General features: G+C 39.1%; 1 protein-coding gene across 1 annotated transcript; it reads right to left on the bottom strand.

Annotated features, from left to right (window-relative positions):
• Window positions 1-39,674: 39,674 nt before the first annotated feature.
• LOC133878387 (la-related protein 1A) lies at window positions 39,675-67,507 on the bottom strand. Its single transcript, XM_062316939.1, has 14 exons — window positions 66,819-67,507; window positions 63,002-63,560; window positions 62,628-62,784; window positions 61,763-61,853; window positions 61,502-61,573; window positions 59,295-59,836; window positions 55,349-55,418; window positions 44,264-44,368; window positions 43,837-44,177; window positions 43,466-43,609; window positions 43,305-43,368; window positions 42,626-42,771; window positions 42,283-42,387; window positions 39,675-40,187 (listed from the first exon to the last, which is right to left on the bottom strand). Exons 1-14 carry the CDS (start codon window positions 67,044-67,046, stop codon window positions 40,046-40,048), a joined length of 2,766 nt encoding a protein of 921 aa, XP_062172923.1. The 5' UTR covers window positions 67,047-67,507; the 3' UTR covers window positions 39,675-40,045.
• Between the last annotated feature and the right edge of the window lie 3,261 nt (window positions 67,508-70,768).

Raw genomic sequence — 70,768 nt, 5'->3', positions numbered from 1 at the left:
ATTCAGATGTTCCTTAGGTTGGTACATTTTGGAGTTCTCCAATTGCTTCCCAAGCATTGGGTAGTATTTGGGTGAGATTGGGTAAGTCCTTCAAAAACCCTAGCTTTTGGGTTATGCTTTAAAGTGTGATTTTAAGTAGTTAATCTTAGGATTCCTTTAAGGGTTAGTGATCATGAACAATAGAATATAGAACCTTGAAACATTATGGGTTTTCAATGGGTTCAAATAATTATAAAAGGGGTGTATGAATTTAAGGATGAGTGCTAATGTAAAGTACAAATTTGATGCAACTATACATTGTACAACCTTGAGTGTGGATAATTCTATAAAGCTGCGAATCTTGCAAAAAGGTGAGTATTCTACTCACAGAGGAAACCTAGGAACTTTAGGTTTAAATATTGCTTTGTTTGGTTGCATTTGTGCTCATGAAGAATATTGATGAAAATATATTTATAATTAAATTGTGAATTGTTGAATTGAGAATTAGGAATATGAAAATATATTTGTGATTGAATTGTGCAATGTTGAATCAAGAATTATGATGATGGGTTGAGGTTGAGATGGTTGAAATTGATATGTTGGAATTGTTGGGGATTGAATAGCATGATGTTGGATATATATATATAGGTGGTATTGTGGTATGTGTTGAAAGGTGGATGATTGAGAATAATGTGAATGAGTTGTGATTGTTGGCACTTGAAAATAAAGAGACTTCTAAATTAACGTGCAAGTGTATATCATGTAACAAAATATTATAAAAGCGGAATTTAAAAGACACAAATATTTTGTTAACGAAGTGGAAACTCAATTAAGAGAAAAACTACTCTAGGGCAGCCAAACCCAGGATATCCACTATTCAGAAGACAAAGCTAGTTACAAAGCAGTAACACTCACATAACCTTATGCGGTGGTCGTACCTTGAACTCTGACGTGTAACCCAACACGAATGCCCCCCAACCAAGTCACCTACTTGAAGCGGTCTTCAACGAAATCCTTTACCTTAAGGCCAACCCCTAAGATAGACTTCAATTTCAGCACAGCAGCAACACACAATAGCAACGGCTTGAGAGTAAGCGGATCAGTACAACAATTCCTAAAATATACTCTCTAAGCTCTACGGAATTCAATACCGAATCCTTACAATTTACATGCCTAGAGGCCTCTATTTATAGGCTACAGAAAACCTAAGTCGACACCAATTCAATTTTCTCTAGGCGGCATCCAGATGGTAGCTGAGGGCGTCCGAATGGACAACTGTGCAACCGGCTTTCCAAATTTGCTGATAATCTTTCTTGAATTGGGCCACGTCCGGACAGTGTTGCCCTAGTGTCCGGACGGTTGGACTTCTGCTGCATGCAATTTCCATTTTAAGCCCTGAGCGTCCGGACCATGGAGTCTGACATCCAGACGGTTGATCGTCTTCTGCACGACTTGCCTTATCAAGGATAGCGTCCGGACGGGAACACTACCTCGTCTGAACGGTTGCAGCTGTCTTCCCATATCTGTGTTTTGGAAAGAAATCTGTTTATTTGTCGCAAACTGAAAGGCTTCCGGACGTGTTGCTGAGACATCTGGATGGATGCAACTGAGAACAGTTCAAAGCTTCTGGACATAGATGGAAGGTCCGAACATAAAGTTCTTGTCATCCGGACAGATGATGCTTGACAGAGGAGCGTCCAGATGGAACACCACGTCGTCCGAACAGATGCAAGGGAGCTGAACTAATTGTTTTGAATTCTGCATAGAGTCTTCTTGAAGCTCATAACTGAAGTGTAGACTAAATAAAACAGCATCCCTGTATGATAAGAATCATTACATAGAAATGATTTTGTCCAGCAGAATGCAGCCAATCACAAAACTAACAAACTCTCCCTTTAGCCATTCTGGGACAAAAATCACTTGACCAATTAAAACTACAATCATGGTCCAAATCAAAAAATACTCCCCCTTTTTGTCTCAAAAGGACAAAAGGTAAAACAGAATAAGAGACAAACCACAACATAATTACTCCCCCTCAATGTCTTAGCAGGACAAGGGTAGACAGAGTAAAAATAATCCAAGAGTTATAAAGTGTTTACAAATTATCCAAAACAGAATAATAAAATGTCTCAAAATAAATAAAACAGAGCACCAAATAAACTCAAACATCCTCAGCCATGGGTGCGTTATCCTCGTCATCACTGCTAGACAGATGATGGTGCTAGAGACACTCCTGGATGTCCAGCTAGCACTACTCCACACGGAGGTTAATAGAGTGAACCTCCTGTTGCATAGAGGAAACAGCCTGCTGCATAGAACTCATACCCCCCTGTAGAGATGCTAAGGTAGCTAAAATATGAGCATAACCCACATCATGCTGTGGAGGTGCGAAGCAGTCTGAGAAGAGGATGCAATGTCAGGCATCTCAACATGAATAGAAGGAGGCTGAGGAGCTTCATCCTGATCTTCACACCTCAGCTGGGCATTGGACTTCATCAAGGTCTGTTTGCTGATGGGATCCTGAATTTTCATCTTGGGCTCTCCAGAAACATCAATGCCAGCCTGTAGAATAATCTGAGTAATCAAGCAACCGAATGGAAGACCGGTATTACTCTCATCTCGGGCCTCCAGCATAACATCAAGAATATGCTTGCACAAGCAGAACGGCAATCTCAGACAGATGGCATACAGGAATGAAGCCCTCTTCAAAATCAGATCACTCCTCCTCACAATAGGCCAGAGGTTGTGCTGAATAATCTTTGCGAGCATGCGATGCGGGGGAGACAAGGCACTGATTCTGATAGTTGTAGGTCGCTCCTCCCCCTGTGGAATAGCATGAAAGAATTCCCTAAGGTCATCCAAAGAAGGAGCAACCACGACCTCATTAAATGGGCTGGCTGAAATTGGAAGCACTGGTACCCCAATGATCTGACTGATGACCTGAGGATCAACCATAATAACATTCCCCGCAATAGTAGGCTAAAGAATAACCCCACTATCCTCATTCTGTACCACCTTTAGATGTGCATAAAATTCTCTAACTAGCCTGGTGAGCACGACGCAGGCGCAATTGTGGAGGTAGCACCAATGATTGGTTTGGATAATCTCACTGATAATGTCTAAGGGAGCTACCATAATATCTGCTCTAGCAACATTCCTTTCTGGATTGACTGCCCTGTTGATTATTTAGGCTCTAGAAGCCGCCATGTCTTCCTCTGTCCTCTGTTAGACTTTGCGTTGTGAGCTATTGACAGACATGATTCTGCAAAAAGAAAGTCAACCATTTTGCCAAAAATAACATCAATGAAATCAATTCCTGTTAGTTCCAAAAAAAAAAAATTTGGCATTATGACGGTAGTAAAATGGACTTCCCAAAAATTTCAAACAAGCATAATATCCCAAAACAGTCCTAATATTGACACAAAGTGAATATCCCAATCTCAGCAGCAAATAAGAAATCAATTATATGCAAACTCCATCTAAAATATAATCCACAAAATATCCAATATTCTAACAGTTAATAAAACACTGAAAAGAATATAAAAGAGCTAATCAAGTACCTGGAATTGAGAGAAAATGCACAAAAGAACAAAATAAGCAGAGAACTCGGGAGAAACCACGAGAAAAACGCACCAAAAGGGACAAAAACTCAAGAAAATTTGAGTAATAGTGAAGTGTGGTGCAGCGGCTAGGGAGAAAACGATAATTAACCCAGTGGGGTCCCCGTCCGGATGCCTCACTAACCCGTCCGGACAAGCGACGCCACTAACCGTGCGACAAGGCCGCGCACGTCCAAATGTTTCACCTGACCGTCCAGCCGTCTGAGACGCACCCGTCTGGACGTAAGAGGAGACCGTCCAGACGCTTCACATTGAAAAACAGAAACTGAAAGAAAATTTGCAGAAAAATTATTTTCCCAAAAATCAACTGATATAGCAGTCAGATAGCATCTAAACAATATGCAGATATATAAAGGAAAGTTAAGAGTTCAATCAGCACAAAAATTCCCTGTAGATAGAAATTTTAAATAGATTACTCAACTCATCCAATGCGTGTGTGTGTGTGTGTGTAAATACTTTCTCAATAAGGTATGAAGTTCACTAATATGACTTAAAGCAACTGAATTTTCTAAACAATAGAGAAAATTAATGAAGATTAGTCAAAAGTCAAACCTTATTTTACTAGGGCCTAGCAACCCTCATCTAATACACTCCCCCTAAGATGCAGCAATTTTTCTTTTACTTAGTCCTTTAGTGACCGTCTATTTCCGCAATAATTTGGTCATTGACTGTTTCGTTAGGGACAAGTTCAAGAACAAATTTGTTAGTTTTTGTGTTGGCTATATTCTGTTGGACAAAATCACTTCTATGTAATGTTGCTGCTTTCACAGGGATGCTGCTTTATCCAAAGTCTACTCCTCAGCTATGTTCTTTAAGAAGATTCTGTGAAATTTTTAAGGATGTTCATTTTAGTTCCCTGTCAGCCGTTCAGACGACGTGGTATTCAGTCTAGACGCTCATCTGTCAAAGCATCATCCGTCCGGACGACGAGAACTTTTCTTCCGGACACCCATCAGTGTCTAGAAGCTTCGAATAGTTCAAGTTTACATCTATCCGGACGCTATTCAGAGATTGAGAAGAATCCAGTGTTCAAGTGCTTCCGTCCGAACGACGTTGCAATACCGTCTGTACACCATTTAGTGTTTGACAAGCATTAGGGTTTCTGCCTCAAGACACAGTTATGGGAAGACGGCTACAACCGTCCGGACGATGTGTGATCCCATTCGGACGATGTCCTCCACAAGACAAGTCGTGCATACAAAGTTCAACCGTCAAGACGTCAGTCTTCATGGTTCGGACGATCAAGCATCATATATGGAAATTGCGTGCACCAGTTCAACCGTCCAGACATTAGCCTTCAGGGTCCAGACGCTTAAAGCCTTATTATGGTAATTACTTGCAGCCGAAGTGCAACCGTCCAAACATTAGGATGGCCCCCATCCGGACGGAAACATCAAGCATCCAGACAGCCTTGCAGAATTTTCCAGAATTGCATTTCGGACACGAAAACAGTAGCCTGTCTGGAGCCAAGGCTACCGTCCGGACACGCGTGCTAGAGAATTCAATTTTGACTTTTTTTAGGTATTCTAAAGCCTATAAATAAGAGGCTCGAGGCATGCATTCAACACAGAATTCAGTAGTGAATTCCTTACAGCTTAGAGAGGGTGTTTATGCTAGCTCTCTAGCTTTTGCTAGTGTGTGATTTGATCAGTTGTGAAGTCTATCTTAAGGGTTGGCCCTAAGGTAAAGGATTCCATTGAAGACCCCTTTAGGTAGGAGACCTGGTTGGGAGGTGTTCGTGTTGGGTTACACGTCAGAGTTCAAGGTACGACCACTGCATCAAGGGTATGTGAGTGCTACTACTTTGTAACTAGCTTTGTCTTCTAAATAGTGGATATTCTGGGTTTGGCTACCCCGGAGTAGTTTTTCTCTTAATTGAGTTTCCACTTCGTCAACAAAATATTTGTCTCCTTTAATTCCGCATTTAATATTTTGTTGCACACTCTTCACACACACTGTTAATTAGAAGTCTCTTTATTTTTCAATTGATATCAGAGCAGGTACACTCTGTTAAGGATTTATTTCCTAAGTGTGATCCTCATCTTTTTGTGACTTCTATTTTTTTGATTACACCTTTTATCATGAATTCTTCTCAGTTATCTAATGATGATTCTGATATTAAGCTCTTTAAGGTTTTTAATAAATTGAAGAATGCTCAACATTCTAAAGTTTCTCATAAAGAGCTTAAAAAGGTGAAACAAGAAAAAGAGTCTTTGATTGTTCAATTATCTGAATCACATGCTTTGATTGACTCTTTGAGATCTGAGAATACCATGCTATTTGACATTATTGATACACTTGAGAATAAATTAAAAGAACCTTAAGATCTCTTGAAAAAATTTTCAAGTGATAATTTGAAAAGCATGCTTTGTATTCATTCAGATATTTCAAACAAGCCTAGTTTGACTGCTGAGTTAAGTACTTCTACTTCACATGCTTCTGATTGTGAATTAGATTTTGTTGATATTAAGCTTGTGTTAGTATATTCATCTTGTTTTGAAAATTCTTGCTTGAATAATTGTGTGAAGCCAAAGTCCAAGGAATCAGGAACACGAGGTAAGTTTGTTCCTACTTGTCATAATTGTGGGAAAACTGGTCATATTAGGCCAAATTGTTATTTGTTGAAATCCCACAAGCCTTGGATTAAGCAGGATGCTCTGAGGAAAGGTAAAGTTGAAGATTCTTCCTCATCCAAATATGTCCCTCCTCATAGGAGACATATAAAAGGTAAGGGCAATATTAGGTGTAAGAATGCTAACCATACTTCTGCAGGAAAAAGTCAAGCAGCATTCTAACAAAAGAAGCCTGCCCACCTGTCATCACTGCGGCATCACCGGTCACATCCGACCCAAATGTCCACATCTCCAGGCTCAGAAGAAGCTTCCAGCAAGAGCTACATCAGGCATTCTACCTCCGACAACACATCAGGCTCCACGGCATCAGCAGCAGTTTGTTCCTGCCAATCAAAGTGGCATACCAAAGAAGAACAAATCAAGGCGCTACAAGAGAAAGTCGCAGAAGCCCATTAGCTACCATGACTATGAAGGGTTTCTAAGTCTGATGCAAGGTATGCTAAGGAGAATGGACAACATGGACAAGATCTGCAAGCCACCGCCACGGGTCAAACAGGTATGGGTCAAGAATGATGAGACCATTCACCCTTTGAGAGGGAGTGGACTCACCTAGTAAAGGTGAAGTCTTACCATGCATAGGATTTTGGTTCCTAAATCCTAGTGCATGTCAGGTATGTTTGCATTGCATTGCTTATCATGTCATATCTTATTCATGCCTTGCATTCTGTTTGAGGAACCGTTTATTTTATCCCCCATATTTTCTCTTGTTTATCTTGAGAAACTTCTACATATATTTTTTTGGGGATGACAGTTAAAAGCACGTCGGGTGACTGCTTTTCTGTCTTGGTATTTCTAAACCTCTCTCCATGAGGACAAGTTTGGCATTACCTTACATGTTGGGAATAGATGTCATTTCCTTTTCCATAAGCATGTCTTTGTTGTTTTCTGTTTATTGGTTTTCGACAAAAAAAAAGGGGGAGAAGATGCGGAACTTCTTTTTTTTTCTTTTGATAGCTTTTCAGTTATTGCATGTGTTTTTGCCGAATATCTCAGTTCATTGTGCATTGATTAAATATGCTTATATATGATTGAGAGTTTATGCATGATATCTGCTAAGTTTTCCTGTGGCATCTTAATGAAAGATAGTTACTTTCCTCATACGATGAAAATGTGCACTATCCAAGGCTCCCCTAAGGTACATCATTTTCCTCTCTAACTTCTTGCTTCTAGAAATTCTATTGAGAGAGATGTCTTTGAATAAGATGGTCAAATTGACCACATGCTAGTTGAACCTAGAGCCTAAAAATTCTGGCACTCTCTAGGTTACAGAATCACTAGAATCAAGTAGTAATTCTTCAGTTTTCTGTGCTATTTGCTTACATTCACTGCTTCTGTGCTGAAATAAGCCTTGTCCTTCATGGTGCAAGTAAAACAATTAGGTGTTGCATCTTAAGGGGAGTGTAACAGATGAGGGTGGCTAGGCGTTAGATAAGGTTTGACTTTTGGCTGATCTTTCATTGATTTTATCTTTTGTTTGGAAAATCTGGTTGTTTTTTGTCATATCAGTGAATTTCATACCTTATTGAGAAAGTCTTCACACACACACGCATTGCATGAGTTGAGTAATCTATTTAAAATTTCTATCTGCAGGGAAATTTGTGCTTATTGAATACTTAACTCTCATTTATATCTTTGCATATTGTTAGTTTTTGTGTTGGCTGCATTCTGTTGGACAAAATCACTTCTATGTAATATTGCTGTTTTCACAGGGATGCTGCTTTATCTAGAGTCTACTCTTCAACTATGTTCGTCAAGAAGATTCTGTGAAGTTTTCAAGGAAGTTTATTTCAGTTCCCTGTCAGCCGTCCGGACGACGTGGTTTCCCATCCGGACGCTCATCAGTCAGTAACATCCATCCGGACGACGTGATATTCCGTCTGACGCTCTTCTGTCAAAGCATCATCCGTCCGGACGATGTGGTTATACCATCCGGACGCCATTCAGTGGTTGACAAGCATTAGGGTTTCTGACTCAAGACACAGTTATGGGAAGCTACCGTCCGGACGATGTGTGATCCCATCCGGACGATGTTTTCTATAAGGCAAGATGTACATACAAAGTTCAACCGTCCGGACGTTAGTCTTCATGGTTCGGACGATCAAGCTTCATATATAGCAATTGTGTGCACCAATTCAACCGTCCGGACGTCAGCCTTTAGGGTACGGACGCTCAACGCCTTATTATGGTAATTACGTGCAGCCAAAGTGCAACCGTCCGAACGCTAGGGCAACATCGTCTGGACGTGGCTTTGTTATGGAAGCTTTCAGCGCTATCTTGGAGAAGCGGTTGTAGTTGACCGTCCGGACGCTCGGTCAAGCCGTCCGGACTCCCTCCGGTATTTTGATCATAACTTTTTACTCAAATATCGGATTGGGACGAAATTGGCGTCGTTGGAAAGCTTACAAAAAAATGTTGTAAATTAAGTGTCCGGACGGACCCCATCCGAACGGAAACATTTTGCGTCCGGAAGGCCCTTCGGAAAATTCCATAATTACTTTTCGAACAAGGAAAACGTTGCCCGTCCGGACGCGCGTGCCACAGAATCCATTTTGGACTCAATTTTGGGTTTTCGAAGCCTATAAATAAGAGGCTTGAGGCATGCTTTCAACATAGAATTCGGTGGTGAATCCTTACAGCTTAGAGAGGGTGTTTAGGGAGATATTGAAGATCTACTAGCTCTCTAGCTTTACCAGTGTGTGATTTGATCAGCTGTGAAGTCTATCTTAGGAGTTGGCTCTAAGGTAAAGGATTCCATTGAAGACCTCTTCAGGTAGGAGACCTGGTTGGGAGGCATTCGTGTTGAGTTACACGTTAGAGAGCAAGGTACGACCACTGCATCAGAGGTATGTGAGTGTTACTACTTTGTATCTAGTCTTGTCTTCTGAATAGTGGATATCCTGGGTTTGGCTGCCCCGGAGTGGTTTTTCTCTTAATTGAGTTTCCACTTCGTCAACAAAATATTTGTCTCCTTTAATTCCGCATTTAATATTTTGTTGCACACTGTTCACACACACTTTTTAAAATTAGAAGTCCAATTTCATTTTTCAATTGGTATTAGAGCCGGGACACTCTATTTAGGATTTATTTCCTGAGTGTGATCCTCATCTGTTATGACTTCTATTTTTTTGATTACACCTTTATCATGAATTCTTCTCAGTTATATTAAGCTCTTTAAGGTTTTTAGTAAATTGAAGAAGATCAACATTCTAAAATTTTTCATAAAGAGCTTAAAAAGGTGAAGCAAGAAAAATAGTCTTTGATTGTTCAGTTTTCTGAATCACATGCTTTGATTGACTCTTTGAAATCTGAGAATACCATGCTATTTGACATTATTGATAAACTTGAGAATAAATTAAAAGAATCTGAAGATCTATTGAAAAAATTCTCTAGTGATAATTTAAAGAGCATGTTTTGTAGTCATTTAGATATTCCTAACAAGCCTGGTTTAATTGTTGATGATTTGAGTGCTTCTACTTCACATGCTTCTGATTCTGAATTAGATTCCATTATCAATAAGCCTGTGATAGTAGACACTGCTTGTTTGGATAATTCTTGCTTAAATAAACATGTGATGCCCAAGTCCTAGGAATCTGGAACACGAGGTAAGTTTGTTCCTACTTGTCATAATTGTGGGAAAACTGGTCATATTAGGCCAAATTGTTATTTGTTGGAATCCCACAGGCCTTGGATTAAGCAAGATGCTCTGAGTAAAGGTAAAGTCGAAGATTCTTCCTCATCCAAATATGTCCCTCCTCATAGGAGACATATAAAAGGTAAGGGCAATATTGTGTGTAAGAATGCTAACCATATTTCTGCAAAAAAAGTCAAGCAGCATTCTACCAAAAGAAGCATGCCCATCTGTTATCACTGTGGCATCACCAGTCACATCCGACCCAATTGTCCACATCTCCAGGCTCAGAAGTCGAAGGTTCAGAAGGAGCTGCGAACAAGAGCTACATCAGGCACTCTGCCTCTTATGGCACTTTAGGCTCCACGGCATCAGCAGAAGTTTGTTCCTGCCAATCAGAGTGGCAAATCAAAGAAGAACAAATCAAGGCGCTACAAGAGAAAGCCGCAGGAGCCCACTAGCAACCATGGCTATGAAAGGTTGTTGAGCCTGATGCAAGGTATGCTAAGAAGAATGGCCAACATGGGCATGACCCGCAAACTATCTCCATGGGTTAAGCAGGTATGGGTCAAGAAGGATGATGTTGGTTTGTAATTGGCCACATTCAGTTGGACAAAATCATTTCATTGTAATGATGCCATTTAACAGGGATTCCACTATTCAGAAGTGTTTCCAGAAGATTCTGCACAGTTTGCAAGTCAGAAAATTTGGTTTCCTGTCAGTCGTCCGGAAGACGTCTCATCCAGTCCAGACGCCCAACTGTCCAAAGCATCATCCGTCAAGACGACGTGGATTCCAGTCCGGACGCCCTTCTGTGAAAGCATCATCCCTCCGGACGACAAGATCTTTCCGTCCGGACGCCCATCAGTGTCTAGAAGCTTCGAACAGTTCAAGGCTGCATCCGTCCGGACATAATGCCAAATCATCCAGACGCTCTTAAGAGTTCGAGAAGATCCCAGTGTTCCAGCGCATCCGTCCGGACGTCGTGGCTATATCGTCCGGACACCATTCAGTGTTTGACAAGCATTAGGATTTCTGCCTCAAGACACAGTAATGGGAAGACGACTGCTACCGTCCGGACGATGTTCTCTATAAGGTAAGACGTGCATACAAAGTTCAACCGTCCGGACGGCAGTCTTCATGGTCCGAACGATCAACCTTCAAATATGAAAATTATGTGCACCAGTTCAACCGTCCGGACATCAGCCTTCAGGGTCCGAATGCTCAGAGCCTTATTATGGTAATTATGTGCAGCCAAAGTGTAACCGTCCGAACGCTAGGGCAACACCGTCCGGATGTGGCCTTGTTATGGAAGCTTTCAGCGCTATTTTGAAAGGCGGTTGCAGTTGACCGTCCGGACGCTCGGTCAAGCTGTCCGGACACCCTCTGGTATTTTGGTCATAACTTTTTACTCAAATATCGGATTGGGACGAAATTGGCGTCGTTAGAAAGCTAAGAAAAAGTTATGTAAATTAAGAGCCCGGAAGGCCATTATTAGTGTCCGGAAGGCCTCTGTCTGGATGGAAACATTTTCCCATCCGGATGGCCCTGCAGAAAATTCCAGAATTACTTTTCGGACAAGAAAAACTTGGCCCGTCCAGATGGCCCAAGGCTCCCATCCAGACGCGCGTGCCTCAGAATCTGTTTTTTACTTGATTTTGGGTTTCCTAAGCCTATAAATAAGAGGCTCTAAGCATGCTTTCAACACAGAATTCGGTGGTGAATTCTCTACAGCTTAGAAAGGGTGTTTAGGGAGATATTGAAGATCTGCTAGCTCTCTAGCTTTGCCAGTGTGTAATTTGATCAGCTGTGAAGTCTATCTTAGGGGTTGGCCCTAAGGTAAAGGATTCCATTGAAGACCTCTTCAGGTAGAAGACTTGGTTAGGAGGCACTCGTGTTGGGTTACACATTAGAGAGCAAGGTACGACCACTGCATCAGGGGTATGTGAGTGTTACTGCTTTGTATCTAGCTTTGTCTTCTGAATAGTGGATATCCTGGGTTTGGCTGCCCCGGAGTGGTTTTTCTCTTAATTGAGTTTTCACTTCGTCAACAAAATATTTGTCTCCTTTAATTCCCCATTTAATATTTTGTTGCACAATGTTCACACACACTATTAAATTATAAGTCCATTTATTTTTCAATTGGTATCAGAGCAGGTACACTTTGTTAAGGATTTATTTCCTGAGTGTGATCCTCATCTCTTGTGACTTCTATTTTTTTTATTACACCTTTTATCATGAATTTCTCTCAGTTATCTGAAGAAAATTGTGATATTGAGCTCTCTAAAGTTTTTGCTAAATTGGATAAACTTGTTTCTCCAAAAGAGCTCAAAAAGGTGAAGCAAGAAAAAGAGTCTTTGATTGTTCAGTTGTCTGAATCACATGCTTTGATTGACTCTTTGAGATCTGAGAATACCATGCTATGTGATATTATTGATACACTTGAGAATAAATTAAAAGAATCTGAGGATCTCTTGAAAAAATTCCCAAGTGATAATTTGAAGAGCATGCTTTGTATTCATTCAGATGTTTCTAACAAGCCTGCTTTAATTGTTGATGATATGAGTACTTCTACTTCACGTGCTTCTGATTTTGAATTAGATTCTGTTGATATTTAGCCTGTGATAGTAGATGCAGCTTGTTCAGAAAATTCTTGCTTGAATAATTGTGTGAAGCCAAAATCCAAGGAATCAAGAACACAAGGTAAATTTGTTCCTACTTGTCACAATTGTGGGAAAATTGGTCATATTAGGCCAAACTATTATTTGTTGAAATCCCACAGGCCTTGGATTAAGCAGGATGCTCTGAGGAAAAGTGAAATTGAAGATTCTTCCTCATCCAAATATGCCCCTCCTCATAGGAGACATATAAAAGGTAAGGGCAATGTTATTTGTAAGAATGCTAATCATAATTCTGCAGAGAATGTCAAGAAGCATTCAAACAAAAGAAGCTTACCCACCTGTCATCACTGCGGCATCACCGGTCACATCCGACTCAAATGTCCACAGCTCCAGGCTCAGAAGTCGAAGGTTCAGAAGGAGCTGCCAACTAGAACAACATCAGGCACTCTACCTCCGATGGCTCTTCAGGCTCCACGACATCAGCAGAAGTTTGTTCCTGCCAATCAGAGTAGCAAACCAAAGAAGAACAAATCAAGGCGCTACAAGAGAAAGCCACAGAAGCCCACTAGCAACCATAGCTATAAAGGGTTGTTAAGCCTTATGCAAGGTATGCTAAGGAGTATGGCCAACATGGACATGACCCGTAAACCATCTCCATGGGTGAAGCAGGTATGGGTCAGGAAGGATGAGACCATTCACCCCATGAGGGGGATTGGACACACCTAGCAAGAGAAGGTGTTCATGCCTAGGATTTGGTTCCTAATCCTAAGGCATCAGGTTTGATTGCTTGCACTTTTACTTATTATATTTGTGTGATTTCTATGCAATCTAGGAATCAGTTTGTTTTGCCCCCTATTTCTCGTGAGAGAGCATTGCAGGTACTTGTTGGGGAAGACAGAAAAAGCAGGTCGAGCGACTGTTTTTCTATATTGGCATCATCGAGCTTTCACAGGTTTGATCGGGCTTTGCATATGATGTCATTTCCATATTGCATTTTTTTTAATTTTAAAAAAAAAAAAAAAATTGGGGAGAATTTATAGGATATTTTTTCTCTTGGCATATCAGATAATTGCAAGTATTTTCTCTTGATATCTCAACTCTTTGGGTATTAATTTACTTTGCTTAGATATAATTGAGAGTTTCTGACTATAATTTGCCAAGTGTTTTCCTGTATATGCAAAAATTGGATAGCTTCTTTTCACATGCGATGAAAAATGTGCACTATCCACGACTCCCCTAAAGGTACATATTTCCTTCTCTGACTTTGTGTTTCTAAGAATTTTTGGATAAAAAAGATGTTTTTGATAAGATGGCCAAATTGACCACATGCTAGTTGAACCTAGAACCTAAAAACTCTGGCATTCCCTCTAGATTGCAGCACCATAAGAATCAAGCAGTCAATCATATGAATTATGTGCTTTAAATTGTATATTCACTGCTTATGTGCTGAATTTGCTATATGTCATGCCCTCTACGTGCAAGTAAAATTTTTACTTTGTCCTTCATGGTACAAGTAAAACAATTAGGTGCTGCATCTCAGGGGGAGTGTATCAGATGAGGGTGGCTAGGCCCTAGTAAGTTATAAGGTTTGACTTTTGACTAATCTTGCATTGATTTTCGCTCTTGTCTAGAAAATCCAGTTGCCCTTTGTCATATCTATGATAGTCATACCTTGTGGGTTAAAGTCTTCACACACACACACGCATTGCATGAGTTGAGTTGTCTATTTGTATTTTCTGTGTCCAGGAAAATATTTGTTCTGATTGTACTCTCAACTCTCTTTTATATCTCTGCGTTGTTTTGAGATGCTCTCTGATTGTGTTATCAGTGGCTTATACATGCGTGTTCTTAAACTGACCTGAGAAAAATTAAATTTTGCAAATTTTTCTTCAGTTTTCTATCTTTCAGTGTGAAGCATCCGGACGGACCTATTCTTACGTCTGGAAGAGCCCAGTCTTGCCGTTCGCTGTCCTAGCAGTAGCCGTTCGGATGGTTAAGTGACTCATCCGGACAGGATCTCTACGGGTTTAAGACTTGCGTCTCTTTCTCTACCAAACACACATCTTTGCATTTTTATTGATTTATCATGGCATGTTGTATGTTTTTCTCATGGATTTCTCCTGAGACTTTGGCATTCTTTGCACAATTGTTCTCATTCCATAATCTTCATTGTGTCTTCCGTTATTCTTTTAAGTTTTTGTGCTTTTAGAATATTGGAATATTTGTTGGGATATTTTCTTCAAATAGTGTGCATGAAAATCCTATTTTGTCTATATGTTGGGTTGATATTGATATATCTGGTCATTTAGATTGTGATCTTTACTTTTGTAATACTTGAGCATCCAATTGACAGCTGTCATAATACCACTTTCTTTTTGGGACTAACATGATCTAATGTTTCTTTGTGGTGTTATTTTTGGAAATATTTATGTTTAAATCTTTTCAAGAATATGTCGTCCAGCAGCTCCCAGCACAATATCTGACAGATGGATCCTTTGGAAAACTGACCGTTGTTGAAGTCGAATGTTCAAATTCCAAGGGTCTCAGGATTTAAGATGAGCTTTTTCCCCCCAGCTCATGCAGAGCCTTCCGTAGCGTTCCCACAGATCTGTATCAGTTAGAGGTTCAGTGGTGAAATCTCCTCTCTTATCTAGCAAACCAGTTGCTTAGAGGATGTCAATCTGTGGATAATCAGTTTCAGGCCTTGCAAAATCAAGCCACTGAAGGTTTTTCAGTCCATGGTTTCTGGCTTCCGGAGCAAGGAGCCGAAGTAGTACAAATCCAACTGTTACGGATTTCTCTCCGTTACTTAATTTCAGTGGATCTGGAGGATTTGGTACCTGGAGGATTTTTGTTCCTCTCTTTTGGGTCACTTGCAGACTTTTCTCTATTTTCCTATTGTTTTGGATTTTAGAACGTTTTTATCTGTGGATATTATTACTCTGTTTACCCTTGTCCTTCTAGGACATTTAGGGAGAGTATTTTTTTCATTACTCTATTTTATCCTTTGTCCCTTTGTGACAAAAAGGGGGCGTAATTTTTTATTTGGACCGGCATTGTATTTTTAACCGGTCATGTGATTTTTGTCCCAGAATGGCCAAAGGGGTGGTTTGTTGGTTTGTAATTGGCCACATTCTGTTGGACAAAATCACTTCATTGTAATGATGTTATTTAACAGGGATTCTGCTATTCAGAAGTGCTTCCAGAAGATTCTGCACAGTTTGCAAGTCAGAAAATTCAATTCCTTGTCAGCCGTCCGGACGACGTATCATCCCGTCCAGACGCCCAACTGTCCAAAGCATCATCCGTCCAGACGACGTGGATTCCCATCCGGACGCCCTTCTGTTAAAGCATCATCCGTCCGGACTACGAGATCTTTCCGTCCGGACGCCCATCAGTGTCTAGAAGCTTCAAATAGTTCAAGGTTGCATCCGTCCAGACGTAATGGCAAATCGTCCAGATGCTCTTCAGAGTTCGAGAAGATCCCAGTGTTCCAGCACATCCGTCCGGACGCCATTCAATGTATGACAAGCATTAGAGTTTCTTCCTCAAGACACAGTTATGGGAAAACGGCTGCTACCGTCCGCACGATGTTCTCTATAAGGTAAGACGTGCATACAAAGTTCAACCGTCCGGATGGCAGTTTTCATGGTCCGGACGATCAAGCTTCAAATATGGAAATTACGTGCACCAGTTCAACCGTCCTGACATCAGCCTTCAGGGTCCGAACGCTTAGAGCCTTATTATGGTAATTACGTGCAGCCAAAGTGCAACCATCCGGAAGCTAGGGCAACACCGTCCGGACGTGGCCTTGTTATGGAAGCTTTCAACGCTATTTTGAAAGGCGGTTGCAGTTGACCGTCCGGACGCTCGGTCAAGCGGTCTGGACACCCTCGGGTATTTTGGTCATAACGTTTTACTCAAATATCGGATTGGGACAAAATTGGCATCGTTGGAAAGCTAAGAAAAAGTTATGTAAATTGAGAGTCTAGACGGCTATTACTAGCATCCGGACGGAAACATTTGCCCGTTCGGACGGCCTTGCAGAAAATTCCAGAATTACTTTTTGGACAAGAAAAACTTGGCCCGTTCGGACGCGCATGCCTCAGAATCCATTTTTTACTCGATTTTGGGTTTCCTAAGCCTATAAATAAGAGGCTCTAGGTATGCTTTCAACATAGAATTCGGTAGTGAATTCTCTACAGCTTAGAGAGGGTGTTTAGGGAGATATTGAAGATCTGTTAACTCTCTAGCTTTGCCAGTGTGTGATTTGATCAGCTGTGAAGTCTATCTTAAGGGTTGGCCCTAAGGTAAAGGATTCCATTGAAGACCCCTTCAAGTAGGAGACCTAGTTAGAAGGCGTTCGTGTTAGGTTACACGTTAGAGAGCAAGATACAACCACTGCATCAGGGGTATGTGAGTGTTACTGCTTTGTATCTAGCTTTGTCTTCTGAATAGTGGATATCCTGGGTTTGGCTGCCACGGAGTGGTTTTTCTCTTAATTGAATTTCCACTTCATCAACAAAATATTTGTCACCTTTAATTCCGCATTTAATATTTTGTTGCGCAATGTTCACACACACTGTTAAATTAGAAGTCCATTTATTTTTCAGATGAGACCATTCACCCCTTGAGGAGGAGTGGACTCACCTAGTAGGTGAGGTCTCCCATGCCTAGGATTTTGGTTCCTAAATCCTAGTGCATGTCAGGATTTTGGTCTCCCATGCCTAGGATTTTCTCTTGTTGTCTTGAGAAATATCTGCAGATATTTTTTGGGGATGACAGTTAAAGCATGTCGGACGGCTACTTTTCTGTCTTGGTATTTCTAAACCTCTCTCCATGAGGACAAGTTTGGTTTTACCTTACATGCTGGGATTATATGTCATTTCCTTTTCCATAAGCATGTCTTTGTTGTTCTTCTTTTTATTGGTTTTCAACAAAAAAAAAAAAAAAAAAATTGGGGAGAAGATGCGGAATTTTATTTTTCTCTTGATAGCTTTTCAGATATTGCATGTGTTTTTGCCTGATATCTCAGTTCATTATGCATTTATTAAATATGATTATATATGATTATATATGATTGAGAGTTTATGCATGATATCTGATAAGTTTTCCTGCTGCATCTTAATGATAGATAATTACTTTCCTCATGTGATGAAAATGTGCACTATCTAAGACTCCCCTTAGGTACATCTTTTCCTTCTCTGACTTTTTGCTTCTAGAAATTCTAGATAAGAGAAGAGGTTTTTGATAAGATGGTCAAATTGACCAAATGCTAGTTGAACCTAGAACCTAAAAATTCTAGCATGCTCTCTAGGTTGCAGCACCATAAGAATTAAGCAATAAAACATATAAATTCTGCTCTTTAAATTGTATAATCACTGCTTATATGCTGATTTTGCAATATGTCTTGCCCTCTATGTGCAAGTAAAATTTACCTTGTCCATCATGGTACAAGTAAAACAATTAGGTGCTGCATCTTAGGGGGAGTGTATCAGATGAGGGTGACTAAGTCCTAGTAATTAATAAGGTTTGACTTTTGACTGATCTTTCATTGATTTTCTCTCTTGTCTAGAAAATCTAGTTGCTTTTTGTCATATCAGTTAAATTCATACCTTTTGGGAAAAGTCTTCACACACACACACGCATTACATGAGTTGAGTAATCTATTTAAAATTTCTTTCTGTAGGGAAATTTGTTCTTATTGAATACTTAACTCTCATTTATATCTTTGCATATTTTTGCAACGCTATTTGACTATTTTATCAGTTGATTATTCATGCGTGTTCTGAAGCTAACTTTTGGGAAAAATATTTTTTCTGCAAATTTTCCTCAAGTTTCAGATTTTCAGTGTGAAGCATCCGAACGGACCTTTTCTTACGTCCAGACGAGAGCAGTCTTGCCATATGCTGACCTAGCAGTTGCACATCCGGACAGGATCTCTATAGGTTTAAGACTTGCTTCTCTTTCTCTACTATACACACATCTTTGCATTTTTATTGATTTATCATCTCATGTTGTGTGTTTTTCTCGTGGATTTCTCCCAAGATTTTGGAATTCTTTGCACATCTCTTCTCATCCCATGAGCTTTAATGTGTCTTCTGTTATTCTTGTAAGTTTTTGTGCTTTTAGAATATTGGAATATTTGTTGGGATATTTTCTTGAGATAGTGTGCATGAAAATCCTATTATGTCTGTGTGTTGGGTTGATATTGATATATCTGGTCATTTGGATTGCGATCTTTGTTTTTGTAATTCTTTGGCATCCATTTGACAGCCTTCTTAAATACCACATTATTTTTGGAACTAACAGGATCCAATGGTATTTTTGGAGATATTTCTGATTGGTTTTGATTCAGGAATACGACATCCAGCGGCTCCCAGTACAGTGTTTGACAGATGCATCCTTTGGAAAACTGACTGTTGTTGAAGTCGGATGTTCAATTTCCAAAGGTCTTGGGATTTGAGATGAGCTTTTTCCCCTAGCTTGTGCATAGTCTTCCGTAGCATTCCCTCAGATTTGCATCAGTCAGAGGTTCAGTAGTTAATCTCCCCAATTATCTTGCAGACCAGTTGCTTAGAGGATGTCAATCTGCGGATAACCAGTTTCAGGCTTTGCAAAATCAAGAGATTGAAGATTTTTCAGTCTAAGATTCCTGGCTTTCTGAGCTAGAAGTCAAAGTTGTACAAATCCAGCTTTTTATACGATTTTAGTGGATCAACAGGATTTGGTACTTGGAGGATTTTTATTCCTCTTTTTGGGCCACTTGCAGACTCTTCTCTAGTTTCCTGTTGATTAGGATTTTAGAATGTTTTTGCCTGTGGATATTATAACTCTGTTTACCCTTTGTCCCTTTTGTGACCAAAAAGGAGGAGTAATTTTTTATTTGGACCGGCATTGTATTTTTAACCAGTCAAGTATTTTTGTCCCAGAATAGCCAAAGGGGGAGTTTGTTAGTTTTTGTGTTTGCTGCATTCTGTTGGACAAAATCACTTCTATGTAATGTTGCTGCTTTCACAAGGATGCTGCTTTATCCAGAGTCTACTCTTCAGCTATGTTCGTCAAGAAGATTCTGTGAAGTTTTCAAGGAAGTTTATTTGGGTTCCCTGTCAGCCGTCCGGACGACGTGGTATCTGGTCCGGATGCTCATCAGTCAGCAACATCCGTCTGGACGACGTGGTATTCCGTCCAGACTCTCTTCTGTCAAAGCATCATCCGTCTGGACAACGAGAACTTTCCGTCTGGACGCCCATCAATGTCTAGAAGCTTCGAACAGTTCAAGGTTGCATTTGTCAGGACGTAATGGTAAATCGTCCGGATGCTCTTCAGAGTTCGAAAAGATCCCAACGTTCTAGCGCATCCATCCGAACGACGTGGTTATGCCGTCCGGACGCCATTCAGTGGTTGACAAGCATTAGGGTTTCTGACTCAAGACACAGTTATGGGAAGACGGCTGCTACCGTCCGGACGATGTGTGATCCCGTCCGGATGATGTTTTCTAGAAGGCAAGACGTGTATACAAAGTTCAACCGTCTGGACGTTAGTCTTCATGATCCGGACGATCAAGCTTCATCTATGGAAATTGCGTGCACCAGTTCAACCATCCGGACGTCAGCCTTTAGGGTCCGGACACTCAACGCCTTATTATGGTAATTATGTACAGCCGAAGTGCAACCGTCTACACGCTAGGGCAACACCGTCTGAACGCGGCCTTGTTATGGAAGCTTTCAACGCTATCTTGGAGAGGCGGTTGCAGTTGATCGTCCAGACGCTCAGTTAAGCCGTCCGGACACCCTCCGGTATTTTGGTCATAATTTTTTACTCAAATATTGGATTGGGACAAAATTGGCGTCGTTAGAAAGCTTAGAAAAAATGATGTAAATTGAGCATTCGGATGGCCAATAGAAGCATCTGGACGGCTCCCATCCGGATGGAAACATTTTGCATCCGGACGGCCCTACAGAAAATTCCAGAATTACTTTTCGGACTAGGAAAATGTTGCCCGTCCAGACGGCCCTGTCTCCCGTCCGGACGTGCGTGCCACAGAATCTGTTTTGGACTCGATTTTGGGTTTCCGAAGCCTATAAATAAGTGGCTTGAGGCATGCTTTCAACATAGAATTCGATGGTGAATTCCTTACAGCTTAGAGAGGGTGTTTAGGGAGATATTGAAGATCTGCTAGCTCTCTAGCTTTGCTAGTGTGTGATTTGATCAGCTGTGAAGTCTAACTTACGGGTTGACCCTAAGGTAAAGGATTCCATTGAAGACCCATTCAGGTAGGAGACCTGGTTGAGAGGCGTTCGTGTTGAGTTACACGTTAGAGAGCATGGTACGACCACTGCATCAAGGGTATGTGAGTGTTACTACTTTGTATCTAGTCTTGTCTTCTGAATAATGGATATCCTGGATTTGGCTGCCCCGGAGTGGTTTTTCTCTTAATTGAGTTTCCACTTCGTCAACAAAATATTTGTCTCCTTTAATTCCGCATTTAATATTTTGTTGCACACTATTCATACACACTTGTTAAAATTAGAAGTCCAATTTCATTTTTCACATATTTTTGCAATGCTATTTGACTGTTTTATCAGTTGATTATACATGCGTGTTTTTTAAGCTAACTTTTGGAAAAATATTTTTCTGCAAATTTTCCTCAAGTTTCAGATTTTCAGTGTGAAGTGTTCGGACGGACCTAATCTTACGTCCAGACGAAAGCAGTCTTGCCATATGTTGACCTAGCAATTACCATCCGGACGGTTAAGTGACACATCTGGATGGTTAAGTGACACATCTGGACAGGATTTCTATAGGTTTAAGACTTGCTTCTCTTCCTCTACCATACACACATCTCTGCATTTTTATCATGTCATGTTGTGTGTTTTTCTCGTGGATTTCTCCCGAGATTTTGGCATTCTTTGCACATCTTCTCATTCCATGATCTTCATTGTGTCTTCCATTATTCTTTTAAGTCTTTGTGCTTTTAGAATATTGGAATATTTGTCGATTGTAATATTTTTTTTGAGATATTGTGCATGAAAATCCTTTTCTGTCTGTGTGCTGGGCTGATCTTGGTATGTTTATGCCTTATAAATAGCTGCATTGCTTATATTTTTCTTTGGCATCCATTTGACAGCCGTCTTAAATACAACAATATTTTTGGAACTAATAGGATCTAATGGTATTTTTGGAGATATTTCTAGTTGGTTTTGGTTCAGGAATACGATATCCAGCGACTCCTAGCACAGTGTTTGACAGATGCATCCTTGGAAAAATTAATTTTGGTTGAGGCCATGTGGTCAAAATTTCCATGGGTCTCAGGATTTAAGATGAGCTTTTTCCCCCCAGCTCACGCAAAGCCTTCCGTAGCATTCCCTCAGATCTGCATCAATTAAAGGCTGAGTGGTGAATCTCCTCATTTATCTTGCAGACCAATTGCTTAGACGATGTCAATCTGCGGATAACCAGGTTCAGGCCTTGCAAAATCAAGCGATTGAAGGTTTTCAGTCCATGGTTCCTGGCTTCCTGAGCTAGAAGTTGAAGTAGTACAAATCCATCATTTTATACGGATTTCTCTCCGTTACTTGATTTTAGTGGATCAGCGGGATTTGGTACTTGGAGGATTTTTTGTTCCTCTCTTTTGGGCCACTTGCAGACTCTTCTCTATTTTCCTATTATTTTGGATTTTAGAACATTTTTTGTCTGTGGATATTATTACTCTGTTTACCCTTATCCTTCTGAGACACTTAGGGGGAATAATTTTTTGTTTTTATTATTACTCTATTTTACCCTTTGTCCTTTTGTGACAAAAAAGGGGGAGTAATTTTTGATTTGGACCGGGATTGTATTTTTAACCGGTCAAGTGATTTTTGTCCTAGAATGGCCAAAGAGGGAGTTTGTTAGTTTTTGGGTTGGCTACATTTTATTGGACAAAATCACTTCTATGTAATGTTACTGCTTTCACAGGGATGTTGCTTTATCCAGAGTCTACTCTTCAGCTATGTTCTTCAAGAAGTTTTAAAGGAAGTTTATTTCGGTTCCCTGTCAGCAGTCCGGACAACGTGGTATTCCGTCCTGAAGCTCATCAGTCAGCAACATCCGTCCGGACGCTCATCTGTCAAAGCATCATCCGTTCGGATGACGAGAACTTTCTGTCCGGACGCCCATCAGTGTCTAGAAGCTTCAAACAGTTCAAGTTTGCATCTGTCCGGACGTAATGGCAAATAGTCCGAACACTATTCAGAGTTTGAGAAGAATCCAGTGTTCAAGTGCATCCGTCCGGACGATGTGGCAATACCGTCCGGACGCCATTCAGTGTTTCACAAGCATTAGGGTTTCTGCCTCAAGACACAATTATGGGAAGACGGCTACAACCGTCCGGACGATGTGTGATCCCGTCCGGAAGATGTCCTCCATAAGGCAAGTCGTGCATACTGATGAGTGCCAAAAAGTGTATATAATTTACATTAGTTAAACCTTTAGCTTTGTTATTTTCTAATGTTTTGGTTAGTTTTGGTGTTTTTGCGTTTTTGCAGGACATTAAGAGAAAAATGGTAATTTTCAAGTGAAAATACATAAAAAGCTGGAAATTCAGAATTGCTGGGAAGTCGATCGATCGAATCTCAAGTCGATCGATCGAAAATTGCCCGAAGTCGATCGATCGATCGATTATAAAAATCGATCGATCGAATTTATGCGGAGCTGGAATTTCAGAAACCCTAGCTAACTCTATAAATACCATTCTTTTCTCATTTTTGGAGAAAGAAGGCCGCTTGGGAGCGCCCTAGGCGTCGTTCTCACTGTAGTTTAGGGTTTTTGGCTTGATTTTGACCTAGAACTTCAATTCTTTGTAAGTTTCTTTGATTTTTAATGCATTCTTGTTGTTTATTTATGCTTTCTTTAGTTATGTGTAGCTAATATTTCGTCTAGGGTTGAGGATAAAACCTCACCATTGAAGAGAAACTGAGTTTCCATGCTTGTTTGTGCTATTTGAGTTTATGGGTTTTGATTTCTCATTATTCTACTTCGATTTTTGAGATGATTTTTGGATATCTCTTGTGATTTCCGGATACAAGTGATGATTTGAAATAGTTTCATTAAATTGATGGCTTGGGTTTTCATTTATCAAAATTTTGGATATTCGGTGTGTTTCATTTCATAGATACATTTGATGATTTAGTCAAAACTAGATATCTTTTGTGATTTGTGCAAGAATAGATTCATTGAATGATTTAAAAAAATTTTGAAGCAAAGTAGAGCATACCTAAGTTTTGCATGTGAAAACTTCAAATATGTGTGATGAGCATGAGAATAGGTTGCTATGATTTGGTGAGTGTGGATTCCAAAACCTTAGACCCCTTTATTTTCATTTGTTTTGTTTATGTTTTCTTTTATCAAAAACCCCTAAATTTGGAACTAGGTTAAAATAGGATTAGTTTGAATAGAGATTAATTTTTGCAACACAATTCCCTGTGGGATCGACCTCGCACTTGCATAACACTATATTGCAAACGATTCGTGCACTTGCAAGTATATTTAAAACACACAACACATACAAAGTTCAACCGACCGAACGTCAGTCTTCATGGTTCGGACAATCAAGCATCATATATGGAAATTGTGTGCACCAGTTCAACCGTCTGAACATCAACCTTCAGGGTCCGGACGCTCAAATCCTTATTATGGTAATTACGTGCAGCCGAAGTGCAACCGTCCGGATGCTAGGACGATCCCCATCCGGACGGAAACATCAAGCGTCCGAACAACCCTGCAGAATTTTCCAATATTGCATTTCGGACACAGAAACAGTAGCCCGTCCAGACACGCGTGCCAGAGACTTCGATTTTGACCTGTTTTAGGTCTTCTAAAGCCTATAAATAAGAGGCTCGAGGCATGCATTCAACACAGAATTCAGTAGTGAATTCCTTACAGCTTAGAGATGGTGTTTAGGGAGATATTGAAGATCTGCTAGCTCTCTAGCTTTTGCCAGTGTGTGATTTGATCAGTTGTGAAGTCTATCTTAGGGGTTGGCCCTAAGGTAAAGGATTCCATTGAAGATCCCTTCAGGTAGGAGACCTGGTTGGGAGGCGTTCGTGCTGGGTTACACGTCAGAGTTTAAGGTACGACCACTGCATCAGGGGTATGTGAGTGCTACTACTTTGTAACTAGCTTTGTCTTCTGAATTGTGGATATCCTGAGTTTGGCTGCCCCGGAGTGGTTTTTCTCTTAATTGAGTTTCCACTTCGTCAACATAATATTTGTCTCCTTTAATTCCGCATTTAATATTTTGTTGCACACTGTTCACAAACACTGTTAATTAGAAGTCTCTTTATTTTTCAAAATTTATAGCACAAAAGTAGTGGATCTTTTTAATTATTCATATTTACTGATTTTTTGAATGCTTTTTATCACTTGGTGCTACAACCTAGAGAGAATGCTAGAATTTTTAGGTTTTAGGGTCAACTAGCGAGTTGGTCAATTTGACCATTATTTGACCATCTTACAAAAAAAAATAAAAAATAAAAATAAAATCTTTCTTATAAGAATCTTCAAAAGCAAAAAGTCAGATAGAAAAAAAAAAAAATGTACCTTAGGGGAGCCTTGGATAGTGCACAAAATCATCGCATGAGAAGAGTAACTATCTAGCATTTATATGCACAGGAAAAACATGGCAGATATTAGGCATGAACTCTTAATCATATATAAGCATAGTCAATTAATGCGCAATGAACTGAAATATCAGGCAAAAATACATGCAATATATAACATACCAAGAAAAAATAAATAAAATTCATGAAACTTCTCCCCAATTTTTTTTTTTTTAATTTTATTTTAAGGAAAAGCAATAAAAACATGCTATAAAGGTAAACAACCAAAAGACTAGTACGTAAGGCAAGATCAAACCTGTGAAGGATCAAAATTACCAATATAGAAAAACAGTCGTCCGACGTGCTTTTTCTGTCTTCCCCAAATAATACCTGCAGAGTTCTCTCAAGAGCAACAAGAGAAATAAGGGGCAAATAACAGTGGTTCCGAAATTGCAAAGCAAAAAAATATGACATGTTGAGAATAATGCAACGCAATCAAACCTGATGCTCTAGGATTAGGAACCAAGTCCTAGGCATGTGTATCCTCACCAACTAGGTGAGTTCATTCCCCCTCAAGGGGTGAATGTCCTCCTTCTTGACCCATGCCTGGCCTCCTTTTGGTAGTTGTTGGCAGGATTTCATCTGATGGTCCATCCATTATATCACGCTCTGCATCTAAATAGGCAACTCCCTATAAAACTGATCATCCTCCATCTTCTGCGGCTTCTTCATGAAGTGCCTTGATTTGTTAACCATGGGTTTGCCATTCTAATTGGTAGGAACAAATCTCTGCTGAGGCCGCTGATGCTGGGGAGCCTGGAGCCGTGGGGCCTAATGCCTTGGAGCTTGATGCCATGGAGCTTGATGCTATGGAGCTTGATACCATGGATCTTGATACAGAGAAGCTTGATGCTTTGGAGCTTTATGTTGGGCCAGAGGTCTTATGCCGAAATCTTCATGTCTGGGCACCTCTTTCTTAACCTTAGATCTTTGAGCCTTGAGAAGGGAACACTGAGGTCGGACATGACCGCTTAAGCCTCAATGATGGCCTATGGGAGATCATCTAATGGTAGCGAGCTTCTAAGTGACCGGAATATCTCCATTGATAATGTCTTTCCCTTTGTCTAATGCTGAGTATGGGGCGGGGGACGGGAGGGGCGGGGATGCCTTTTTTTTGGCCCCGTACCATGCTAAAATCTCCCTACACCCGTGCGAGGCAATTGGGGTTGGGGTGGGGATGCACGGGGTGGGGATCCGCAAGTATAGAAAGAGTAGACAATTTTCTTCAATTGCCGTTGCCATCATGATAGAAACTCCACAAATAAATCCATCAATTCAGATCTGAGATTTCTAACAAAAAACATATATGGATATACCAACAAGGACAAAAACTGATCTATGATCAAAAGCCATATATAGATATACCAACAAAAACCAGATCTGAAATTTCCAACAAAAACCATACAAAAACCAGATCTAAGATTTTCAACAAAAGCCATATATAGATATACCAACAAAAACCAGATCTGAAATTTCCAACAAAAACCATATACAAAACAGTGAAGTGAAGCTCTAATTCTCTAAAAAAACACCTGCATACCTGTTGCGAGCTTCCCACGTTCCCATCTCTCTCGCACCTTCTCTGATAAGGTCTCCCCATTTCCTCTCTTGAAACCATCTTTGTTGGATCTCCGACTAGTGCCCATAACAAAACCCAAACAGTGAAGTGAAGAGTGGCGCAAAGGGTGGCTGAAGTATGTGAAGAGAAGAGAAAAAATGAAGAGAAAGTCTAGAAGAGATCGAAGTGAAGCTCTGAATCTTCTTATGAGAAGAAGAGGAAGAGTCTAGAAACAAAATGAAAAAATGAAAACTGAAGAGGCGTGCTAGGTAGCCTTGGTTATTAGGGATTTTCTAATTTTTTTTCCTTATGTTTTTTTACGCGGGGCGGGTCCCCGGGGTTTTTTAAGACCCCAACCCGTGCCCGCATAAATAACTTCAAAACCCATGAAAATAGGGGCGGGGCAGGGCGGGTCCTGCTCAGCCCTACCTTTGTCCACGACTGTGGGTGAAGACTCGAGGACTGTGGGCTTAACGAAGACAGTCCTAGAAGTAGAGGGAATGTCAGAGGAAGGAGCTGCATACCTGAGTCCAATCTTGTTTGTTGGGCTCTTCTGGATTGACAGCATATGAGTCAGGTTCTCATTGATGACCCTCTCCAGTTAAAGATGTGTTTCTAGTAGCTTCTCCTCTATGTCTTGTATCTTGAGTAGCAGTGAACTCTTCTCAGTCTGTAAGCTATTCAACTCATGGATATCCTGCTTGCGAGTCTCCCTCAGCTTCTCGAACTCTAAATAGAGGATTTTATATGCCTCCTTGAGTTCTTCCCTATCTTCATCACTGTGCTCTGAGTAGTAAGAATCCTTATCTTCTACATGTAGAGCCACAAAGGCTAGAAATTTGTCTTGATCAGGAGATTCTTCTTCTTCAGACTCATCACTGAAACTTGCATTATAAGCCATTCCTTTTTCCCTGCTTGAGATATGCCCAAAGCCTGAGCATTCAAAACATTTGGGACCTCTTGGATCTTTCTTCTTAGCTTCCTCAGGTTCAAACTCTTTGGGGGCCTTCTTCAATCTTTCAGAGAATTTCTTTTTGAATTTATCGTTCCTCATCAATCTTCCAAAATTTTTTGTCAGCATTGCCACTGCTTTTTCTTCATTCTCAGAGTCGTCTTCAGATGAGACTTTGATTTTTTTTCTTGGAAGCCTTGAGGGAAATGGTCTTCACCTTTTTGACCGGGGGTAGGGATAGCTCATAAGTTTGAAAAGATCCCACCAACTCTTCAATCTTCATCTCTTCTAAGTCTTTGCTTTCTTCAATGGTAGTCACCTTGATTCTGAAACACTCAGGCAAAGATCTTGGAATTTTACGGATGAGTTTTACATCCGAGATTGTTTTTCCAAGACTTACCATTGAGTTTCTTAGGTCGCTCATTTTGGAGTAAAACTTTCTGAATGTCTCATCATCCATCATCTTAATCTCTTCAAATCTAGAAATCAACATTTGAAGTTTGGCAGATTTAACAAGTTTTGTGCCTTCATATGTTGTTTCTAAGATTTGCCATGTTTCTTGAGTAGTTCCTCAGTTTGAAATTTTAGTAAATTCAGACAATGAAAGTGCTTGACATAGTGCCTAGAGGGCTTTATCATTCGAAAGTCGTGCGTTTCTTTTGTTTACAAGCTCAATATTGTACCCGCTGGCTCAATCCAACTAGTTTCAATAGTTTTCCAACAATCAATGGATTTTAAAAAGAAATGCATACGAGCTTTCCAATAGACATAGTTTATGCCATCAAAGGCAGGAATAGATGTAAGATTTTAAGACATTGAAATAAAAATAGAAGTCAACAGGAAAGATAATACTCAAGAATTAAATCTAAACAGAGTGTACCAAGCTCTGATACCAGTTGAAAATAAAGAGACTTCTAAATTAATGTGCGTGTGTGTATCGTGTAATAAAATATTATAAAAGCGAAATTTAAAAGACACAAATATTTTGTTAACGAAGTGAAAACTCAATTAAGAGAAAAATCACTCCAGGGCAGCCAAACCCAAGATATCCACTATTCAGAAGACAAAGCTAATTACAAAGCAGTAACACTCACATAACCTTATGCAGTGGTCGTACCTTGAACTCTAACGTGTAACCTAACATGAATGCCTCACAACCAAGTCACCTACTTGAAGGGGTCTTCAAAGGTATCATTTACCTTAGGGGCCAGCCCTAAGATAGACTTCAATTAGCAACACACAACGGCAATGGCTTAAGAGTAAGCGGATCAGCACAACAATTCCTAAAATATACTCTCTAAGCTCTACAGAATTCAATACCGAATCCTTATAATTTACATGCCTAGAGGCCTCTATTTATATGCTACAGAAGACCTAAATCAACACTGATTCGGTTTTCTCTAGGCGGCGTCTGGACGGTAGCTGAGGGCGTCCGAACGGACAACTGTGCAACCGACTTTCCAAATTCGCTGATATTCTTTCCTGAATAGGGTCGCATCCGGACGGTGTTGCCCTAGCGTCCGGACGGTTGCACTTCTGCTGCACGCAATTTCCATATTAAGGCCTGAGCGTTCGGACCATGGAGTCTGACGTCCGGACGGTTGAATGTCTTCTGAACGACTTGCCTTATCAAGGATAGCGTCCAAACAGGAACACTACATCATCCAGACGATTGCAGCTGTCTTACCATATCTATGTTTTCGAAAAAAAAAATATGTTTACTTGTCAAACACTGAAAGGCGTCCGAACGTGCTACTAAGACGTTTGGATGGATGCAACCGAGAACAGTTTGAAGCTTCTGGACACAGATGGAAGGTCCGGACGGAAAGTTCTCTTCATCTGGAAGGATGATGCTTGACAGATGAGCGTCAAGACGGAATACCACGTCTTCCGGACAAATGCAAGGGAGCTGAACTAACTATTTTGAATTCTGCACAAAGTCTTCTTGAAGCTCATAACTAAAGTGTAGACTTTGAATAAAACAGCATCCCTATATGATAAGCATTATTACATAGAAGTGATTTTGTCCAACAGAATTCAGCCAATCACAAAACTAACAGCATTTGAATATGAGTCTTGTGATAATGATTGTTATGAGTGCTTAGTATACAAGGTAAGTCTAGGGTATGTGGCTCTAGCACTCATGTATTATTTCTTTGCCTTTCGGGTATGTGGCTCTAGCACTCATGTATTTGTTTACCCTGCGGGTATGTGGCTTTACGGGCAGTGTTATACAAGGTAAGTCTAGGGTATGTGACTCTAGCACTCATGTATTTGTTTGCTTTGTGGGTATGTGGCTTTACGGGTGGTGTTATACAAGGTAAGTCTAGGGTATGTGGCTCTAGCACTCACGTATTTGTTTGCCCTGCGGGTATGTGGCTTTACGGGTAGTACATATTGATATTCTAGTATTCTATGCGTAAGTCTAGAGTTGTTGCTTCTAGCTGTGGTGACAATAAGTCTAGGGTTGATGCTTCTGACACGTATTGTATATTGTTATTTGAATGAAGTTAATCTATGATAGTATAGTGAATGGTGTGACTTGTAATTGATATTGCGTGGTATGGACATAATAGATTGAGAATGTTATTGATGACTCGTGTATGCATGTATGAGGTGTGCCTAGATTACTTAGCGAGTCTTATACCATTAAGGCCTCGGTATTTCTTATTGAGATGGTGAACTCACACTTTCACCTATACGGATGTGGCTACCACCATAACCGTGTAGATGGAGCTTCTTTGGATGCAGGTACTGGTAATGCGGAGGATGGCTTCGTGGCTAGCTTTTTGGAGTACTACGACTAGGCACATTGGTCGGGTCGTAGAAATGTTGGACTTGGATAGTCCCTTTTGGATGTACATTTTGTATATGGCTAGTATGTTGTGCAGCACATAGCTTGTAGCCATTCTTTTGTTTGTATAACTTATGCTTAAGCCTTAAACAGATAGATATTAACTGGCTCTTTTGTGTAATTGACAAGTTAATGTTTATAATGTTGATTTCTGCATTTAGATTTTGTATTCTGCTGCATATATTAAGTAACTCTGATATATCAGGTACATGTTAAGGAATGTGTACTATGGGTTGGCTCAGTGACACGTAGTCATGCCACTGTGATGACTCATTTGTATGTTTTTCAAAAAAAAACAAAAACGGGTCTTCACAACAGGTAAGGCAGGTATGAGTTAGAAAGGATGAGGTCATTCACCCTTTGAGGGGAAGTGGACTCACCTAGTTGGTGAGGTTACAAATGCCTAGTATTTTGGTTCCTAATCCTAGAGCATATCAGGTTTGCTTGCATTGCATTCGTTTCTCCCTGTCATATTTTTACATATGCCTTGCATTCTAGGAACCATATTTGTTTTATCCTCAAAATTTTCTTTTGTTGTTTTGAGAAAATTTCTATAGGTATTTGGGGATGACAGAAAAAGCACGTTGGGTGGCTGCTTTTCTGTCTTGGTAGTTTTGAACCTCTCTCCCTGTGGACAGGTTTGATCTTACCTCACATGCTAGGACTAGATATTGTTTCTTTTCCTCATAACATGTCTTTGTTGTTTTGTCTGTCTTATTTTTTTTCAACATTAAAAAAAAAAAAAAAAAAATGGGGGAGAATATGCAGAATTTTGTATTTTTTATTTTTCTTTCTGTTGAGAGCTTTTCAGATATCACATGTATTTTTGCCTGATATCTCAATTCATTTTGCATTGATTAAATATGCTTATATATGTTTGAGAGTTTACGTTTGATATCTGCTAGGCTTCCTTGCTGCATTTTAATGCTAGATAGTCTGCTTTTCTCATGCAATGAAATTGTGCACTATCCAAAGCTCCCCTGAGATACAATTTTTTAACTCTCTGATTTTTAGCTTCTAGAAATTCTGATGAGAGAGATTTTTTTTTTGCAAAGATGGTCAAATTGATCAACTCACTAGTTGAACCTATAACCCATAAATTCTTGCATTCTTTTTAGGTTGCAGCACCAAGTGATAAAAAGCATTTAAATTTTAATAAATATGGATAAATAAAAAGATCCACTGCTTATTTTGCTAATAAATCTGTTCTTGCACTTGTCCCTATAGAAAGAGTCAGTAAATCATTGTGGAAATAGACGGTCACTAAAAGACTAAGTAAAAGAAAAGTGCTACATCTTAAGGGGAGTGTATCAGATGAGAGTGGTTAAGCCCTAGTAAAATAAGGTTTGACTTTTGACTGATCTAACATTGATTTTCTCTCTTGTTTAGAAAATTCAGATGCTTTAAATCATATCAACAAGCATCATACCTTACTGAGAAAGCTTTCACATACATGCATAGCATGAGTTATGTATACTATTTAAAAATTTCTATCTACAGCAAAATTTGTGCTTATTGAATACTTGACTCTCAATTATATGTTTGTATATTTTTGAATTGCTATTTTACTGTTTTTTCAGTTTTCAATACATGCGTGTTCTGAAGCTAACTTTAGAGAAAATTATTTTTCTACTAATTTTTCTCTAATTTCAACCTTTCAGTGTGACGAGTCAGGATGCACTTGGTTTCAAGTCCGGAGGCGTTTGGCCCTGTCGACTACTGAGCTGGCAGTGCGACGTCCGAACGAGTTAGTAACACATCTGGGCGCGTGCCCTACAGGTATAAGTCCATCACTTTCTTACACAGGCCGCCGCACTCCTTCAAAAATTTGTCTTTTTTTTACTTTTGTGCGTTTTTCTCGTGCTTTCTCGCGAGTTGTCGGTTGTTTTTTTCTATTCTGCATTTTATCATCTCATTCCAGGTACTTTTACTGTTTTCCTTGATTCTTTTATAGTTTTTATGCTTTTTGGAATTTAGAAATAATTGTTTTGGAATATTATTGAGATAATATGCATGATGTATTTATTCTGCTACTTGCTGGGGTTGGACTTGACTTGTCTACATTATTGGATTGCTTTATTTTCATCTGTAAAAGTTTTGGGCATCCAATTTACAGCCGTTATAATGGCAAAAAATTTCTGGAACTAACAACATCTAATTTTGTTAGTGTTATTTATTTTTTTTCATCTATTTGTTTAAATATTTGTAGAAAAATGTCTGCTAGTAGCTCCCAGTGCAGAGTTTGCCAATGAATTGAGGAAGGTCTTGAGGCTACCAGAGCCAAGGTGGAAAATAGGCAGGTGCTTATTGAGCAAAATGTTGTGAGAGCCGATGTCATGGTTGCTCCTTTTGACTTCATCAATCAGTTGATCCAAGAGAACCATTAGGCCTATCTTTACTCCTGGTCTAGCACCGTTTATCCCAGACTGGTTCAGGATTTTTATGGTTTCATGGAGGTGGTACAGGATGACCAGGGCAGACTTACTCTGCAGACCATAGTCAGAGGATTACCTTCAAAGTGGACCCCTCTCTCATCGGCAAATTCATTGGGGTTGACCCCATTCCTTTTGAGAGTATTCCATACCTAGACTCTGTGGATCCCCCATCCTTGGAAGAATTGCTTGATTTCTTTGCTCCTCATCGAGCTCATGACAGGGTCACTCATTCGATCAGGATCAGGTTGTTCTCCTCTCCACATCGTCTTCTAGCAAAGATTGTGCTACACAATCTATGGCCTATAGCTCGACGGAGTGAGCTCGTTCTAAAGAGAGCGAGATTTCTAATGCCCTGATCTACAGGATACCCTTCTGTCTTTGCAAGCACATTGTGCTCACTATGCTTAAGATGCAAGATGAGCATCAGACAAGTCTTCCATTTGTGTGCTTAGTCACGAAGATCTGCATGGCTTTTGTATCAAATATTCCAGACTCCGAGCCCAAGGAGAAAACCAAGGATACCCTTGGTAAGCATACAGTGCTGAAATCTGATGCCTAGTTACAAGATGAAGGTCATGGGGAAGCATAATTTCCTCCACCTATTCCACCAATTCAGTCTAATCCTTCTGATGCTTCATCCTCACACTCTGCTCCTCCATCCTCTGATGCTATGCTCTCCCACATTCTAGACACTGGCCTTTCCATTCAGCGGGATGTACTTTCCATTCAGCGGGATGTCAACCATATGAGTGTCCGCATAGAGTAGAATCATATTAACATCAAACGCTGCCTCTAGAAATTGGAGCCTGCGGATGATGATGAGGATGACTGAGTGCTTCGATCACTCCTTTTTGGTAGTTTTTATTTTCCATAAACTTCTGTTTATTTGGGATATATTTTTGTGACACTTTACTTTTATCCTTATTATTTTGGATAATTAGTGCTTTTATAACTGTGATTTTTCTATACTTTGTTTACCCTTTGTCCTTTTGAAACAAAAATAGGAAGTATTTTTAATTTTTTCGACCGGGATTGTATTTTTAGCCAATCAAGTAAATTTTTTCCCAAAATGGCCAAATGGGGAGTGAGTTAGTTTTTAATTGGCTGCATTCTGTTGACAAAATCACTTCTTGTAAGTCCACTGCCTTAACAGGGATGTCATATATTTCAGAGTCTTCAAAATATTCAGGAGTTAATTTCCTTAACATGGAAAGCCTTAATATGACAAGTATCAATGTCATCAGCTCAAGAAAGGCAATTTCCAGGCATCAGGAAGATTATGTGCAGTTTACGGCTCAGTAAAGTCGATTCCCTACTTACCGACCAGACGGCCCAAAGGAAGCGTCCGGACGCCCATCAGTGTTCAAAGAAGTGTCTGAACACCTCAGCAGACACCAACCACAGGGAACTCATGTTCGCATAGATGTCCGAACAACTCAGCGAACAGCAACTCCCAAGAGCACCTGTTTGCACAGGTGTCCAAACGACAAACTAAAGGCTGCGAACAATGAACATTGCAAGAAACCATCCGGACGCTAGGGCTGTATCGTCCGGGCTCGATGACTGAACATTAATGAAGAAACGCGTGATGAAGTTAGTTGCTACTTGCCATTCGGATGCTCATTGTCTAAGTTCGGGCGTCGCCCAGAGAACTCCGAATCAAACTTGTATTAGGTTTTCTATAGCCTATAAATAGAGGTCTCTAGGCATGTATTATTCAAGAATTCGGTATTGAATTCTTTTGTAGTAAGAAAGGGTGTTTAGACAGAAACAGAGATATTTGCTAGCTCTCTTAGGGTGGTTCGTGTGTGATTTGATCAACCTTCGAAGTCTAATTTAGGGAGGAGCCCTAAGCTAAAGGATTCCATTGAAGACCGCTTTAGGTAGGAGACCTGGTTGGGAGGCGTTCGTGTATAGGTACATATCAAAGTGCATGGTATGACCACTGCATAACAGGTATGTGAGTGCGAGTTCTTTGGTACTAGTCTTGTCTTCTGAATAGTTTAAATCCTGGGTTTGACTGCCCCGAAGTGGTTTTTCTCTTAACTGAGTTTCCATTTCGTTAACAAAATATCTAGCTTCTTTAAATTCCACATTTAAATATTTTATTATACAATTGATCACACATCACATGATAAATTAGAAGTCGTTTATATTTTTCAATAATGTTTTGCGTTGTTTTTTGTGTTTTAAGCATTCTCATGTGTCTTAGTGAAAATACAAACAAATCTATCACTTTTAAGCTTCAAAAGAAAATCCATCATTCTGCAAGGAAATAGGTTCAAGTCCATTAAAAAATGGCTCAAGCGCATTCGTGGCGGCAGAACAGACAACAAGGCAAAAACTAGAAAAAGAATTAGTTTACGACTTCTACATGGATTAGATGTTCTGAAAGTCACATACCTGTGTAGGATTTCAGTTGTACTCTATAAAAACACCACATACTTGTCCAAATAAAGGAGACAACATTACTATTACATAGTAGAATTAAATAGCAAATTAGAGCTTAAGTTTTAGAGAAAAGTGCAGCAGAGTTCTAGCAGCTTCTTGGGATGGATTTCTTTCCGGCAAAGACGATTTTCAGCAACTCCATGAGCGGTTAACTCATCCAAAGGGTATTGATGGAACTCTTTCCAAGTAATGATGGTGTAATAATGTTTTTCTTTGGAAATTTTATGCATATGAAAGATGATTGTTTAACCTTGAGATTATGTTTTAATGTTTATATTAAATTTTGATAAACCTCCGACCTTGTCTTAAAAAGTTGTTCATCTTTATTGAATTTAACATTCGTATTTTCTATGATTATATGGATGATGGTTTTACAACGGTTTTAATGGACACTAATCCATAGAGTTTGATATGCAATGCCTAGGAATGATGAATTGTTCTACATCCTAATTTAGTTTAATTTAGGTAGACCATCCATGCCTTGCCGAAAGATGAGTTATACTTGATGTGGTCTGGAGTGTATCAGTAGTAAAATCACCACTCGCAATAGAACGAATCTTTGTAGGATAGGTCTATGTGAGATTATCGAACCTCAAGCACTGTGGGTTTTGTTGGTAATTTACTAAGATTAACTCTAATCTAATTCAGAAAAGATGTTTGATTTTTTATTTGCAATTGAAACTAAATGAAAACCTAAAAGTAGAGTTAAAATAAGTTGGAGAAGATATAGGGAATTGATTTCACCGCTAACCTTATAATAACGGTAAATTGTATTTAACATGGAAATTTCACATACATGAATGATATGACTTGTGTGTGTTTGTCAAACACCCAACGATGTTGTCAAGAAACTTTTTTTATTAAGAAATAAGAATAACCCATCTTTGGTTGGCATAGATCGTCCACCTAACCAATAAGATGCGGTACGATCCGTCTTTCCTAGATATGAGTTATCAAATTTGTTAATTAGCATACACGTAATCAATGAATAAGTATAACTCATATTTTAGCAAGCATAAATTTTTCTACCTAAATTAAACTAAGTAGGGTGTAAAACAATTCATCCATCCTAGGCATGGCCTTTCAAACCCTCTTGATTTCGTGTCCATTAAGCCGTTGTAAACCAATCCTCCATACAATCACAGAAAATACGAAGGTAGAGTTCAATACAAATAAACAACTTTCTAAGACAAGATAAAAGATTTATCAAAATTGAATATAATCATTAAAACATAATCTCAAGATTAAACAACCATCATTCATATGCATAAAATTCCCAAAGAAAAACACAATTACACCATTATTACTTGGAAAGGACTACATCAATACCTTATGGATGATTTAAATTTTATTAAATTCTGTTATGTTCATTTTTGAAATTTTTGTAGGGTAGTTTTTAATATATCCATGTGCGCTTGTGCGCATATCTCTGGAAAACATAAACTTTTATTAAAGAACTTGAGAAATGTTAAGGGTATCAAATTTTTTACAAAGAGATGGGTACCAAGATGATGTAGAGCTTATTCATTAGAGATGATCAAAACAATTAATAAAAAGAAATGCTACGGGTACCTATGAATAAGCTTCACATCATCTTGGTGCTCATCTCTTGGTAAAAGATTTGGTACTTCTAGCATTTCTCAAAGAACTTAGGGGTGCCTTTAAACCTTTTTAAAGAAAACATTTGATAATTAATACTCAAAATATTTTTTAATGGTAATAATGTCAAAAACTTGATTCTATGAGAATGCATGGACCTTTCATGGTTATGTTTTTTGTAATATATGCTACATTGCTTCAATTATAAGATTTATATCCGCAATTCATGAAATTAGCCTAAAAGAATACATTAATACACATAGAAGAAGAAGAATGCTAGCAATATAATCAGCTGCTCTCTCTTTTTAGAGAGAGAGAGAGAGAGTCTCCACCTTCTCTCTAGAGTAAGTTTTCCCCCCTCCTTGGTGAGGTCCACTACCACCGTTGGTGTGGTCTCTAAAAGGGAGGAGGGATGGTTTCTCTTCTCTCCCTCCTTGCTTCTCCTCCTCTTTTTCCTCTTTCTTCTGTCTTTCGTGTGTTCTTTTTTGGTGTTCTTCCCCAAATAGTAGAGCCAACCCCTTTCCTTTGCGCCATTCACCCTCTCCATCGCACCATCCTCCATATCGCTAGATGGATCTGTCAAGGTTCTCAGATCGGTTTTTTCAAAGCTCAATCTACCTTCCTCCGCTAGACCCAGCATGTCACGGGCCACTTCACTGTGCTCACCGGCGTCTACCGCCCCCACCTTCACCAGCCTTCTCATTCCAACATCCATTTGTCAGAGTGTGGACCTCATGTGCCTCTACATGAATCTCACGCATCTACGCATGAGGCTCATTCTCTAGACAGTCTCCTCTTTTCGCCATCCTCCGCCTCATGTTCCACTAGTGCTACTATACAGTGGGGTTTTTTTTTTTTTTTAATGTTCTTAGTGTATTTCGTGGCTTGTATCCCTTGCTGTGTATGGTTTATCCTTGTGGTGGAGACTGTGTTATGCTTGTCACCTTACCTGTTTTTGACAGTGCTGCTCCCCGCTCAACCAACTACTCATGGTCATGGTTTTTTCCACTCACAGGTTAAGGTAGGTTTGAATGGTATTTCGAGGGTCATGCCTCTGTCTGCGTTCCTTGTATTGGGGATCTAGGTAGGGTTGAAGGGTTTCAAGACGGTCATACCGCTAACTGAGCCTTCTAATTTGGTGTTAGTACCACTTTATGCGGTCCCTTTTGAGAGGACCGGGTTTTTTTTTTTTATCTATTTTCTACTTTTATGCACTATATTTTTCATTTTGGGTCCATTGTTTGGGAACCTCACCCCTGTTTTTTAGGTCTTCTACTCTCTCTTCCTTTCAAATTAAGAGTGTGAAAGACCCTCCCTTATAACCTTTTTCCCATTTCAATTATAAGAGAGAGAGAGAGAGAGAGAGAGAGAGGGGGAAAGTATAACTTCACAAAATAGTATTGAATTATACACCGTTTTGAGATAAGGGTACTAAACTAGCAAACGTCTCAAACTAGAGTATCCACGTTTCCAAACATTTCACTTAAGGGTACTCCATTAGAATTTGCTGTTAAATCCTACCCCCCTTTTTTAGAAAAAAAAAAATGCTAGGATTTAGGTGTTGGTCAGAATTTAACAGAATATGCAAAAATATCCATGCTTGAATCTTTTAATATATATATATATATATATATATATATATATATATATATATATATATATATATATATATATATATATATATATATATAATTTTATTTTTTAAAAAAAAAAAAAATACGGGTATTTTAAAAATTTTGGCAGGATTTAACAGCAAATCTTAACGGAGTACCCTTAAGTGAGACGTTTGGAAACGTGGATACCCTAGTTTAAGACGTTTGCTAGTTCAATATCCTAATCTCAAAACGGCATAACCCTTTTGTGAAGTTATTAAAAAAAAAAAAAAAAAAAAAAAAAAAAAAAAAAAAAAAAAAAGGTACACAGAAGAAAAATTATAAGATATGAACACCAAAACATAAACCTTACACGAGTACGTATGTCCCTAATAGTATAATAGGTGCTGTTAATTACCTTGAAACATAATTCTTAATTGTCAAATAATTTGAATAAGACTTAAGAAAACTGCCTTTACTGTTTAGTTCCCTCTTCAACGGTGGCACTGTTGAAAATGCACAAGCTACCTTCTAACGTATAAAGGGTATAAGTTTACCATTTGGCACAAAAAAGGCACCATTTGTGGTGGGTTGCTTTTTTTCCTTCATTCGTACTTTTTTAGGGTCAAATAGGGTACATTGCAAATTCTAGGGAACATGTATACTTTTCCCTTTCTATTTTGATTTTGGGTATTTTAGGTTAAATCTGCCCTGTTCCATAGTATTTCGTGTCGACCATTGTCTCTTTCTTCAACTGATTGGTGGATCGAAATTTGAAAGGGACAATTGGCTCCATTTATGCAAACCTTACCAAAGCCTGTTCACCATATTTCCCTGACTATTTGATCACCGTACTGACATGACACATCACGCTCAAGAGCTCTCTACTGCAAAAAACCAAATTAGATTCCATAAAATGGGTAACAACCCCCCATCACCGTATAAATCCTTTTCATATGAATTTTGACAACAGTGAGGCAATCTACGATGTTAAATGGAATAAAAACTTGTGTTCGTGTTCGAATAAGATACAGGATTAGAAGCCATTTCGTTGTCATAATTTAATATTGATATATTTAACAGCGTAGATAATATTGAAGCTACTCAAAACTTAAAAACTAAATTCTTCAATCTCTTATTCTTCAAATTTTCACAAGGTCTAAACTATTTTTTTTTTATTTTTTTTTTGGGTTCGTTTTGCAGTTTTATGTACAAAAAGCACAGGCACAGGCACCTCTCCAAGCTTGCAGACAACCCCAAAAATGCAGGCATACCCGGGAGCCAGAAAAACCTTAAAACAAAAGAAAACTCTGCAGACAGCAGCCCTAGTCCAACTAACATACAATACACGGAACCCATCTTACGTCCAGCCCAAAAATAGACCGCCAACTCCAACTTCCTTGTGAAGTGAGAATTCTCCTCCCGAGTAGGGATGTCAACATTTTAATGCAGCTAATATATAAGCATTTGTGCAAGGGCTGACTAATGACGGTCTTCTTTCACGGCATTCGTCTTCTCTTTAGCGCGAAAGTCCTCCAAGCTACAGTATTCTTCCCTGAGTAACCAATCCAACTCTGGATGTTTCTTTAAGTGCTCTTTTGCCCCGCGGTAATGGTGGAATGCCCTGCCACAAACATGAACAAACACTCAAAAATTTGAATACAACAACAGCTTCTTCTGAGTAGAGGCCAGAAGCAACTACGTGCACGTGCTAATATGTTTAATTATTACATTCTCATTTATTGAACTGAAGAAAATATTACAAATCTGTGATTTCCGGCAGTACCTGTCTCTGCTTCTGTGTTCAGCATACTAACTAAATGCTGGTGATACTGAACACTAAATGTACCTATATGAAAACCCATCTAATCGCAGGAAGCTTCCTTCTCAAAACTGAAGTGTACATAAACAATGAAGCTTGACTTCAACTACATCATACTTCCCAAAATATTTGTTATTTTAAACATATTCGCTTATGCCCTAGTGCAAGTTCTTCCAGCCAGGGTCTGTTGAAGAATTTGTGAAATGCACCAAATTTAATTTGACCCTCATCCATCCTCTAATTTAATTACTAGGTAACACATCCTCATACAGCAGATTAAAACCCTAAAAAAATGCCATGTAAATCCACATTTTTTAAGCTCATCTTGAAGCTTTAAATTTTCGTTTCCTTCAAAGGAACATATGTCAGCACAAAGACTGGTCTATTTCCTGGATTCCCAAGTAAACACCTCAGGATTTCATTTGTTCCCTTTCTAATTCCTCATCTCATGCTCCCTCCTGCTCTCTACCACATCATCTGCTATTAACCTAGTTGCATTTGTTAAGTATGAATACATGAAGAGTTTCGGGAAATGTTTGTACTAAAAGGAAATTTTCCTACCATGAATTGTGCTTCTGCTAACTTCGAATTTCCTAGCCTGCACAGCATCTAGTCCTTGTGCAATCATCAATCATTACTTGTGTTTATAGTGAATAGTTATTATTGCAGGAATCTAGAATTTCCTTTTGATCTTTTGTGGTCTATTATCTACATTGGCACCACACCTACAACGGAAAAACACCATTTGATTCTACACCACATTTTTTGCATCGCCATATTATGAAGGTTAACTTCTCTTCACGGTAGTCTTCAAAAGCAGCAAAGCCTCTTACATTCAATAACGTAAAGTTTTTAAAGAACCGGCTGACGCAATTACTACTTTTTGCTATCATTCCTATGTAGTGAATAGAACCAGAAAAGCCACAGCTATGGCAGGTCCTTTCTCCAACACTGCTAGCATAATTCAATCATTTAAGTCCCCCATTATTTTGCCAGCTTTTCTGTAAGATATATAGCTAAGTTCCTATTCAAAGAAACTAATTCACTCACCTATAAACACTTTTTGCAACGTTCCTAATTGATGATGGCTTGGCTGCCTAGGAAAAGTCAAAGACCTGACATCAACTTCAGCAGGTTCTTTTTCCCACACTTGCCAAAACTAAAGGATTTTTTCTCCTACAATGCTAGCGCAACAAACTCAATTGAGTGCCCATTACTTTCTCAGCTTTTTTCTCCAAGACACAGCTAAAACCCAATGAAGAGCCTTTCACTTCATCAACCTGATTCACATGACCTTGAAAATCCATTCGCCTTTGGGTTACCCATAGCATGATATGTCCAGGCTGACCTAGAGAATTACTAGCTTGCTTAGTCCCATTAAAAATTTCAACTATCTAAGTCTTAGGAATTGGATAATCATGAAGCTGTAACATAGCGTTGGCTTAAGCTTCCAATTTGAAAGATTGTTCAACGGATACAAAGATCAGTGAAATATTATACAAAAAAAAAATCATTAAAAATTTATTTACTTCAGGGTCAGATTTTATTTACATACAGAGTTTTATCTTCAGACATTTTACCCAAAGAACTTTCTTTCTATATATTATCACTGATATCATTATTATTTGATTATTATAAAAAAAATTCATTAAAAATTTATTTACTTCAGGGTCAGATTTTGTTTACATAGAGTTTTATCTTTATACATTTTACCCAAAGAACTTTCTTTCTATATATTATCACTGATATCATTATTATTTGATTCTCTTCACCATATGAAGCCAAAAAAAAAAAAAAAATCTTCATATTAAACAATCAAATAAGCATGCTCTGCTCAGAGTTTGGAGCATCCATACTAAATGCATCCAAATAAAGGAAACAAGTGCAAATTAGTTACCAATATTTTTCTAGGCCGTAAAGATTGCCTTTATTGTAGAAGTCAAGGGTGAGCTGTTCAAAGTCCTTATACAGGTCCTCTCTGAACTCCTTCTCCAGACCATAGCTGAAATAAGAAAGAATTATTGAAAAAAATATATATGTAAGGATGAATGATAACAAACAAGTATTAGTATCTTAGTAGGTTGGGCAAAAGTGATTCCTGGAAGGAAAGGTTATGCGCCAAACCAAACCTGGAAACTTTGAAGGTGGTTTCTAACATTTGAAGATTCGGCTTCTGATAATTCAAGAGAATGCAAATTTAGAACATGCTTATTAACAAGAAGAAACATAGATTATTGTACCTATAGAACCTGAAAAGGCACTCTATTCCATAGTTATAATTGGCAACTGCATCTTCCAGTGCAAGTTTCCGAAACTCATTATACATAGAAGGGGAAAACATGTCTCTAAGAAAAAATGACCAAAACCTGTACAGTGTATTCATTTCCTGCATGTAAAGAAAAAAGTGCATATATATTAAGAATAAACAAAGTTATCAATTTAAAAACTTAATAAACAAATAATGAAAGATTGGATGTGAACAACTAATCAAGCATAAGGACTAGTATGCGCACATAAACCGACATCAAGTAAATAGAAAAGCTAATAAAAGAAAAGATCACCAAAGTGGAAGGAAAGAGGAAAGAATGGATCACTATATTCTAAAAACTCTAAATTTTCTCAATTATTATCCGCATCGCAAATCATTACCTATATTTTTGTGTTTCAAAGAGACGAACAACTGCATAAAAATGGGCATTATCTTCTTTTTCTTTTTTTGCTTTTTTTGGGACAGGCCTAAAGGGGGATTAAAATAAAAAAGAAGAAGATGAAGAAGAAGAAGAAGAAGAAGAAGTTATTATTGCAATGAATTTTAAGACAAGGCCTTTAAAATATAGACAAAATTAAGAAATGTCTATTTATATATTCACTCATTAATGTAATATCTTAGTTTTAAGAAGCTCAAGAGATGAAGCCAACCTCACTGCAACCAATTCCCAACTTCTTTCTCTCACTCAGGCTCCGTTTATGGAACTTCAGGTACCTAACAAGAAGAGCAGCCATATGAGAGACCTTTTCTAATAAAAGCTCACACACGTGCACACACAAATATAAAAATTCATACAATCACCATCTCTTACTTCTGCTGTTTAAAACCATTTTCTTCTAAAAGCTGATGACTTGGATGCTGAAATGATGGAAATGATTTTGGCATAGAACCCACTGGTGGACTACTGCCAGATAGAATCCCATGTGGTGAACTGCTCAACTTAGAAGGCCTAGGGCTGTAAAATGGAGATTCAGATTTGTATTAGCTTGGTGAGAACCAACAGAACTAGTTGAACAACTTAGACATCAAGTAATTAGCAGAGCAACATCTTGCTTTTGAAACCAATAACTATTTTGGAGCTCTCAAAATCAAGAAAAGTAATACTAAAATATAGCCATAAAGGACTTAAGCTAACCAAATCCATCATAAGATAAACAAAGGCAACAGTCACTCTGAACTGACCCATGATGTTCAGGAGGTGTAGAACCAAAGAAAAATCCAACTGAATTACTTGGTGGACTTTCAGATATGATTCCCATAGAGTTACGGCAAGTTCCAAGGCTTCTGAAGCTGCTGGAGAAAAATCGTTGTTTATGGGATGACTGCTGCTTGGGAAAGCCTTTATTCTGCTTCCTTCGTGAATTAGCATTTCCAGACTCTTCAAGGACAGTGCTTCCAACAAAATTATCACCACTCTTTGAATTGGAGACTCCTGAAGCACTGCTTGAAGAATTTGAGTTTCCATCTCTATTCTCAAAATTATAATTATTTTTTCTACGATTAGATCGCTTAGTTTTCAGTTCCTGTCAAATAATGAACATGTTTAAACAGTTTAGTCACGGAGATTAAGAAAACTCAGCTAGTGATGAAGAATAACAGGCACCTAAACCTGCTCATAGAAGTAAAGGCCATCATTTATTGCAGAAGCATGCTCATTGGAAATGGATATGGATTCTTTACCACCGCCTTTATTCTCTTGACCTATCCTGCTATTCTGCAGAGCAGATAAAGGATCCCAAGTCAATTAAATGCCAATAATGAAAGGTCCAATAGTACAAATCCTCATCACACATATACAAACACGAGCAAAGGTGACCGTAGACACACTTGCACAGAGACGCACAGAAGAGAGAAAAAGAGAGGCAATAGCACCTTAATACACAAAAACAAAATAAGAAAAGTTGAGAAAAGAGTAAATAGAAATCGCAACCTGTTACAATTCAGAGCAGATAGAAAAATTACATGACAAAGCTCTTTCCCCTGATTATTTAAAGGAGAAAATAATGCCTTATGACATGTGGTAAAGGACAGACCAACTTCTGAGATCCTTGAAAAGACAAAGAATCCTAAAGATTAGCAGTAAAGAAGCTGCTAGTAATTTCAAGCCATTCAAATAGGAAACAGGGGAATGAAAGAGTTGTTGCTGCTACATCTAACCGAAAGCAGAGGATGTTCAAAGTAAATCTTGCAACAGGCAACACAGCAGTATCTAGTTTCTTTTTTTATCTTCATATGTATATACAACTCACCCCAGACAAGATTGAACCCAGACCTCACCCTCCATCCATTTGTTTATGGACAAAGGAGATCATCTCACCCAGACTACGCCAGTGACAAGTCTGCGCTGGATTCTATCACCTCTGGACCTCCCAATTTGGTTGTTTGTGGGGATAATAGCAGGTCAGGGGCGAGGTAGTGTGTGTTCCGGCAAGATGGCACATGAGGTATGACGAATGACACCCTTTGTTTGATTAGAGATGATTTGAAGGCCAAGGCTGCTTCTGTTGGGGTAGAAAAGGCCATGCTTCTAACATGGACTTTTTGGTATTCGTCCCTGCTCCCCTTAATTCAGAGTGTGCTTTGGTTGCTAAAGGAGGGAAGTGGGTTCCCCTGCCAGGCTTCTCTCCTATCTCTAGTCTTTGCAATTCGGAGGTAGTGAGGGGCAGTGTTTACAACTACAATGGGAAAACTGTGTCAGTCGGTTGGTTTGATTAATTGGTGGAACCTACCTTGGTGCGTTGGGGGAGACTTTAATGTCACTCGGTTTCCTAGTGAAAGATGGGTGATGCCCGCCTTTGCCCCGCTATGACAGAGTTCTTAGACTTTATTTTTGACCAGGGCCTTATAGATATTCCACTTGTAAGAGGAATTCAACGCGGTCAAATAATTGGGAGCAGCCCTATTGGTCTGCGCTGGACTCTATCACCTCTGGACCTCCCGATTTGGTTGTTTGTGGGGATAATAGCAGGTCAGAGGCGAGGTAGTGCGTGTTCCGGCAAGATGGCACAAGCAAAGGTATGACGAATGACACTCTTCGTTTGATTAGAGATGATTTGAAGGCCAAGGCTGCTTCTGTTGGGGTAGAAAAGGCCCCTGCTTCTAACATTGACTTTTTGGGATTCGTCCCTGCTCCCCTTAATTCAGAGTGCGCTTTGGTTGCTAAAGGAGGGAAGTGGGTTCCCCTGCCAGGCTTCTCTCCTACCTCTAGTCTTTGCAATTCGGAGGTGGTGAGGGGCAGTGTTTACAACTACAAGGGGAAAACTGTGTCAGTCGGTTGGTTTGATTAATTGGTGGAACCTACCTTGGTGCGTTGGGGGAGACTTTAATGTCACTCGGTTTCCTAGTGAAAGAATGGGTGATACCCGTCTTTGCCCAGCTATGACAGAGTTCTTAGACTTTATTTTTGACCAGGGCCTTATGGATATTCCCCTTGTAGGAGGAAATTTAATGCAGTCAAATAATCAGGAGCAGCCCTATTGGTCTAGGCTGGACTCTATCACCTCTAGACCTCCCGATTTGTTTGGGTTGTTTGTGGGGATAATAGCAGGTCAGGGGCGAGGTAGTGCGTGTTCCGGCAAGATGGCACAAGCAAAGGTATGACAAATGACACTCTTTGTTTGATTAGAGATGATTTGAAGGCCAAGGCTGCTTCTGTTGGGGTAGAAAAGGCCCCTGCTTCTAACATTGACTTTTTGGGATTCGTCCCTGCTCCCCTTAATTCAGAGTGCGCTTTGGTTGCTAAAGGAGGGAAGTGGGCTCCCCTGCCAGGCTTCTCTCCTACCTCTACTCTTTGCAATTCGGAGGTGGTGAGGGGCAGTGTTTACAACTACAAGGGGAAAACTGTGTCAGTCGGTTGGTTTGATTAATTGGTGGAACCTACCTTGGTGCGTTGGGGGAGACTTTAATGTCACTCGGTTTCCTAGTGAAAGATTGGGTGATGCCCGCCTTTGCCCCGCTATGACAGAGTTCTTAGACTTTATTTTTGACCAGGGCCTTATGGATATTCCTCTTGTAGGAGGAAAATTTAACGCAGTCAAATAATCGGGAGCAGCCCTATTGGTCTGTGCTGGGACTCTATCACCTCTGGACCTCCCGATTTGGTTGTTTGTGGGGATAATAGCAGGTCAGGGGCGAGGTAGTGCGTGTTCCGGCAAGATGGCACAAGCAAAGGTATGACAAATGACACTCTTTGTTTGATTAGAGATGATTTGAAGGCCAAGGCTGCTTCTGTTGGGGTAGAAAAGGCCCCTGCTTCTAACATGGACTTTTTGGGATTCGTCCCTGCTCCCCTTAATTCAGATTGCGCTTTGGTTGCTAAAGGAGGGAAGTGGGTTCCCCTACCAGGCTTCTCTCCTACCTCTAGTCTTTGCAATTCGGAGGTGGTGAGGGGCAGTGTTCACAACTACAAGGGGAAAACTGTCAGTAGGTTGGTTTGATTAATTGGTGGAACCTACCTTGGTGCGTTGGGGGAGACTTTAATGTCACTCGGTTTCCTAGTGAAAGATTGGGCGATGCCCGCCTTTGCCCCGCTATGACAGACTTCTTAGACTTTATTTTTTACCAGGGCCCTATGGATATTCCTCTTGTAGGAGGAAATTTAACCTAGTCAAATAATCGGGAGCAGCCCTATTGGTCTAGAATTGACAGGTTTGTGATTTCTATGGATTGGCTAGTTTCCTGACATGTTCTAGAAGAGGTTGCCTAGACTTTGCTCTGACCACTTTCCTATTCTTTTTGATGGTGGAGGCATTCAGGGTGGCAGACAATATTCAAAGTTCAAAAATATGTGATTAAAGGCCGAAGGGATTTGTGGACAGAGTGCATCTATGGTGGACACCTTATCATTCTCAAGGCTCCCCAAGCTTCTCCTTGGCTAGCAAACTTAAAGCATTAAGAGCTGATTTAAGATCCTAGCACGAGCAAGTGTTTAGTAATGTGGAGAACCAAATAAAACATCTCTTGGATGAATTACATGTTCTGGATGGTTTGGAAGAAGAAAGAGCTTTATGTGAGGAAGAAGAATTGAGGAAAGAAAAAATCAATGGTGATTTGGAGAGGGCTACTACACTAGAGGAAGTAAGTTGGAGGCAAAAATCAAGGGCGCTTTGGTTGAGAGGGGACAAATGTACGAAGTTTTTTCATCAAGTGGCTAATTCGAATAGGAGAAATAACTCCATTGAGTCGATATTGGTTAATGGTGCAATTACTTCGAATCAATCTATGATTAGGGACCACATTGTACATTTTATATTGTTTTCAGAACAATCTAGTTGGCAGCCCAAGCTGGATGGCCTCGCTTTTGATTCCATTGATGAGGAGTTATCCATTTGGTTAGAGCGTTCGTTAGAGGAAAGTGAGGTTCTAGAGCTGGTGAAGTGTATGAACAAGGATAAAGCGCCAGGCCAAGATAGTTTTACTATGGCTTTCTTCCAAACTTGTTGGGATGTGATTAAAGATGCTATAAGGGTGTTTCACGAGTTCCATGCTAGTAGCAAGTTTGAAAAAAGCTTCAATGCTCTCATTCCAAAGGAACCCGGAGCTGTTGCCGTCAAAGATATTCGACCAATTAGCCTTGTGACAGGAGTCTACAAGATAATTGCCAAAATCATATCCACTAGATTGAAAAGGGTTGTAGAGAAGATCATTTCAAAGTGCTAGTATGCTATTGTCGAAGGTAGGAAAATCTAGATTCTATCCTTATAGAAAATGAATGCTTGGATAGTAGGATTAGATCTGGTGAGCCAGGAGTTCTTTGCAAATTGGATATTGAGAAGGCCTACTGTAACGACCCAAAAAAAAGCACTAGCTACATCTGCGCTATCACCCCAAAATAATAATTAATTTGGAGCTTTTCTATAAACTCTCGAGAGCCTTCTTAGAGAGAGAGCCCCTTCGTGGTGTTTGGTTGCCGGGGGGGGGGGGGGGGGGGGAGGCTTCACGCCTCCCCCTCCCGGTGGTTGGTCTCCCCCTAGCCTTTTTCAAGGCTAGGATGGTTGTTTTTATTCCCTTCCTGGATTGCTTCCAAGGGGGTTTAGCTTTCACTCCCAGCCCTTAAGGCTATGGAGGTTTTGTTCCTCCCGGTTTGATCCGGTGGAGGCTATGGTTCTTCTAGCTTCAAGCTATGGAGCTTTTGTGTTTTTTTTTCCTTGTTTTTCTCTTTTTTTTTTCTTTTTCAGCAGGAATTTCAGGCTACTGGTTTTGTGGGTTTTTGGTTGCTCGTGGAGTGTCTCCGGCGAGGCGTTTCTGGCTGTGCTTTAACAGTGTGATTTTTTATTTGGTGCTAGATCTATGCGTTTTGGCACGGATTTATGCGACACGCGCCTCCCTGTGGTGGTCACGCGCCTCCTTCGGTCCGGTAGTCTCAAGCCATGGCCGTGCGTTTCTCCCCTGTTTAGTACGTGGCCAGCACGCGCCGGGGAGCTTCCTCCCTAGTCCTGCGTGTGAGGGTCACGTACCACTTTTCCAGTCTCAGGTGGAGATGATTTGGACTGCGAAAGGTTGTCTGCTACAAGGAGGGATCCCAGTGTAGGCGCGTGCTCTACACACGCCGACTCCGGCGACGGCTTTCCCGGAACTGGTGGCTGTGGATTTTTCTGCTTTGTATATTCCTATATGTCTACTGTGGATCACAGTGTGTCTACTTGTAATGCACAAATGTTTCATGGGCTTATTTGGTTTTTGTGGTAGACTAGACCAGCCCTCTTATCTTGTTTAATATGGGCTTAACTATAAAGAGTGGCTTTAATTGGTGTCCTTGTAATATTTGTGTATTGTATTTAGGCAACTGCTTCAAGTCAGACTTGTTTTCTGACTTAAGGTTTAGGGGGGTCTTGTACTTCTATCCTTGTATTCACCTTTGGGCGCTTTCAGCAATATATGGTAGCACATGCTATCTTGTTCAAAAAAAAATTCTCTTATAAAGCCCAGTTTCAACTAGTAACTAAGCAACGTGGGACTTAACACTCATAAACATCTCTTATAAACCACATGCTCACTATGTGGGCCAATATGGGAATGGAGTGTTATGTAAAGACCCAGGAAAAAGTATTGGCCACATCTACACTACCACCCTAAAAGGACTAGTCAATTTTGCGCTTTCCTAGAATCCCTTATAAAGCAGAATTTCATCTAGTAACTAGGTAATGTGGGACTCAGCACTCATGAACTATCTTTATAAACCACCCACTCTATGTGGGCTACTCTCCATCTTCCCCATATGAGATCGGGGTGTTACACCTACGATCATGTTGGAGTTCTTATTATACTTGTTGAGGAGATGTGACTTTGGCGAGAAATGGCGGAATTGGATAACACATTGCATTTCTTCAATGCGCTTTTTTGTTTTGGTGAATGGCACCTCTCTAGCACATTGACGTCAAATCATTCTATAACACCCTTGTAACTCATGATAGCACCCTCTTCCCTTGGAAGAGTATCTGGTGGAATAAGGTCCCCTTGAGAACATCGTTTTCTTTTTTATAAGTAATATGTTTTATAAAACGTCCCCTCTATGTACACTGGAAGTATATACAGGAACAAACAAAACTGCCCACAAAAAGCTACCCACAAGAAGAAACCCAAAAAGACCCAAATAAACCCTCAACCCTAAGACCCTCAAACCCGAAGTATACACAGGAACAAACAAAACAGCCCACAATAAACTGCCCACAAGAAGAAGCCCAAATAGAGCCAAACATCGTTTTTTGATTGGACAACCACCCTAGGGAAGATTCTTATCATAAATAACCTTAGGAAACAGTATGTTATTGTGGTTGACTAGTGTTGTATGTGTAAGAGGAGTGGAGTGGAAAGGCTGTGGATCATCTTCTTCATTGTGAAATCGTCAATGCCATGAGTGCTATTTTCAGTCGGGTTGGGATAGCTCGGGTTATGCCTAAGAGAGTAGTAAAGAAAACATGTTGGAGATGGTTGGGAGGCAGTCCTCAGAGTGCATTTGTTTGGAAAATGGTGTCATCCTACCTTTTGTGGTGTCTTTAAAGGGAAATAAATGATAAAAGTTTTGAAGACAGTGAGAGAATGGTGGCGAAACTTAAGTCTTTCTTTTTCAAAACTCTTAAATCATTGGATAGCTACTCTAGATTTTAATATGCTTAGTTTTCATGATTTTCTTGACTTGTTTTCTCTTTCTAACTAGATGTATATTTCATTTGTACTTGAGTTGCGCCTTTGCGCTTTTAATTTTTTTTTTTGATAAGTAAGAAGAGAATTTTATTAGAAAAACGCAAAGCGCAATCAAGTATACAGGGGGTATACAAGAGAGACAATTAAGAAGAAGAAGAAGAAGAAAGCAATACAAGGAAATCGTTATAACTAATCTCTAGAGGTGCTAAATACGCAGCCGTCCAGGAGTACAAAGAATGAAGAAAAAAGGAAATGAGCTCCTCTATGGTTCTTTCTTTGTCCTCAAACTGTCTATCGTTGCGTTCTGTCCACAAGCACCACATAAGACAACAAGGAGCCATCTTCCACACGACCGCACTACTGGACCGTCCCCCCGACCACCAACATGCAAATAAGTCTATCACCCGGGAAGGCATCACCCAATACAGACCGAACCGGCTAAGGATGACGTACCAAAGAGCGCGTGCAACCTCGCAATGAAGGAGAAGATGATCCACAGTCTCCCCGGTCATTTTACACATGCAGCATCTATCAATCACAATGACACGCTTCTTTCTGAGATTGTCCAAGGTGAGGATTTTCCCTAACGCTGCCGTCCAAGCGAAGAAGGCCACTTTCAATGGGGCCTTGGTCCGCCAAATACTTTTCCAGGGGAAAAAAGAAGCTTCTTTGCAGGCAAGAGCCTTATAGAATGATCTAACATCAAAAGACCCTTTGCGAGAGAGGGTCCACCAAAGCCGGTCCCCCCCATCTTGAGCCACCTTGGATGAATACAGTAAGGAGAAAAAGGAAGCCATAACGTCCACCTCCCAATCGTGAACATCACGGAAAAATCTAACATCCCACTGATAGGAACCACTTACCACTACCAAATGGTCTTCTACCAAAGAATCCTTGACACAAGCTATATCATATAGAACTGGAAAGGCTTCCTTGAGGGACTTCTCTCCACACCAAACATCATCCCAAAAACGAATCCTCGACCCATTGCCCAAGATAAGTCTGGTATATCTACAAAACAAGCTCCACCCCTTCCTAATGTTCTTCCAACTCCCCACACCGTGAGACCCAAGGGGATCTAAGGAACACCAACCAGCCCTAGTAGAGCCATACTTCGCATCCACCACGGATTTCCACAGAGCTTCTCTCTCATAAGCATAACGCCACAACCACTTCCCTAACAGCGCCTTGTTGAAAATTCTCAAGTTTCGTATGCCCAAACCACCTTCAGAAATAGGATGACAAACCTTGGACCAACTGACCAAGTGGTATTTGAATTCGTCGCCTATGCCACCCCACAAAAAGTTACGATGCAGCTTCTCAATGCGACTAGCAACACTGGAGGGAATAGAGAGAGAAAATATGTAGGAAGGTTGGAGAGAGTACTCTTTATAAGGGTAACCCTACCCCCCTTCGACAAATACAACCGCTTCCAGCTAGCCAACTGCCTCTCAATCTTCCCTACAACTTCATCCCAACAAGACTTAGCCTTGAAAGGAGCTCCCAACGGAAGACCAAGATACTTTATAGGAAGAGAGGACACTCCACAGCCCAATATGTTAGCCAGACCGTCCATATTATCCACCTCACCCACAGGAACCATAACAGATTTGGCCAGATTAATCCTCAATCCTGACACAGCTTCAAAAGAAATAAGAAGCATACGAAGATAATGAAGATGATCAGAATTAGCCCCACAAAAGACTAAAGTATCGTTTGCGAACAATAGGTGAGAAATGTTAATAGCTTCGCTGTTGCCATAACCCACAGAGAACCCTGAAAGGTAGCCCTTTTGAACAGTAGCGAAGAAGAACTTACTAAGAGCCTCCATCACAATGACGAACAATAGTGGTGACAGTGGGTCACCCTGTCTAAGGCCACGAGAGCTACTGAAAAAACCGGTTGGGGAGCCATTCACCAGCACAGAGAATCGCACCGTAGAAATACAGTGCGCTATCCAGGAGCACCATCTCTCCCCAAAGCCACATCTTCTCAACATATACAGTAAGAAATCCCAATTAACGTGGTCGTAGGCCTTCTCAACATCCAACTTACAAAGTAACCCTGGTTCGCCGGATTTGATTCGACTATCCAAGCACTCATTGGCAATAAGAACTGAATCAAGAATTTGCCTACCTTTCACAAAAGCATTTTGAGGGGATGATATAATCTTCTCCACCACCTTTTTAAGTCTATTTGCAAGGACTTTTGCAATGATCTTGTACACACCACTAACAAGACTGATAGGACGAAAGTCCTTTAGATCCACAGCCCCAGACTTCTTCGGAATTAAGGCAATAAAAGTGGCGTTAACACTTTTGACAAACTTGCTTTGAGAGTGAAAATCCCAGGAAACCCTCATAAGATCTGTCTTGATCACATCCCAGCAGTCTTGGAAAAACGCAAGAGAAAACCCATATGGACCAGGTGCCTTGTCTCGATTCATGCTTTTCACCACCTCTAAGACCTCCATCTCCTCGAAAGGAAGTACTAAAGATGAGGCCTCAGCTGCATCCAAGGTGTCGAAAGCAATATTATCCATTCTAGGTCTCCATGGGAAAGGTTCTGTAAAGAGAGACTCATAGAATTGAGCCACATGTTCTCTGATAACCTGCTGGTCGGAAGAAACAGAGCCATTGATGGAGAGCGACTCTATGGAATTAGACCTCCTGTTCGAGTTAGCAATTCGGTGAAAGAATTTAGTGCATCTATCACCCTCTTTCAGCCACAGAACCCTTGACTTCTGTCTCCAACTAATCTCTTCCTGCAAGATAGAGTTCTCCAGGTCTCTTATGACCGCACATTTCCTCTCCTTTTCTTCAGAAGATAGACCTTGTTGTTCCTCCAACCTATCAAGAGTACATAACTCTTCCATGTGCGATTTTTTGCGAAACTCCACATTGCCAAACTCCTGTTCATTCCATCTTTTGAGATCAACCTTTAAGGCCTTAAGCTTTTGAGTAAAGATGAAGCTAGGAGAACCCTGGAAGCGATAAGACTCCCACCAAAGCCGAACCCTATCCACAAACCCTTCAGCCTTCAACCACATATTCTCAAACTTGAACGGTCTGGAACCCCATTGAATGCCACCACAATCCAGGAGGATAGGGAAATGATCAGAACACAATCTAGGAAGCCTTTTCTGAATAGACCCTGGAAACTTGACCTCCCAATCTGGAGAGACAAGAAATCTGTCAATGCGAGACCAGGAGGGGTTCTCCTGATTATTGGACCACGTGAATGTCCCTCCAGCGAGAGGAAAGTCCATGAGGCCCTGCTCGAAAATAAAGTCTGAGAACTCCATCATAGCAGCGTTAAGGCGGCCTTCCCTAGACCTTTCAGCAGGAAAACGAATGACATTGAAATCGCCCCCAATACACCAAGGCATCTCCCACCAAGAAGCAAGGCCAGCCAGCTCGTCCCAGAGCAATCTTCTAAAAGAGTCAAGGTTAGGACCGTATACCCCCGCGAAGGCCCTTTGCGCTTTTAATGATATTCTGTTTACTTATCAAAAAGAATTAATTTACTAATTAAGCTCAATGGAGGGCGTTCAATGAGATTTCTATGAACATTAAGGTGATTTCTTGTTATTTAAGTAAGATTTGATATTTGCATGCCTTGGCATTGAAGGCTTCTTCTTTCTTCTTCTTTAATCCTCTCCAAGACTACACCAACCATTCCCCTCTTTTCTTTACCTTCTCACAAAGCCTTAATTTCAAAACTCTTAAATCTTTCAAACCAAAACCATATCCAGACAGCCCCAAAACCATTAGAATATCTGCTGCCCAGAATTTCTTGCAATGATTATCTCAATTTCCAGCGAACTCTAAACTATCAAAACAATTTAGTTTTTTCTCATTTATTTTATTCTCTTTTAAGAATCTAAATCATTTCTTTCATTTTATGAATCTAAAAAAAAAAAAAAATCACTGAAAAGAAAGGAGTATCGATCACAATTTCATGAATACATACAATAGAATAAAAATTGGCATACTTTTGTATTAATGCTTGAGTTGGACTCTCATGTAGATTCATTGTACATTAAAATAGGAATTTGCAACAAGCAGAACAGATACAAATGGAAAAGAATTGATAAATTACACACACTTTATGTAACTAGAGTGCAATATAATGTAACTTGTAAGCTGTGTTCTGGAGGAGAGGGAAGGGGAGCTGTTGTCTATCATTATGGTAGAATCAGTCAAGGGCCTAAGAGGTAGTAGTTTAACCTTTGGCAACTCAAATCTTTTCAAAACCCAATCAACCTACAAAGCTTTGCTTCCACCATCACAAACATATGCTCACCAATCCTAACCCTAGCCCACTAATTCTGAATCCCTTCATTCCCTACAATTTTTTTATGGTTAACGGGGATTGTGAACGCTATATAGATTAAAATTAAGTTTAAATGTAATTCTTCTGGAATAATTATGAAAGTAGAGGAAAATCAAAAGAGGACAAAACAATAATCCGCTCTTTAAGAACAACAATGAAGTACCTGACTTTCACTAGGATATCACCAAGACAATAATCTATTACTCAACGGTCATACCTGGGTGACAATTACAAGTCTCTGAACATCCTGATCATTGACAACCATCTCATCATCTTCTTCATCAATCCTTTGGTCAATAAAGTCATTAAGATATACAGTATACAGTTAGCAACCACATACTTAGTACAGCACATTAACAAGAGTACAGTACGCAGTCATCAAAGTGCATTCAGTAATTACATGATTGAGAAAAAGAAAATACAATTGGAAGAAAACAAGAACAGAATTAGGCAATAAATTTATTCTCAGAATGCATATACCCATACCAAATTACATGAATCATATGATGCAAGGAAACGCTTAAACACCACTTTGAGAAGGCAAACATTTCTGATTAAAAATATACATTACAAAACATTCTTCTGCGGATACTATAAAATAGGTAGACTAAGAAAATATTGTAAGAACTAAGAGACCATAAAAGCTAAAACAAGCCATATTAATCATACGTGGATACCAAACACGAATTGTTGAAAAAATATCAAGGAAAAAAATTTTGACTTCCAGGAAATGTTGTTTTGCCAATGAACAACATAGAAATAATCGAAATGATAGAGAAAGAAACATGACCAGAGCATAGATTCCACCACAATGGTACCTAGCCAGGTTTAGTAAGAGGCAAAACTAGTACCATGTAACATAGATCTGCACAGAGAAGACTGACTACAAACCCAATTGGCAAACAAATCATACAGTGCTTCCAGTGTATAGCAGGGTTGAAGTTAAAAATTAAACAAATATCAAGCACGGATATGACAACACAGCATTATGAAGTTTGCAGCATTGCTTACAGCAACTCCTTTTGAGGGGGAGGGGTGGGGAGATTGAAACAATAACATACATGTATAAATAGTTTTACATTTTGTTCTTGTCCTAAAGTACAAACCAGCATACTTTTTCTCTTGATATAACATGAGAGTTTGATTAAAACTTTTGCAAATACAGCTCCACAAGCACATAGCTCAAAACATTGACATTTTTAAGTATGAGTAATGATTTATCACCACCTAAACATACAACTTTTTACCACCTTGCTTATGTGGCAAGGTGGTCCCCTACTACTTTTTGAGTTTTTTTTATTTTTTAAAAATAAATTAAGGTGAGGGACCACCTTGCCATATAGGCAAGGTGGTGAAAAGTTGTATGTTTAGGTGGTGTTGAATCATTTCTCTTTAAGTATATAACATTCAAGATATTAATCTAAGTCAATAAAATAATATTAAACCAGTTCGATCATGTAATCTTGCTGAATAAACCAACATAATCTTCTCTTGATGGTGTACTACTGACATCATCTTTGCCAAATATCTCCACAAGAACATGGCAACATTTCAGAATCACTTGAAAGTGTGCCACATGCAAATTGCCAGGCAAAATAAAAATGTAAGTCAAATTTGAAAATATACTAACACATAAATGGCCCATTAAACACTGACAGTGGATGTGATTTTCACTGTTCCTCTCCCACCCTCCTTCCCTGTCTCCTATGTTTCCTAAACCCCTCTTCCTTTATTCAACAATTTCAGTATCAGACCTTGACATGATGTTCAAGACATAAGATATGATAAAAGTTTTATGGGCATTGACTTCTATGTCAAGAACTGTTTCTTATAACAGGCAAGTTCTCACGATTACCTACATCACCAGATTCAAAGAAGGCATCATTTTGGTGAAAATTCAAATTTCCAGTTAACCACTCCCTCCTGAGACAATGCAATAAACCTTGGTGCTTCCATTGTTTGACTTACTTTTCCCAATTTTAGAAGGAACAACAAGAAAAACCCAGTCAGCCAACAACAGTAACAGACTACATTCTTCCTTGGGAGACAACAAGAAGCTGTATTTTAGTTAATGAGTTCTCATTTTTAGCTATACCACCGGAGCCCAAGTGGGCAATACTTGCAATGAATCCCCAAAGTCAAAATTAACCTTTTCCTTCCCTGAACCATGTAAATTAACCTCGTAGCATCCACTTGTTTAATTTTACCCTGTGTCCAAAACAAGCAATATTCAGATTAAGTATCAAGTCGGTTGTATAGTCAATTGTCCATTGTCAACAGAAAGTCCCCCCCCCCCCCCCAAAAAAAAAAACCCTCTTTTCTTTATTTGGGAAGTCTTCTTTCTCTATTTGGCAAATATTATGATACCTGCAGTTCTAAACTTTGTCTTAGCCTTACCACTAAGAATTAAGTCGGAGATAAAAGAGAGTCAATTGTAGATAGCATTCATGATAAGTAGATGTCAGGAAAAAAGTTCCTACTGTTGTCTATATTACCATCCAGGAGAACAAAACTTTTCCACGTGAATTTTCCTAAAGTTTAACAACGAATAGATGCACTCCAAACCAATGAAGAACACAAATGGGAAGCATTTGGATTTGCATATCAAAACAGGACTGAAATTGTGTTGAGTCCTCATATCCAAATGCCCAAAGTGGTCCCAAATGTAAATTAACTGAGACATCTAAATGCATGCAGGGATAAATTCATGGAAAAATAACTCCAAAAGAAGTCATCAACAAATGAACAGCACAATACATAAAATAAAGTTTCTGACACTTCCCCCCACATAAGTAATTAAATCATCCGCAGAAAATCATTGGTCCAAAAAGCCTAGTAACAGGAGAAAAAAAAAATGGGGAAAAAACATGGGTATTTTGGAATTTCACCCCTCTGTTAGGATTTAACAGAAAATCCTAACGGAGGGGTGATATTGCAAAATTTTGCAAAGTTTAATACACTAAATTAAGAATTTTTTAACTTTCGGGGAGATTACAAAAGCGATGAAAATTCAGGAGGATTAAGTGAATTTTCCCTTAAAAAAAAAAAAAACAAACAAACAAACAAAAGAGTCTAATTGTATTAACAATCTGAATCTATCAAATTATTTAAATAAGGGGAAACTTTACTTACCCCCTAATGTTTCAGAACTTTTACAATCAAAACTTTAAAGTTTAAAAAGTTGCAATGTTGGGTTTGCATGTTTAAAAAGTTTGCAATATCACCCCTACTGTTAGGGTTTAGGGTCAAATTAGATAGTAAATAGGTTAAATATCCCTTATACCCCTGTCAGACTAATAAAAATACAAAACTACGATTAATTAAAAATTATAAATAAAAAATAATTTAAAAAAAAAAAAAACTCCATGGTCGTGGGTCACCTGAATGTGTTCTATTTTTTAAAAAAATAAATAAATAAATAACAGGGGTATTTGAAGAATTTTTTGGACATCCTTCATTAGGATTTAACAAAAAATCCTAACAAAAGGGTGACATTGCAAAATTTTTAAACATGAAAACCCGACATTGCAACTTTTTAAACTTTGAGGGTATGATTGCAAAAGTGCCAGAACATCATAAGAGTAAGTGAAGTTTCCTTTTTAAATAACTATTCCTAACTAAAAACACAGAAAATAACAGAACTAATTATAGCTTTTGAACCAAAGCCCTATGTCAACTCCATATGCAATGAAACCTCAGTCCACAATAGACATGATCGTTCCATTAAGATTTCACAGAACCCAGCAAAAAGTTACCATAATATAACTTCCATCAAGAACTATTTTCTTTCAGTCAAACATACCACATAACAAAAGAACTAAAATTCATACTCACTTCATTTTTTTTAAATTACTACAATCATCTGTATCGTTAATGTGGCAGCAAAATTGAGGAATACCCACATGGCTTTGCATGCTTTCAATTAAATAGATGTAATCCATAGTATCAAAAGGCAGAAAAACATAAACCCCAAACTGTCTAGAAAAGTTCTCACAATAAAATTTTGAAGTAACAAAGTGACACTACAGATGATTTTAATATGAACAAAAGATAATTTGTCACGGAAAAATATGAATATAGAATAAAGATCATCAAGCAAACACAAAAGCCCTTCAGTACCTTCTAGCTGAAGAAGATCAAGCAAAAACAAAAGAATGTAATACCTTCTAGGAAAAAAGAGATCATCCTTCTTTATTGTTTTCTTTTCAAGCTCTATCTCTTCATCCAGCATAAATGTGTTTGCAAAATCATTAGACAGGTCATCAACATTCTGTTCAGCCATATCTGATGACACTCCCCTGCTTTCAGTCCGTTGATCATCAAATTTCAAACGCTCAATTCCTTGCGAGTGATCTGGACATAGAGAACCAGAACTGGTGCCAAGATCTGGGCACTTGAGATTTTCACAGCCTAACGCTTGTGCTCCACCACCGTTGTCGTCTTCTATGTTACTAATATGTAGTACTACTGGAGTATCTCCGTTTGACCATGAGTGCTCCACCAAACTTCCATCATGAGATGGAAATTCAACATTTTTTTTGGAGATGTTACCTACATTATTCTCATTGGCATCACCATTCGCAAAGGAATCAATTGCCCTCTCTACAGGTTGGCCCTGCGGAGTCTGAGCTTGGGATGATAATGAATTCTCTTCAGAAGATGAAATCCACTTCAACCAATCATCACGTTTCCTTATCTTGTCACCCTATAGAAATGGCACCAACGATAAGCCAAGGCCACTGGAGCAAAGCAGCAAATCACTAGAAGAAACCTGCTTACTTGTCAAAATACAACTTTTGGAGTCCTTGAACACTTTGTTCATATGAATTAGCTCCAAAAGTGTGAAGTTGATACCCCAAAATTTTTTAAACAGCACCATACACTATCCCATCGTGTGGAGGTGGGACCAATTCATATCATTGACTCATCTAAACTAATGCCCCGGTTCAATGCTTGTTAATACTTACAGGTTATCCCCTAAAACAGTTTTCCCAATTGAATGACCATCCACCACTATTTGATACTCATAAAATTTAACCAAAGCAAGGAGAATGGATGGGCAACATAACATGCACTTTTTGAAAAATTCCGTACAACAATATTTTGAAAGGAATATGACCTTATCCAAATCAGAAAGTAATTTTTCCTATCTTTGAAGAGTTAGCAGAATCTACCCTACTAGGTTTTATTTAATAAACTACTATCACTATGCTAGCATTTGTAAATACCCCTTTTTTAACTTCAAAACAATTTGTGATCCTTCCCCATGCATTCCCTCAAGACATGATAAAAAAATTAGTATAAATCAGAATTGGAACATGAAACTCAAATCAAATGGTGTTAGCTTCTAAGACTCCCAATGGCTTATGCATTTTTATATGCAAAATAGCTAACCAAAACCTACTTTATCTATTTTAATTAATGGATTTTAAAAGGCACCACACATCCGATTATCTATTCTTAATGATCATATTTTTTTGATTGGCCTTTTTGTCAAATGTTTTTTTTTTTTTTTTGCATATGGACATTTTTCTAACTGTCATATTTTACAATAGCCGTTTCGTTAAAACGGTCATTTTTCTAACGCAATAATTTTTCAACAGTCATTTTTCTAATTGTCTTTAAAGTTCACTACTGTTCTGCACCCTGCTATAGAAAGAATTGCAATCCTTGAACTGTTTATACTGTAGTGACCAAGTTCGATTTATCATCAATGAAATTGGAAAAAGCTGTAAATGCCAATACGATTTTTTTTTTTTTTTTGTGAAGTAAAAAATAACAACTAAATAATTATAATCACAAGCAACCATGAAGGAAAAAAAAAAGAAGATGCATTTGTGAATAATGTACCTCCACATGTAAAGGTACACTATTCATAAATCCAAGACAAATCTATTTTGCATTTTTAATAGATAAGGGGATGGAATGGCTTTTTTTATGATTTTGCTTAGCTATTTTAGCTAAAAGTGAGAAATACATAATCCATTAGGAATGCTCTTAAGATTGAAATTCAACAGTAATTTCAAATTTAGATGAAAGGATAAAATTAGCAAAAAAAAAAATCTAAATCTTAGGAAGGTTTAGCCCTTAAAAAAATATTCTTTCAAGCCGGCTTCAGAGACTAAGAGTGGAAGATCTTGTAAAAATCAGTGTGGGCATACTCTTGACTAACCAAAAAACTTACATTTAAAGTTTTTTTTTTAAAAAAAAAAAAAAAATTCCATTAAATCTGTTACTAAAAATCAAATTCTTAAGTTTTAACACACACCCCCCACCCCCCCCCCCCCCCCCCCCCCCCCAAAAAAAAACCAATCCTTCCAGCATACATGCAGAAAAAAATATTTCAGAGCAAAAAGAGAGAAAATCTAACCTGAACTTCTACAGTACTAGAAGTCAGCAGTGCATCAAGGATAAATGGTATATGCGTGCTCATCTTTTTAACCTGCTTAATATATAAAACAAAAGTGAGTTTTGCCATCATTTCATGTGACATAGGGAATGTGTCTTTAGCAGATCTAACATGCTAACTTTGCACTGTGGTAATTGGGAATAAACTGGCACAGACCTGCATCCGCAGTAAAGCACCTGCCGATATATAACATTCTAGATAATTAGTACACAGGAAACATACCCTTTTAAAGTCGGCAACAATTGATATTGGAACCCATCCTTGGTCATCCATCAGGGAGATTAGGTAATGGTCATTCTGCAGATTTTCATCACTGTAAAAAGAAAAAGTTATATAGGCAACAGACAAAAAACCCAATACATAACTCCATACCATAAAAACAGACCCACTATTTTCTTTAGAAACTAAATTTACAAAGAAATCCTTGGGGATATTTTGGCTGTCCATTGAACTACTGTTACATTTAAAGCATCCAAAAGTACAAATTGAGATATATATAAAAAGGGGCTATCCAAGAAATGGCAATGGTCATTACAAAAATGTGAAAAAAAAAAAATTAGGTTGTCAGCTAACAAAATTTCCAGAAAAGAATAGTTATAGCTGAACCCAATTAATTGATGATTATCCATAATCAACCCCAATTTAATAGGTATTATGTTTAGTTGAATTGAGTTAATAAAATTTCCAGATCAGATTCTACAGCATCAAGTTTGGTGATGACTCTTATACCACTATTGATCCCATTTTAAGCAGAAGATCTATACATTCATCAGAAATCTAGAGACACCAAAAGCCATTCAATTTCCACAGGATGTCCAGTTACAGCCTATATTAATCAGGATTGTGCATCGGTGAGGATAAGAGGCTTCAAGGTTAACAAGATGTAAAACACTTAATTTCCCCCTTTTCTTTTTCTTTATACCTCATCTTCACCCAAGAAGGAATGAAATCAACAAACAAAACAGATTATCATAACACAGACACTGTTATAACCGAACTTCTATGATGGGTAAGGGATGAATTCTCACTGCCAACACAAAGTAGAAATACAAATGAAGAAGCAATCCTCTCTTTCTGAAGGACTTACCTGAAATAATAGTCGATTTGTTTTACTATGTTAGCCCTCAAAGCTAGTGTGTCTGGAGGCACCACAGCAGCCCCTGGATTACTAGGATATATAAAGCGCGGAGGATGAGGTCCCCTAATAGAGACTGGAGGTACAACAGGAACATAGCATACAGGTCCTGTATATAACACACAAATTATTTTGGACAGCCTTCTTTTTTTGGGGGGGGGAGGGGGGATTATTAGAGATAAAAAAATGGTTTAAGCACAGTACAAAAACCAATGCAACAGCATCACGTAAGAGGAAAAGGATGCCCCACTAAGACAAAGTAGGTAGTATATGATAAAATTTACTTTTATAAATAAAAGCTCCTTGCAATGGGATCAAAGAATTACCTGGGAAACCTGGACCAACCATGAACCCTGGAGCTGGACCAAAGAATGGGAGCCCTCTAAAAGCCCTTGGTCCAACACCCTGTTGCACTGGAATGTTGTCTCTGGGATTAAATGCTCGTTGATGATGCCAGGCATAATTGAAATGGCCACCAGGTTCTTGCATATTTGGTCTTCTATTATTAGAAAAATTGACAACATAAGCATTAGGATCCGCTCGTGGTGGAGGCTGAACATTTCTGCTAGCCTCAATACCATGACCCGGTGGAACAAGAGCTTGAGGGGGTGTCTCACATCCAGACTTTACCAAATGAGTTTCAACGCTTGGGAAAGGTCCTGGACAAGGCGGATAAGCATACCCAGGAACTGCAATGTGAGGTGGAGGAACCATGGCATGAAAAATGGGCGGGATTGATGGTTGATGGAAAGGTAGGGGTACAGGGAAAGGTTGAGCACCATTTGAATTGCGCTTAGAGCCTGATTTTTGATGGCGCAATGATGAGTGTTTATGTGAAGGATTAGGATTTCCAGACCCATGTGATTTTTGCTGCCCAACTGATCCCTGGATGTATCCAAACAAAGCTACAGTAGCATATAACATTTAAGTTTTCATGCAAGTATAAAGAACAAAAAAAATTAAAAGCAAATAAGACACACAAAAATTAATTCAGGCTATTTCTGTCTCCATTTATTTTAAATATCAGACCAATCAAGGACCAACCAAAACAGAGCAGGAAATTTTAATACCATCACAACATACTTTTGATATGTTGTCTAGTGATTGCTCATAAGATCACACAACAGCCATTCCCAATAAATAACTTAAATCCCATAACAACAACAATGACGACAACAAATCTAAAGTCAAAGGCCATATAATTTCTCTCGTCTTTAAGGGTTCAATAACTATCAAAAATGACTAGAGATAGGAGAGAGGAAGGTGGTGGATGAGAGTTAAAGTGAAGAGTGGTTGAATATTATGTGGCCTGTCTGATAGAAAATTCAGAAACTCTTTTCTTCTCCGACCAGAAAAAGAAAATGAGAAATAGTTTCTTGGGCCATCTACAGTAATACTTTCAGGTATATTCTTGGTTTGGGGGAGTAATGGAATTGGATTCCCACCCTCTCTAGTAGCCCCCATTGTTGCCTTATTCTTTGTTGAGAATATCAGAGCAATTAAGGTGATATGGTTGGGCTATTATCCTCTGCATTATTCCATTTTTTTTGCTCATATGTCTATGTTGATAAGTGGCTTGGTTCGTCAATGGTTCAAGTTTAAATCATATATTATTGGATTAAGGACCCAAGGCTCCCTATGTCAAGGACCTCAAGCCTAGTTAGGCGATGAATTTAAATATCACTTGGTTAGCTGGGATAAGGTCTGCTCTCTGATCTCTGAGGGAGGCTTGGGGATTAGAAATTTGAGGGCGTTCAATCGCGCCCTGCTAGGCAAATGGCTTTGGTTTTTTGGGTCTAAGAGAGATGCGTGGTGGAGAATCATGATGGATTCTAAATACAGCAGCCTATAGGGTGGGTGGTGCTCTCTCAAGCTGACATGTGCCTTTGAGGTGGGGGAGTGGAAGAACGTCAGAAAAGGTTGGGATTCTTTCTCCATATTCACTAGATTTGCTGTGGGGGATGGTTCCTAGATCAGTTTTTGGCATAATTTGTGGTGTGGGAACACGGCTCTTAAAGTAGCTTTTCCAGCATTATTTGGTATTGCCCGTGTAAAGGACGCCTTTGATGCAAATAATTTGGAGGTCTTGGGCGTTTCCAACCAGTGGAACGTGAGCTTCATTAGAGAGGCTCACGATTGGGAGGTGGATGACTTTGTTTCTTTCTTACAGGTGTTGCACTCAGTCAAAGTGAGCAGAGGCAGCGAAGACAAGTTGTGGTGGGTCTCCTCCAAAAAAGTTTTGTTCAAGGTCAAGTCCTCCTTTTACTCCCTAGCTTGCACTGGGAGTAGTCGCTTTCCCTGGAGAAGCGTTTGGCGCACTCAAGCTCCCTCAAGGGCTGTCTTTTTTGTGTGGTCTGCTGCTCTTGGCAAGATCCTTACCCTAGACAACCTTAGGAAGCGGCATGTTATCGTGATAAACAAGTGTTATATGTGTAAGAAAATTGGGGAGTACGTGGATCATTTTCTTCTCCACTGCGATGTGGTTTCTACTTTGTGGAGTTCTCTCTTCAGTCGTTTCAGGATGTCTTGGGTTATGCCCAAACAAGTTGTCGACTTGCTTGCTGGTTGGAGTTCCTCTGGAAGGCTAAGAAGCGTTGCGGTTTGGAAAATGACGTCTATTTGCCTCTTTTGGTGCTTATGGAGGGAAAAAAACAATAGAAGCTTTAAAAATTTGGAAAGTACCTTGGAAGAGATTCTATCCTCGTTCTACCTTACTTTGTACTTTTAGACTACGGCTTATGTCCACCCTTTGCCTTTTACTTTCGCTGATTTTCTCGCTCGCTTTTCTCTTTCTAATTAGGTGTTTTCTTGTATACTCCCAGTGTACTAAAGGGCGCCTTATGTTTTTTTAATAAGATTAGTTTCTTACTTATCAAAATAAAAAAAAAAAGAGCAAATTGGTGTTGCATGTGAAAATGCAATTGTGGGTATATCATCCTTTGCTCCACTATTTTGTGTCCAGAGCTATGTCCTTTTGTTGTCAATGTATCTTGGGTCCAACATGTGATGCCTAAGAAGGTTGTTGATTTGTACTTCTGTTGGAAAGGTTTGCTTGTATGAGATAAAAGTAGATTTATTTGGAATGCAGATCCTCTTTGAAATATGAGGACAATTTAGAGAGAGAGGAACAATGGCACAATGATTGAGCCGCCTATTATTTTGGCACTACGTCCATTTCTTCTTTTATAGATTTCATAGCTTTTTTTAACTCCCATATTGTAACTTTTTGTACTTCCTCATGTCTCTCCTCTTTCTTATAAAATCTCTTACTCCGCCTCCCATTCTGAGTGTCTAGCTTTCATTTTTAGGACATCCCAAAATGAGGATGCATTTCCAAGAAGCCAAACATTTTGCACCTGCCCATATTACCCTTCAATAATTTAAAAAAGCAAAACCAATCAGGGCAGCCATTAGAAGTCATGAAATTTGGGCATTTTGGCAAAAGTAACATCCATTTTTCTCTGAGTAATACTATTCTTCACACCCATTTTACACTGATGAAGCCACTTAAAACACGCCGCATCGGCTTGAGTGAAATGGATCTAGCGTTACTCTTTATCTTCATTAAACTCCGTACCATTTCAAGCCAAGACACTTGAAATGGTAAAGGGGGAGTATTACTTGTCAAAAAGAGAAGAAGAAGAAGAAGAACTTGGTGTCTTAAATGGCAACATAGCTGCTGGTTTGATCGACTAAACCTACCTAGAGGGGTAATCCCAACTCCGTTTACAAATATTGCCCACTCTTCACTTAGATTATAAAGATTAAAAAAATAATAATAAATAAATAAACTTAGTATTATGTTTACCAAGACTGAAAATCCAAACACCCCAGATTAAAAAAATATATATTCATCCAAAAACTAAAACCTAAATACGCCAGTGACTTGTATTTATCTAAGATGGCATAATCTGGTCCACCGTACGGATGATATTAACTGTTAGATGTTCCACTACTCCAAGAGCTTGAACTTTAGAGACCAGTGATAATTTGATTCAAAAGGAAAATCCAGAAACAATTCCATTCTCTGTATACACGGCCCCTTCTTAAAGCACATTTTTGGTAATAAAAAAAATGATAAATGAATAAGCTAACAAGCCAAAAATAAGAATTAAGAGATATAAAGAAGAGAATCCGGCAAACCTGCAGAACTGGAGGAGCAGGAGAAGCAATCGGCGGCTTAGTGGGGGCGGCATCATCGGGAATCTTGGGTCGCTGCGCATCAGAAAGAGCAGGCCAACACTCCTCCACGCCAATCATTACGGGAGCATCTGCATCGACAGCCACCGGAGTCTTCCAAGGCGACTTGGGCCCACCCACTTCCTTGTTACCGTGATCGTCCCCAGCACCCTCATTATCCGCCATCACCATCCCTCCCCCGATCCCACAGGTCAATAGAATCCCCAATTTCCCCTTCAAAACTTCACTCACTCACTCACTCACTCACTCTCTCTCTCTCTCTCCGGCAGAACAAGCAGGCACAGTTGCTGCCACTGCGATTATCCTAGACTGATAAGAAATGGGGTCGAACTATATGCTAATGGAGCTGAAATATCTGATGCAAGGGGAGTGAATTTGGGCCCAGAATCTTGAGCTAGCCACAAAGGAGGGTTTTGAAATGGAATCTTTGATTTCTCGCTTGCTTTTTAGAGGGAGAGTATACTGGTTGAGATATTAGGGTTTTTCGGGCAGTGTCTAGGCTAGGTGAGAGAGAGAGAGAGAGAGAGAGAGAGAGGGGGACAAGAGAGAGTTGACAGTTGCAGAAGCCAACAAAGTGCGAAACTGTTGAAAAGGCGGAGAAGGAGGTTTGGAACCTTTTTATACGATGGCTGGCAAGAAAACAGTAGGGAGGCAAGGGCTACACTTTTTACGCTGTCTCCAAGTTGTCTGTTCAGCCATTACGTGTGTGAATTTCTAGTAAATTAAACAAATAATGTAAGAGAGTTTATATAAATTTAATCTGTTTAAATAAATTAAGTGCTATTTTTTTACACATTACTTTTAAAAATTCATTATTAAAAATTTGTGAAATCTCACAAATTTAATGGTAAATTTTTAAATTTTCTTTTTACAGAAATAAGCAAGAGGATGAAACCGATGTTTAAAAAATAAAAATAAAAATGGTTTGAAAAAATAAGTGTTTTTAAAATGTATTTTAGTAGGATTTATATTTAAGAAAATATTTTTTATAGAGCACACCAACTTATTTTAAGAAAATTCAAATAAACATAGTGCATTACTTTATATTAGAAAATAAAAATAATAAAGTGACCGTATGTCCATCCTCAATTGAGAAAAGAGGCAGCTACATAGTGACCATGATACTCAGAGAGGTTGTGCAACCACCCCTGCCCTGGTCAGGGTGGTCACGTGCCATCCCTAACCTATTATTATGGCTGCACGGCCACTCTAATTCCTTTGCCTTTGTTTCTTTTCTAATTTTTTCAAGTAATAAACTTGCTCTTTTCCATGTAAAAATGAAGCACATATTTTGTCAAAAATATTCCTACAATAAGGGAAGAATGTATTTTAAGGAGTTTTTTATATTTTGAATTATTTGTTAATATATTTGAGAAAAGAGAAAATTTTGGACTAAAAACATAAAATAAGAATCCAATATATAAACAATCATAACAATACATTATTATATAATTTTCCTATCGTTGCTATTTTATAACAGTATCGTTCTTCACACTTTTATTGTTATTGCCACTGATACTACCGATTTAACAATTGTAGTTGCTCCCATACTATCATTATTTCTTACTTTTATTTATACTCATCGAAATAATGATAATTTTGAATTAATAGAATTAACATTTATATTAATTTAAAGGAAAAATTGCATCATTGGTCTCCGTGGTTGGTCTAAATTACAAATCACTCCATGTGGTATAAAAAGTTAATTGTAAGGTCCTTGTAGTAGGCGAAAATTATAAATTACTCAATGAAATCGTTTTTCATCCACAAATTAAACAGAAACCATTAGGTTGACATATCAGTCAAATACAAATGTGACACATATTACTACTAATAAAAAAAATATTAACATATTAAAAATTAAAAACTAAAAACTTCAAATTTTATTTTTTTTTTTTTTAAAAAAAAAAAGGAAAAAATAGGGTTTGGGGGTATCCCTATTGGGGAGGGGGTGACCAACGAGCCACCCTTAGCAATTGATGTCCTTTCAACCTCGGCAGTCGATAGAGGTGGTCGGCACTACCTTTGGAGTGGCTCGCCACCTCCCCCATGGGTCGGGGGTGGCGGCGCACCACCCCCAACCCAATATGGGGTGGCTCACTAGCCACCCCAAAGCAAGGGTTGGTGGCGAGCCACCCTTGGCCCATGCGAGTGGCCGCGAGTTTATGGCGAGCCACCTCGAAAGTGGCTTCGGCCACCTCTGGGTGGCTGGCACGCCACCCTTGGCCTATGAGGTAGCCGTGCAACCACCCATATTGGGCTTAGGGTGGAGCACGACAACCCCCAACTCATTGGGATGACGACAAGCCACCCCAGAGTTGGTCGGCACCACCTCTTGGGGTGGCTTGCTGCCAACCATCTACTAGCCACCCCAGATGGGGTTGGGGGTGGCGCGCAGCCACCTTTGACCCATGGGGAGTAGGCGAGCCACCCTGGAGGTGGCGCCGACCACCCCCCAAACCCCCTCCCCCCTATTCATTTTTTTTAAAATAATAAAATTTGAAGTTTTTAATTATTACATTTTTAATTTTTAATATATTAATATTTTTTATAAAGAGTGACACATGTCGCGTTTTTATTGGACTGGTGTAGCAACCTAACGGTTTATGTTAAGTTTGTGGATGGAAAACAACTTCAGTGAGTAATTTGTAATTTTCGCCTATCACAAGAACCTTACAATTATTTTTTATGCCATAGGGTTTAATTTAAAATTTAGGCCAACAAAAAGGACCAATGGTACAATTTTTCTTAATTTAAATTCTATCTTTTGAAAATTCCATACATCAAGTTCATCCTTTAAACACAATTTTAAAAAATTTCTACAAAATATATGTGGAAACAACCTACATATGTTTAAGAATATTTCATTTCTTTTTTGTGTCCATCCTTGTTCTTTCTTTGTTTCTCTTTTCTTTTCTTTTTTTCTTTTTTTTTTTTGGTAACCATGATTGTCTAGGCATTGGCTTGGCAATAGCTCAGGGGATGTGCAACACTCGAAAAATTCAATCACATGAAATAAAAAAAAAGTATTTTCAAAATACATGAAATAACTTGCCATAATGCTTGATTAAACGATATGAAAATGCCTTAGAAAAATAAGATCAAACGAGATTAAAAAACGGACCGAGTATGAGAAATGGCCATGTTGCCAGTAGGAGCTCTGTTGACCGAGATGCACAATGAATGTTCATATGTGGCATGCCGACGTGGTGAAGATTGCACTCAAGTTTGATGTCGTGGCAAAAATTGGCTCCCAAGTTTTGCTGGTGTAACAAAACTTGGCACCTAAGTTGAGTGACACTTGGCAGCAAAAGACAGGCTGACAAGGACACATGTAAGACTTGGATTAAGCCACCTCACTAGTGGCTCAATCGACCAAGATAGCACAACTATAAATAGGATGACCCTCCTTCATTTGTTTCTCACACGAACACCTCTCTCTCTCTCTCTCTATTCTAAGTAGTTTTTAAGGTTTTTTTTTTTTTAGGATTCTAAGGCATTGAAGTGCTATGGAGGTGGATTCTCGATTTAAAAGTTCGAAGCATTCATAAGCAAAGTTGCGGATTATAATCTCTAAACTCTAGCTTTTTGTAACGCCACACCTTTTATAAAAAGGCGTAAGTGGTTATATCTGATCAATCATGTGACATTACTACACGAGTGACAATAAAATCTCGCAGCGGAATATATGCGTATTATTATTATTATTTTTTTAGAAGAGAATAATAATTCTATATTGACACACTATAGCTTATCTAAAATATCTCAAAGATAAATAAATATGAACTTGATGTTCTTACATATTAAAATACACACAAAAGCAATAACATATGTGCCACATGTGGCACTTGTACAAACGTAACCATAGTATTAATATAATACAAACTTAAAAA

The sequence above is a fragment of the Alnus glutinosa genome, chromosome 9, assembly GCF_958979055.1.
Source record: "Alnus glutinosa chromosome 9, dhAlnGlut1.1, whole genome shotgun sequence".
In the NCBI taxonomy this organism is placed as follows: domain Eukaryota; kingdom Viridiplantae; phylum Streptophyta; class Magnoliopsida; order Fagales; family Betulaceae; genus Alnus; species Alnus glutinosa.
This window is presented reverse-complemented; position numbering and strand designations above follow the sequence as displayed.

Excerpts from the sequence above, each read along its gene's own strand:
- LOC133878387 (XM_062316939.1), bottom strand. The coding sequence starts at position 67,046 with ATGGTGATGGCGGATAATGAGGGTGCTGGGGACGATCACGGTAACAAG. Across the intron at positions 63,561-66,818 it reads CTGCTCCTCCAGTTCTGCAG|GGATCAGTTGGGCAGCAAAA; the intron begins GTTTGCCGGATT and ends GGATACATCCAG. Across the intron at positions 55,419-59,294 it reads GATCTCTTTTTTCCTAGAAG|GATTGATGAAGAAGATGATG; the intron begins GTATTACATTCT and ends TATTGACCAAAG.